The sequence below is a fragment of the Cibotium barometz genome, chromosome 40, assembly GCF_041138505.1.
Source record: "Cibotium barometz isolate CiBa-2024 chromosome 40, ASM4113850v1, whole genome shotgun sequence".
In the NCBI taxonomy this organism is placed as follows: domain Eukaryota; kingdom Viridiplantae; phylum Streptophyta; class Polypodiopsida; order Cyatheales; family Cibotiaceae; genus Cibotium; species Cibotium barometz.
The window spans coordinates 23,946,531-24,012,456 of NC_141085.1; the positions used below are offsets into that span (position 1 = coordinate 23,946,531).

At 42.8% G+C, this 65,926-nt stretch overlaps 1 protein-coding gene across 1 annotated transcript; it reads left to right on the forward strand.

Annotated features, from left to right (window-relative positions):
- The first annotated feature begins 23,827 nt into the window (after positions 1-23,827).
- Positions 23,828-48,184, forward strand: LOC147615334 (uncharacterized). The gene is made up of 8 exons (XM_086779416.1): positions 23,828-24,581; positions 42,288-42,427; positions 42,553-42,652; positions 42,762-42,860; positions 42,949-43,296; positions 47,218-47,310; positions 47,407-47,613; positions 47,772-48,184. The coding sequence occupies exons 1-8, from the start codon at positions 24,228-24,230 to the stop codon at positions 48,075-48,077; spliced, it is 1,647 nt and encodes a 548-aa protein (XP_086635542.1). The 5' UTR covers positions 23,828-24,227; the 3' UTR covers positions 48,078-48,184.
- Positions 48,185-65,926: the final 17,742 nt, after the last annotated feature.

Genomic DNA, 65,926 nt, shown 5'->3' on the forward strand with positions numbered 1-65,926 from the left:
GAGGATAAATATCTGTATACAATCAAGAACTAGATTGACCTGTCTCACAAACCTACTGATGCTATATCTGTGTTTGCAGATATGGCAGATGCACGATCATCATACACTTCATCCACTCCCGCCTTTGATGAGAGGTATCATATGTACCTTTCTCATATATTTCACATGTGCTATCCTGTTATTGAAACTGAATGGGATCATATAGATGTACTGGCCAGAGAGGAAAATGTTGAAGAATTAGAATGGCTAATTCGCCTATTGACCATGACTGACCCCTACTCCGTAGAGGAAATATCCCCGATAGCCCAATGCTTTCCTTTTCCACAAGATGACTATCCTCGCATGGTTATATTCTTGATGAGTTTATGTGGATGGGAAAATGAAAAGGAAATATCTGACAATGATGAATGGACGGATGAAACTCATGGCACTATTGAGGTTGACTTTATTTGTTTGGATGATGCGGATAGAGGCTTAGCCTTAGGGCTAGAGCCAGGACTCTACAACATCCTCTTACCGTATTCTTAGTAGTAGTGTGGTGACTGGTAGGTAGGTTAGTGTTTTCAAGTTTTTTCTAGTTTAGATTCCTTAAACGAGTCTTGAAATTTTCACACTGATGTGCCTCTCGAGGTATAGTGCTTGTTAGTTGATTGTAAAGGTTAAAAGTTTGAGGTGGGTTCGCTTCCATATCTTGGGACTGCCGCAACGTTCATCAAAATATATCTACATCACATTGCAAGCTGTCTCATCAAATCAAGGAGATCTCCAATTTCAGGTGTAATTCTTCCATACCCACTCTCTTTCGTTTTTTCTGTTCAATTAATTTCATTAACTATACGGCATGACCACATGGAAATTGTCAATGTACTACTTAGTTTTTGAAGTTGCTTGCATGCTAGTGTAAATCATTAATGAGCTTAACTTTATTGGAAATATTCCTAGGCAGCATGACGTCTTTAGTTAACTTTGGAATACGATTGTCTTAGGTCTAGGGTCAAACCATCTTAATGTTTGAACACCTGGCTGTGTGTGTGTTGACCTCTAGGACATAGCTTTAACCCCTTGTCGAAAGGATGTAAGAACACATTTTAGTTCAGGAGCGAAGATCAAAAGAAACTTTATTTAAAAAAAAAAAAGAAGCCTACAATAAATGGCAATACAAGTCTATGATGTGCTTTAATGTTGGCCTATCGCCTTATTGATACTTGGTAGGCGAGGAGTATTCTACTCCAGACCGATGCCTTGGTTGGTAGGGGGTAGCCTTGCCTAAAGTGAGCTAATAGATTCCTGGATAATGCCTTGTGTTAAACATGGTACCAGGATCGATGTTAGTTTTGCCTTAGGAAGGTCGCCATTGTGTATAAAAATTGTCACGTGCATTAAAAAATAAAAGCAAAAGGCTCCTGTAACTCTGATGTTTCTTGTGTCCCTAGGCTCGTGGTATAAACTTATTCTTAGAGTAGACACAGTGTGGTCATCTGTTTATTTATTAAGCTTGGTTATTTTCCTTGACTTAGGCCAGTTATAAACCTTGATTAACCTTTGACACCTTGCTAACTCTTGATTTACTTTCAATAATTTTAAACTCCTGTTACTTTCCTACACTAGCTCATTCATGTGACCCTTAAACTAAGTTCTCATAGCAACATCCATTGTGGTCTAACATGCTTGAATTTATACACTTTATATCTTTTGAATTCCAGCATACTTTCACTCTTTTCCCTGTTTTACAGACGGTCAACCACAACAACCCTATCGAGCTTACCATACCATAGCTTCCGAGGACGGAATCTACATCAGGAAGGGGGGCATGTTAACCCATGGCGGACAATGAGACGTACTATATTTTACGTCATTAATTTAAATATTCTGAGTCATGGGCCAGGCTTGTCGGCACCATATGTTAAGGATAAAGGGATTGGGTGATCGTCGATGAGAGGCGCACCTTGGATATCAGTAGGATAAGGGTTAGGGTCGGCCGGCCATGTATGGGCGCCCAAGTGTGAACGGCCAAGTCACCTATAAGAGTCAAATGTAACCCTAAAATCCTCATTCTCATGTGTTGTGAATACAAGAGTGCTCTTGCCTTATCTCCTTGGTTTCCTTCTCCTGCGTGTGTGTGAGAGAGAGAGAGAGAGTGAGAGAGCGATCGAGCGCACTGTGTAGCGGCACGGCGGCGGCGGCGGCGAGGCAGTAGAGCGGCGACGGCGGCTCCTCCTTCACGGCTGCGACGCGGGAATCCTTCAAGGCGGCAGTTAAGCGGTGAGTGACACACCTTTTGCATTCTGTTTTGAGCTTCCTTCCCTGGTTGTATGCTTGCAGCCATTCGTGGCTCGCATACGGTGTCCGGCAAGTCCCCAGCTAACGACCTGTGCGGCAAAAGTGCACAGCAACCTCCATTCTTTCAAGAAAATCTGCTACATCTTCATTAGTACCACCAAAAAACTCTGGATACGACATCATTTTTATCCCCAAGTTTCACCTTCAAACCAAAGAAAAAACTGGAAACACCTTCCTTCAATCTCTTACTCTAGGGCATACACCCTCATAGGCAAGAGAAATATACCTCAGCTCTCCTCAGTGGGGGCACCAGAAAGCTGTTGGAAATTCTGGACACAGAATCACCTGCCTCTATAGCTGTCCATCCAACAGCCTTGGAAACACTAACACCAACGGGGGCACCACCAGCAGCCACCGGCTCGAACACTTCTCTCACGGCGGTTCACCACACCACCCACGCCAGAAAGTTAGCACAAAACAGGGGCACCAACAACCAACATGAAACACCACACAGAGGTACCTCAAAACTCTGTACTCCACAAGATAATCAAAGACCGCATACTTATCCACAATAACACAAAAGATTCCTCCACAAATCAGTCGGCTTCACTCGGCTTCCTTCACTCCAAAAAAACTTCCTTCCAAAAGCTTCCTCTCTCGGCTTCAGCACCTCGTGCTTTCTCTCTCCCCTCGCTTGCTCCAAAACAGCCCGCTCAAACAAGCTTTTTCCACACCCAAAAAAAAAAGCTTCTTCAACTCACCCCAAGCTCCACCACAGCTCGCACTACATCAGCCGCGTCTCTCTGGGCAATGAGTGCAGCCTCCTTAGCCTCGTAGAGCAGCTCTGCGCGCAGCTAACAAGAAGCATCCCCCAGGCGGCTCTCTAGCCCATCGCCAGTCACCAGTGCGCCAGCTAGCCCAGGTCTCCACGGCTTCTCTTCCCTCTATGATATAACCTCTCAGTCTTTGTACTTATACTTGTACTTTTTTGCACCTAAGGAGAGTCTCCCTAGCTGCCTAGCTTGGATATTTGCTCTGTTTCCTTATGAGCAGGAGAGGATCTTTTGTAGCCCTACGGGCGTTTTTCTATAACTAATGAAAGGATCTTTTCTCAGGGAAAAAAAAAAGAAGATTGCGGCGCCCACAATGGAATAACGGCGTGGTGATGGGGCGGCTTGGCGGCTACCCTGATAACAGCATTCTATCTTCAAATATAATGGTTTTACTTGATTTAGGGTGCACACATTGTAATTGCTACAAGTATGCTTTGATAAATACTTTAGTATGGTAGATAGGCTAGTGATGTTGAAAATAAAAGTGGGCCTTCATGCTCACATGGATTTTAATTGTATTATTAATATAGTATTCACCATAAGGCTACAAGTTGGAGAGTGTGGAAGGCATGTGAAGGAGTGTATGTAGGTGCATAATTGGGAAAGATTCTTCTACATGAAAGAGGAGAATTCTGCCATGTGTAAGTGGGATCTCCACCTACATGCCACTTAGACTTGGCTATTATCTCATCACACTTTCAAAGTAAAAAAGTCTTCAATTTAATAATCAATAGAAGACTTAGCCTAAGAGGACAATTGACATCTACCCTTATGTCACTGAAGGGTTGAAGATTTAGCCTAAGAGGACAATTGATGGTGACATCTACCCTTATGTCACTGAAGGGTTGAAGATTTTTATGTTGTAATTTGTAACAATGGAAGAGAGGGTGATTCTCCACCTATAAAAGGAGCCCTCCTCTCCCTTTCAAATCAGTGAATGAAAGCCTCCTCAATTGAGCATTTTGTATCATTGCCATTCTCTTATCTTCAAACCCTTATTCAAACACTCTCTTTACATGTGAATGTCTCATTTAGCATTAGCTCCTCATGCTTAATCCAATTTTGGACCTCTTATCTGTGCTAGATACCCGCATCAGTATTTAAATTGATTAGCACCAAATTAGGGCTTATGCCCAATTGTATTCTGTTATTTAGATTTTTGATAGCAAGTTGCTAGCAACTACTGAGCACCTTATTGTGGAAGAAGCTCAAGAAAACCTTCACACATGCTTCATTTGATCCATCAAAAGAACACATTTTTGTTCTCTATTTGGCACACAGAAAACCAAAGATTACCTTGTTTCAATCTCTTTATTGTGATCTTGATGTTGATAATTGATGACGCTTTGATGATGCCCTTAATGAATTTCCACTCTTTTCTTCTCTACACCAGTACTTCCCATTGAGGTACCTTTGCTTGACTTGTTGATGCTCCCAAGCACCAAGATTATGATTAGGCCTTGATGTTTGCTTTGCTATAGCTTAGCTTCTTGCTACTAGTGATGAGTAGAATTGTTTAAAAGTGTACTCTAAGCTTAGCTCCAAAGAGATGTAGGATTCTCTTACTTTCTCACACACAAAGTGATGCCTCACACAGTCCACTCAACCAACCTAGTTTTCCACACTCTCTCTTTTGCTAGAGATACCACACAAAAAATTTACTCCCCCTCAAACTCTCAATTGCCACTCACTAAGAGGATGATAATGCCATCACATAGACTTGCTAGAAACACATTCATTTGGAAGTTGATTTGCAAACTTGTTTGAGCACTTAAACTTTACTCCATTTTTCCACCAATGAAGCAAATGCAAGGGAGTGCAACCTTCACAAAGAAGCTAATGTACTCATCACAAAGAGATGGACTGATTTGACACCTTCTACTTCACTTCAAAGTGCCACTCAATGAAGAAAATGGACCAGCCTCACTTAAGTGTTATGCAATAATAATGATTAAAAAATAGTGAACTAATCATCTAGATACCCACACACTCCTCACATAGAGAAAGCTCCCAAGAAGGGAAGCTCTGATACCATGTTAAAAAAATGATGTGAGCTTTATCACAAAGAGATAACATGCAATCAATTGTGAGTGATTAACATTATCTTAAGCTATCATCAATGTTCTCAACACATGAACAAGCTTCACGAGCATAAATGAATGAGATTCAAGAGCAATGGAATGTGCTCAAGAAATAGCCCATAAACATAATCATAAATAAATGCTAATGAAGAGAGTATTGCCACAAAGTCTTAACCAAGCACTAATAAGCAAGTACATAAAGTATGCAATCTACTCTCTCCACATAGCTTGTGAATGAGCAGAAGAGCTTGTTAATGTAGACTCATGAGTAGGAGGCACCTAGAGGCCTCGAATCACTCCACCTCCCCTAAGATCTCTCACCTAACTCACCTAAATGGTGATGGCTAGAATCAAGGAGTCACGTACTTGACCTACACACAATAATCAAGTAAAAAAAGAACCTTCTAATCTTATTCTAAGATACCCGTAAGAATTTCTCACAAGGTTTTGCACTAAGGATGGATACTTGATCACATCTTTTCTAACAACATAGGCAACTCACCCCTAGATAGGGCTCACAAACAATCAATTTATGCCTAATATCTGAGGTCTAGCCTCCTTGAACTTGATAATGTTGAAATAAGGAAACAATGCTAGAATTCAACATGACATGGCATAAATCAGCTCTTGATATCTAAAGATGTCGACCATAACCCACATACTCCTATAACAATGAATAAGAAGAGTGAACATATGTAAATTTAAGCATTAATGTGAAGTAAAATTGTGAATTTAAGCATTATATGTGAAGTAAAATTGTCTAGACAATGATAAAAATTACATATACATGTATCTTACATGAAAACCATACCCACGGGATATTTCAACTTCATCATGAGAAACCATTACCCCCTTGCTCTTTCCACCCTATTGTTGGAATTAGGGTTAGGGATGCAACAATGCACACACACAAGATAGATAAGCTTGAGAGCACACAAACTCATTAGATTAGAATAAACAAATGTGTGTAAGATACAAAAGATAAGTACACACCCCAAAATGAGTAAATAAGAGGGTGTACATACGCACGAGGGAAAAAACCTCCTAGTGAGGGGAAAAGAGTGCCCCGATGGTCGTAAATGTGTTCACACACATCACTACCATATAATGCTACAAATCCCCCCTGGAGTGATGATGTGAATATGTATAGGGTATGACTAATAAATCCTGAAAAGGTAATAAGTCCAAAGCTTTACAAAAAGATTCAAACTTTTCACAAGGAAGAGCCTTCGTAAATAAATCTACCATGTTGTCATGTGTAGGCACATAGACCAAGCTGATCTCTGTTTGCAGAGAGTCTTTCCCTAACATAGTGGTGGTAATGCATCTTAATGTGCTTAGCGCAAGCATGAAATAATGGGTTCCTCACAATTGCTAATGCGCTCTGGCTGTTAGTGGAAATCATAGTGCTAGAATCAGCCATAAGATGTCTAAGCCACACACACTCAACTGTAGCTGTAAAAGCTTCCCTGTACTCAGGTTCACAGCTAGAAGTGGCTACTGTAGGCTACTTCTTGTTGAGCTATGATATACATGAATCACCAAGGTGAAAGCAAAACCCACTAGTGGACACTCGTGTGTCATAACATCCAACCCAATCTAAATCACTGAAAGCATGCAACTGTGACTCACCCCCTTCGGATAACATAATCCAAATACTGAGTGTCCCGTAAATAGTGAAAAACCTGCTTAACGGCCTGCCAATGCTTCGTACCTAGGCTATGCATAAATATGCTCAACTATGAGATCGCATACTGTATATCTAGCCTTGTGTTGCACACATAAAGAAGGGATCCAATAGCCTGCTGATACAAACTAGCATCAAAAAAGTCTCCTACATCTTGAAGACTAAGTCAAGTACCTATCTCCATAGGTGTCGCTGTAACATACCCATCCTAATAAAGAAATGTCCAGTAATAGATAAATTTATGAGTTTTTATGGTATAAAAATTAATTATTTTATTATTTGAGTCATTTCTACTTAGAATCTTCAAATTTTGAGCCCAAATTTGGAATCTGCGCGCGATTTTACCCTAGTATAAGATTTTACAGCATCCAAAACGGACACCGGATCAAGCTTATACGCAAATTTCAATCATTTTTTTGTTAAAAAGCGACGACCTTTAAACCTTAATAAATGCACAACCGAGCGTCTGATTGACGAACGGTCTACATTCCAATGACCAAGAGAACATCCCGAACAAAAAAAAAAATCACCCCCGGGGAGATTCGGCATGCAAATCGAGGCCAGTGTCCCAAATTTGGGGACCTCGCCCCAAAATTTAGACCGTACATACTTACCAGGGTGCCCGTACGATGGCCGCACAAGAACCAAAGGACGGCCGCCCTTTGTGTGGTCCACACGTACTGCTACGTGGACACCCATGCTGCCCCCTGACCAGATAAGGTACATGCGTACCACTCCTTTCCTTGTTAACCGTACCTTTCTCCCTGAGCCATGCAGGCCACTGATCTACAGCCTTTGCTCGTACACCGTCCTTTCGTCCTTGCTTTGCACAGTGCCCGTACCCATACCCCAAGTTATATAAACCCCCGCCGGGGTGCTCCATGGGCAACATGCATTTCTACGTAGCTTATGCTCTATTGTGCCGCCGTCCATACTGTCGTCTGTCCCAGTGCAGTGTACTAGCTGTAGTACAGTCACCCCTCTCCACACCCCCTCATTTTCCACTTTTTAAATAAGGCAATTTTCCTCTATCCCCCTCTTGCTACTAGGAAGCAGTGTCAACTCTTCTCCCCCCCCCTCCCCCCTGTGAAGAGACTTACAGCAGCCCTTCTGCCCTTCAACAAAACATTTTTGTATTAAGGAAATCTCACAATCCCCCCCAATTTACGTGGACTTTAGTAAAGTTTTAGCCTTAAGAGAGGGTTCATACGCTATGGTCTTTTGCTCATACGATGAGCAAATCTCAGAATTGAGATCTGACTGGAGCGTTTTGATTGCGACAATGAGCCCTACAAGATGACGTCCAAGATGGCCCCTTCCCGGAAATGTCAGAATATTACCTTGGGAGGAGCGCGCAACAACGAGATTAGAGAAGATGCTCCCGATGCGGCTCCAACCCTCCCTTTACAAGCTCCTCAAGGAAATGGTGGCTAGGTTAGCTTGGTTATCTTTTAAAGAAGAGATTTTTTTAAATATTAGTGTTAGTAAATGTGTATCTTTTCCTTTTAAAATAATGACATAAAATTGTATGAAGTAACGAATTGAGTGATGTTGTATTCAATGAATTGCATTGAAATTGTTATCTTTAAAGGGTGCAAGTTTTTCCTGGCTTCGATACTAACTTCGTTCCGTGCTTATGTAGCCGGGCGGTATCTTTAGCAAAGCCCGGGAATGGCCCAAGGTATCCCTCATACCATTGGGAGAATAAGATTCGCCAATTGAGGCGAGAGATTATGATGTTGTCTAGTTCTGAGGGCCCAGGCTAGTGCGGTAAATAAGCCCACCCTAGTGTGCAGACATCCCTCTGAGGGGGGCGGAGGAGAAACAGGTAGAAGGTGGCCATCATTGCTGGACAACCAACTTGCATAGTGTTTGCAACCTCTTCTTCATTTTTTTCCCACCCAGCCTCCCTTCACAAGACCTTGTGAACCCTTGAGATGGCAGATTTGCTTTAGATGACTGAGAAGCATGTGAAGATCCCCACCCTCCCGACATTCTTGGTGGACCGACAGTTGGACGGTACCAATTATGGCATCTAGAAGGTAATGATGGAGTCTGTCCTAGAGGCTTATGATTAGGCTGATTTCATTGTGGTTGGAGTTCCACGGCCAGAGTTGGAGGAGGGTGAGCTTTTACCTTCTGCTAGTGGCTCAGCACCATCACATGGGAGGAGAGCCTTAGAAGGCAACAAGCTGGCTTGAGTCCTCACCAGTGGGCGACCGGCCGATGAGGTGTATGGTCCCGTAGGGTTTTGCCCAACATGTAGAGGCTAGAAGGCCGAATTCTAGATCATCGGCAGTATAAAAGAAAAAGAATAAGAGAGCCGGTTTGGCTTGTATGGAATTGATTCATGTATAAGCTTTTTATATATATATATTTTTTTGGCATTATTATATTGTGAAAAAAGATTGTTTTAACAAACCTTGTGAAAAGGGCCTTAATTAAGGAACATGTTTATTTATGTCAAACAATGTGGTAGGATTAATTAGAAAACAAAGTAATGCGTGAGTAGGGTGGAAAGTGGGAGGATGGAATGCCCCGACGGCACCATCCTACGGACGGGTGGACCCGATTAGTCGGGTAGCTTTCCAACAGATTAAGTGAAAACCCTACGCTAGATAAATAGGTTCTTGGGGGCAACTCTATTCTAGAAGACTAGGCCAGCCGTTGTGCCTTGCATGGATGAGGAAAAAAGCATTGCCTCTAGAAATCAAGTCTTGTAGTTGCCCAATTTCTGATCAATTACCCTATGGGTGATTTGATTTTTAGAAGATCATACTCCCCCTATAGGATAGGACTAGGTCTTACCTATGAATCGTATCCTTGAATCTCTACTTGGTCAAGGTGTCCGATGAATAGGAAATTTTCTCTAAGTTAAGACTTAGTGGACTATCTTAAGTGTTTCCCCTATTTTAGAAGGGAGGAACCTTACAATTGGTATCAGAGCCGATCTTAGCTCCTAGGAATTGCCATTTAAGGACTGTTTTGCAATGAATGTTCTACCTAACATAATGCTATTAATAAAAACATCCTACTAAAAAAACAAGTTGAATTGATGTTTGAATGATTGTAGGAAGAGGAAGATGCCTACTCGAAGTTTGTAGTTTTCCAATGCATCTTCGAGACTGGTCACTCCTCAAATTTCGAGTTCCATGACACCATGGTGTAGATACTAGAGAAGATGTCCCTCCCTCATTTCTCTCGGATGGGGTAGAGATTTCTGGAGTCATGGGACGAGATATTTCTTCGTCCGAGCAGATCGAATTGGGAACCTTACCACCGACCTAAAGCGGATTTGCTGGATTGAAAAGTTGAAGATGATCCGTTTATTTTGGTTCGTCGGTACCCCTAGAGCCGACACCTCTGTGACTATAGATGGGATTCGCATACCTCAGGATCGCTGGGTGTATGACCAAGTGATACAGGTCTTACATGCTAACAGAGTAGCTGTGTTGGGATCTACCCCAATCCAGAGTCTACCACCCTTACCATCAGTTTTTAGAGTCTTAGAAACTACAGCGGAACCCCCATATTTCACCTATGTGGACCGCTCTACCCTTATGTCATAGTCAAGCCAAGTGCTGAGAATTCAGCCTTTGCAGGTGCAAAATCAGCCTTTTGATGAGGCAATTATCGAGGATGTAGTGGATGAGGAGAGAGCAGACATAGAAGAATCTAGGCGTATACTAAAATAGCTTGTGTAGACATTGAGGGATAGCAAGTTGGAAGCTCCTTTACCTAGCATAACTTGTGTAGGTTCTCATCATGCAAATTATTCTCATGTGGATCATGTTCTCATTTCTACTTTATGTAATGAGGAGAAACCTGTTTCCTTTGAGGAAGCACAGGATGATGATCATTGGGTGGATGCATGCTATGCAAGATGAGTATAACTCTATACTCAAGAGTGACACTTGGTATTTGATAGATCTACCTCATGGCAAGAAGGTAATAAGTGGGTTTACAAGTTAAAACGCAAAGCAAATAATAGCATTGATCATTACAAGGCCAAACTTGTTGCAAAGGGGTATGCCTAGCAAAAGGGCATTGATTATGAGAGACATTTGCACCCACATCTTGTGTGACTACCATTAGGTGTCTCATTACTTTGGCAGCACATCATGGGTGGAATGTACATCAGTTGGACATTAAGATTGCATTCTTGAACGGTGATTTACATAAGGAGGTGTATGTATCGCAGCCTCCTAGTTTTGCGCAGTGAAAGGATAAGAGTCTAAAGTATGCAGGTTGAAAAAGGCTCTTTATGGCCTTAAGCAAGCTCCTAGAGCATGGTATGAGAAGATTCATGCATACTTGGTTGCAAATGATTTTCACAATAGTCCACGAGAGAGTACCCTCTATGTGAAGAGGAGTATGGACACATTCTTGGACATCATTCTATACGTTGATGACCTGCTGCTCACACAAGACTCGAGATAGATCATATTTTAGCCTTTAAGGTTGATTTGTAGTCATCATTTGAGATGTCAGATTTGGGGCCCTTGCATTACTATTTGGGGATTCAGTTTATGCAGCGCAATGATGGCATTGTTATTTTGTAGTCTAAATATATACAAAATCTATTAAAGAGGTTTAATCTTGAAGACTGTAAACCTATGGCTACTGTAAGGTTCCCCCCCTTCTAAAATAGGGGAAACACTTAAGATAGTCCACTAAGTCTTAACTTGGAGAAAATTTTCTATTCATCGACACCTTGACCAAGTAGAGATTCAAGGATACGATTCATAGGTAAGACCTAGTCCTATCCCGTAAGGGGTGATCTTCTAAAAATCAAATCACCCATAGGGTAATTGATCATAAATTGGGCAACTACAAGACTTGATTTCTAGAGGCAATGCTTTTTTCCTCATCCATGCAAGGCACAGCCATTGGCCTAGTCTTCTAAAATAGAGTTGCCCAAGAACCTATTTATCTAGCATAGGGCTTTCACTTAATCTGTTGGTGGAAAGCTACCCGACTAATCGGGTCCCCACCCGTCCGTAGGATGGTGCCGTCGGAGCATTCCATCCTCCCATTTTCCACCCTACTCACGCGTCAATTTGTTTTCTAATTAATCCTACCACACTGTTTGACATAAATAAACATGTTCCTTAATTAAGGCCCTTTTCACAAGGTTTGTTAAAACAGTCTTTTTCCACAATACAATAATGCCAAAGACAAGATTTATATAATAAAAAAAGTTTATACATGAATCAATTCCATACAAGCCAAACCGGCTCTCTTATTCTTTTTCTTTTATACTGCCGATGATCTAGAATTAGGCCTTCTAGCCTCTACATGCTGGGCAAAATCCTACGGGACCATACACCTCATCGTCGGCCGGCCGCCCCGCTGGCGAGGACTCAAGCCGGCCTATCGCCCTTTGAGGCTCCATCGCTCGATCCTTCTACCCCCCTCAGAGGGATGTCTGCACATTAGGGTGGGCTTATTCTCACCGCACTAGCGTAGGCCCTCAGAACTAGACATCATCATAATCTCTCACCTCAATCGGCGAATCTTATTCTCCCAATGGTATGAGGGATACCTTGGGCCATTCCCGGGCTTTGCTAACGACGCCGCGCCCAGCTACACAAGCACGGAACGGAGTTAGCGTCGAAGCCAAGAAAAACTTGCACTCTTTAAAGATAACAATTTCAATGCAATTCATTGAATACATCATCACTCAATTCGTAACTTTATACAATTTTATGTCATTATTTTAAAAGGAAAAGATACACATTTATTAACACTAATATTTAAAAAAAACTCTTCTTTAAAAGATAACCAAGCTAACCTGGCCACCATTTCCTTGAGGAGCTTGTAAAGGGAGGGTTGGAGCCGCATCGGGAGCATCTTCTCTAATCTCATTGTTGTGCGTTCCTCCCGAGGTAATATTCTGATGTTTTTGGGAAGGGGCCATCTTGGATGTCGTCTTGTAGGGCTCACTATCGCGGTCGAAACGCTCCAGTCAGATCTCAATTCTGAGATCATTTGCTCACCGTATGAGCAAAAGATCACATCGCATAAACCCTCTCTTAAGGCTAAAACCTCTTACTAAAGTCCACGCAAATGGGGGGAGATTGTGAGATGTTCTTAACAAAAAAAATGTTTTGCTGAAGGGGAGAAGGGCTGCTGTAAGTCTCTTCACACGGGGGGGCTGTCCAACAAAAGCTTGGTCACCAACTCACATAATAGATCTGTTTTGCCTAGACTGCTCTTCTTTGCAAGAGTACTAAAACCAGCTCATCAAATGTAAGGGCATTTGGATTTCCCTTCATCATGAGTCTAAGGGTAGAGGCAAAACTCTGATAAGAATCCAAAATTGCATTGAGAACTATGGGCAATGTACTATCTAGATATATCTCATCCACACTAGCGAGTTGCTCCTTAAAATCTTTGATCTTGGTCAAGAAGCTGTCCATTGAGTCTCTCTCATTCATGTGCTCAGACTTCAACTGTTTGTGCAGATATGAACACGTGCTTCATTATGCACCTGGTATAATGCAGCAAGTGCATCCCATGCCTGTTTTGAAGTCTTACATGACCGAATATGAGGAATAATGCTTCGCTTCAGAGAAAGTGCAAGCAATGCATGTGCCTGTGCATCTCTTCCACCCCATCTCATTTGAGCAATAGAGGAAAGTACTAGTGATGCATGTGGAGGAGCCACATCTGTATCAGATTCTACTTCAGATATACCTACAGTACCTGGTTGCACTGGTAGTTGTGAAACAGGATGAGTTTCACTAACTACCACTGACCACATTCCAAAGGCCTTTAGCAACCAGTACATGCCTCATCATACAGGACCCCAATGGGTAGTTAGTCCTATCAAGTTTGTCCTCAGCAGGCAACATGTTGAATACATCACTACTGCCAGCCACTATGACTGTCTACCAAATGCAAAATCTTTCAACACACTGCAAGTACCCCTGCAAGTACCCAATATTCACTGAATGCAACCCCGGATGGCTGCAAACTCACTGAATCAACTGCAAAGTGTATGAAAAATAACACAGATTAGAGAATAGAGCGTTATTGGCAAAATTATGATGGTTGATGTTGTTGAAGACATTGTACCAAATCTTTACCGCACAGCCCAAACACCCAAAATCGAGCAGAACCAATCTAAAATAACGCCTCTCCAAAACATCTGCAGAAATCTTGAGGTGCCTAAAATGCGCCCAAATTGCGTTGCGGACCTCGAAAACTTTGTATAATTTGTATACAACAGACTAGAGTATATACCTTCTTCTCCTAAGAGGGTATCTCAATCAGAGACAAAAAAATAGGATCATGAGGAGGGAGGTAGACTACTAGATCAAGTGTCAAGGAAGCTAGCTATGATACCAATTGTTGGAATTAGGATTAGGGATGCAACAATGCACGCACACACGATAGATAAGCTTGAGAGCACACAAACTCACTAGATTAGAATAAACAAATATGTGCTAGATACAAAAGATGAGTACACACCTTAAAATGCGTAGATAAGAAGGTGTACATACGCACGGGGGAAAAACCCTCCTAGTGAGGGAAAAAGTGCCCCGGCAGTCCTAAGTGTATTCACACACATCACTACCATCATATAATGCTACACCTATCCAAAGTCTCTCAAACCTAATCAAGTACATTAGGCATGCTTGGAGTTGAGTGGCCATGTCACCACCACGATCTCTTGCTTGGAAGGAGTCTCTTGTTCTTTTCCTCCTTGTACAAGTTAACCCACTTTGCCATGCATTGCATATTGTATAACACAAAGGTGTTTTTTTGTTGGTGAATCTCATACAAGAGCTTTACCTCCCTGCCTTTACCCCCTCATGAGTTTATGAGATTGGTCTTTTTTCCATAATCTTGGTGCAACAAGATCAATGATCACCATGTACTCGGTTATTTGCATAGTTTTTCATACCACATTATTGTACGGTGGTGAGTTTTGGGTCTAAAGGCAAATGTTTTTGGCTTTAATATCGTAGGAACAAAAATGTGCATAACTCAAAGGGCTACAAAAGTTATCTTGGTAGGTAAGTTTTTATGATTCCTTGTTGTTTGGGAGAATATAGGCTATATTGAACAAGGCCATTTTACATATAATTCAAAGGGCTACGAATGTTACCTTGAGGGATTTTTTCTAGTTCCTCGTTTTTTGGGAGATACAAGCTCTTGAACAAGACCATTTTACATGATCCTACTCTCTTTTAGCCTCTCCAAAGTGTATCTCCTCCAGAGTGTGGTGGTGGATACTTGCATATAGCAGCTTATCTATTATTTCTTATGAACATGCTTGTTAAGGTAGAAGGTCAAAGAAGGTTATTTTTAGAAGAATTTAAGTTTTTTCTTTAAGCATATTATTGGGGTTGGAGTTCTCTTAGGAATTTTTAATCACTAATTGGCATGTGCTAAGCAGTTTTTTTTAGAGTTTAATGATTTCATGTAATTTCATTAAACCTTTGGAGAGGGGCAATTAATGCGATAGAGAGTGGGGATGTGAGTGAGCGTGAGAGAGAAATCTTCTTTGTGGTCAGGGAGATTTGAGCTCTTCCATGGAGTGCAATTTTCATCATTCTATACTTATCTCATGATTAAAATGATGTTTAATCTACATGTGTGTTATGTAGAAGATTTCAATAACTAGTGCCATGTGGTTGTAAAGGAGAACAAAATTGGTAGAATGTTTACATTGGTCATAAGCATGCCTAAAGTGAAGGATACAATGTTTGCACATGGTACATGTGTGATTGCAGACATTTAACATAAAGCATTGGTCATGCCAATATTTAGTAGAGCAAAAAAATATACACGCCTAAAATATTGTTATAACTTTATCAATAACTTTATCAAAGATCAGACTGGATGGAATGCATAAAGTATGTGAAGCAATCTTGGCACATGGTAAAAGTGTAATTTTAGACATTGAAATTTAGCATAAATGCATTGGTCATGTCAATATTCAATAGCAAAAAGTATGCATGCCCAAAGTATTTTTATAGGTTTATGATCAAACTTGATGGAATGCATTGGTCATGTCAATATTCAGTAGAGCAAAAAAATATGCACGCCCAATGTATTTTACTGGTTTGTCAAAGATCAAAGTGGATGGAATGCATAAAGTATGTGAAGCATGACAATTGCGAAAACAATCTAAGTATGCATTTCCACATAATAAGAATATAAGTCAAAGACCATTGGGTGTGCTTTACTAGTGGAGCTTTCCCATCCAAGGACTACATTACCATTTAGGATTTGGCCACTTTTGTGTTCACCCAATTTTAAGAGAAAGGCTTATACAACATAAAGAAAAACAAGATATTTTTGTATTGAGAGTTATTTTCAGCCCCAAAAAGCTATTTTTGAGAATAATTGATTAAAATACATCATGAGGAGGTATGAGTTCACTCATATGTGGAGGTAAATTTGACCCAATCTTCTTGAGTGTTTTCTATGCTTTATGTAATTTGATTTTATTGGTATTGTGCAATTTAATATGCTTGGGTATTTGTCTCTCGAGTTCTTTGTGTTCAAGAACTCTTGAAAGCAAGACATTATCAATCCAGAGTGTGCCTAGGTTGCAATCAACACTCCTTACTTGGAGTACAGGGGTGGAAAGATAGCCATCGATTTGAAATCAAAGTTTGCAAGTAGTAATATTGTTTTGTCTCCACTTCTTTCTACAATGCAATGCTTTGTATTTATTGATCCTACTCCTAATGTATACATCTAGAGGTGCTAGGGACCCTCTTGGAAGCAAAACACGACACATATGTTGGTAATTTCTTCCTTGATGTGTGAACCATGACACATTATGGGTGGTGTGGCAACCCTTGGTTTCCCAGAGGGGTCCTTTTTTTTATGGTGTTGTAGGCTTCTCATTTGATGAACACCTCTTGTGGTGTTGGTATTATCACTAGTGGATGTGTTTGCTAGACTTCATCTTGGAAACCAAATAATTGCCACACTGCCCATGGTGTGTCATGATACCACACCATGAATGACATAGACAATTGGCTCACATATGTGTCCAATGTTCCCCTTTTATTAGGTCTAACATTACCTCTAGATGCTCATACATCCATGTTGCGGGAGGCTCTAGCATGCTAAGGGTAGGTCCCCACTCTATATCTAACCAACCCTCCAGTCTTCCATAAAAGAAAAGCTTGGGGAAGTTGAAGATAGGAGGAGTCCCTTTGGACTACCCTTTCATCTTCCACATTACCTTTGGACTACGTATACCATTTCATCTTCCACATTACCTTTTCATATGGGATTACTTTCCTCTAATAGAATAATTTTGGGCACTCTTGGAACTAGTGCACATATATGCTAGCTAAAGTAGGCCCAATGCTTCCTATATGCATGGATAAGATTGATTACTTCAAAGGCATCCCCTATTATTAAGCAAAATGAGATTCTTGTTGCACAAGTTTGGTTTTCAACTAAGCAAGTTAATTGGCATTTCTCTCCTTGATTTATCTACGTGCTTCTTTTTATGGGCCTCTCGAAAGGCTGAAAGCTTACTGTTATAATCGCAAAGAGTGAAATGATATGTGACACATACTATAATGGAATGTGTCTCTCCCTCATCATTATAAAGGATTTAGAGCTATTGATACTAGCTAGTAGTACATGTGTGGTTCAATGGAAGATGTGACCTATATAAAACAAAAAATATAAGAAACAAAATAAAAATCTTGATAACTTCAAAGTAAACTAGGAAATAATTACAGTAAGTAAGAAGAATAATGTAGGATGTCACATGATCCCATCAAAGTAGGCTGTTTGTAGGAGTATTTGGATATAATCCTTTTGAGGACTCATGGAGAGTATTGGATTGAGTGTGACGTCCTTGATTGCAATCACATGGGAAAACATGTTTAGAGAGAGGATCATAAGTATATGTAAGCATCATTATGAGAAGAGATTAAAGCTAACAATGGTGGACTAAATGCAACCAAATAGCACATTTGCATGGATAAATAAGAGATTCATGTATCATGGGTTCCTATAGTGCTCTCCCTATCTAGCAACATTGGACTTGACAAGTGATTTACTCAATAATCTCACCTTCACTTGTTTGGACCTACACTCTTCTTTGCATAAATGGAATTATCTATTTTTCTTTATAAATTTCACCATCTGAGCTCGCATTGTTTTTACAACAGTAGAGGTGCTGGTTAACTAATGACACAAACATTCCTTTTTAAATATCCATATATGGCATGAACGCTTATCTTGTCCTTTCATTTTGTTGACCGCAGTAAATTAAGGTTCAAAATTATCCACATTTTCATTTTGCTTCTCTTAATTCTCACTATAATAAGCCCACACATGTCCACACAAACACAAGACTCATTCGCTCCAGCATAAGTACATACCACTCATCTTTATAGTTTTCAAAGACCATATCTTTAAGATGTGGACTAAATACTATTTTCACTTTATTTAAATCACTTTTCTCCTAAATACTTTTAGATGTACCCCATATCTTTAAGATGTTAACTAATACTCTTTTCACTTTATCAAATCACACTTCTCCTAAATACTCCAAGATGTACCCCATATCTTTAAGACGTGGACTAAATACTATTTTTACTTTATTAAATCACTTTTCTCTGAGGTGGTCTTGTGACACTACAAGTGGTGGGATGAAAGGATAAGTATACTTTTCTAAGAGAAAGTTAATATTGAAGAATGTATTTCTAAAGGATGATGTGTTTGTGGTCAAGGTCAAAGAGACTATCTCCAAAATTTGCTATAATCCTTGCTCTAATTGTGCTCTACAAAACCGTGTATGGGCAAGGTTTCTTGAAGAACTTTAAGCTATAATATTTAGTGGTCTTGATGAAAATGAATCAAATGTTGAGATTTGAGGTGATATGAGAGCTAAAGAGAATGTGATAAGAGTTGAGAATCATCCCACATTGATGAACAAGCCCAAGGGTGTACCTCCTCATATAAAAGGGGGCTATTTCAAGCAATGAAACATGAAGCAAGCTCTCAGGCCTCTTTATGAGTACAAGTCTCAATCTTGTAACCTAATTGTTCTTGAGTCTATGCTAAATTAGTTTAGTAGTTAATCATCATGCTTAAGCTTAGGCATCGTCCAGCTTAAATTAGCTTAATTATCACATCAATGTAGAATTAGGACTAATCACCATAATCATGCACATGAATGAATGTTACCATACAAAGTTTCTTCCACACCAATGTGTGACAATTGAGAACTTTCTTACAAATCATCTTCATGATCTCAAGAAATGTCTTTTGGTAGACGAAAAGAAAAGTTGTTTATCTGCATCTTGTGTGTAGATGTGAGATAGATAAGGAGGGTTGTGTGTAGATGTGAGATAGATAAGGAGGGTTGTGTTACCCCCTTGAAAAAATTAACTTAGCCCATTTTGTGGTATATGACATAATTCATGAGGGGAATCTCTTACAAAGAGATTTTTGGATTAATTCTTAATGGTGCAACTTTTATAAAGGGGACAGCATTGAATGAATGTCAACATAAAAAGTTCCTTCCATACCAATGTGACAATGGAGAACTTTGTTACAAATCATCTCCATGATCTTAAGAAGTGCCTTTTGGTAGAAGAAAAGAAAAGTTATTGGTGTCCATCTTGTGTGTAGTTTTGAGATGGACAAGGAGGGTTGTATTTCATCCTCCAAAAAATTAACTTAGCCTTTTTTGTTGTGTATGATATAGTCCATGATGAGGGGATTCTCTTACAAAAATATTTTTGGATTAATTCTTTTAAGAACTCAATAGTATAACTTTCATAAAGGGGGGTAGAGAGAGAGAGAGAGAGAGAGAGAGAGAGAGAGAGAGAGAGAGAGAGAGAGAGAGAGAGAGATGCATACATGTGCATGGGTAGGTTGAGTAAGGTGCTATACGATGTATTGAGAAGATGACATTGGAGATGTATGTTATAAGATTGGGCGTAGTGTTCCATTGGTCATGCCAATAGTTGTCAATGTTTCAATATTAGACATGAACTTCGGTGCTTATAGTTGAACTCACTTTAGATGATGGGGAATCCTAAAACTTAACTTTTCATCTTTCAAAACGAAAAGATTTAAAGGTCATTTTTACTTCATGTTAATCTTGCCTTGAAGTGCTTTTTGGTACAAGAGAAAAAAAGTTATTGTTGTGTAGCTTGTGTGTGTAGATTTGAGATAGACTCGATAGTGTAACTTTCATATATATATATATATATATATATATATATATATATAGAGAGAGAGAGAGAGAGAGAGAGAGAGAGAGAGAGAGAGAAATACATACATGTTTATGGGTAGGCCGAGTGAGGTGGTAGAGGATGTATGGAGAAGATGACATTAGAGATGGGGGTATGTTGTAAGATTGGGTGTAGTGTTGCATTGATCCTGTCAATAGTTTTGGCAATATTTCAATATTAGACATAAACTTGGGTGCTTAGAGTTGAACTCACTTTAGATGATGGGTAATCTTAAAACTTAACTTTTCATCTTTCAAAATGAAAAGATTTAAGAGCCATTTTTACTTCATGTTAAGGTTGGCTTGGTGGAAATTTGTAATACCATCTTAGGGTTTAAAATGACATTTTTATTACCTTTTTTTATTTGGATGCTAAATACATTTAGCTAGTTATCAACATGACAGCTAGCCAAACATAATAAAATCAATAAAGTCAATGCTATCAAGTGGTATTTACCACCCATTTCCATGCAATTTGGTCATCTACCTCGAAGTGCACACTATGGGGTTTTCAAGACCATCCTCCAACCCATTAAATGTGTCTCTTGTAGGCAAGAGCAAGTGCGCTCTAAAGGGGTGATTTTGTAAAGCTAGACCTAAAACTCTCAAGTGGTATAAGAAGACCAAACATTAAAAACACACTTTTTTTGTTATTGTGGAGCTCCCCATTGGAGGAAGACCTAATATCAAAGTGTAGGCTAAAGGAGATGAGTTTGTTGGTGAGTTTTTAATTTGGCATGCAACTTTAGGATCGGCTAAGATGGGACTATTCATCCTTTAGAGAAGAATATGGCTGTGATGGACTAGTAAACCTTCAGAGAAGAAGATAGGATGTGGAAGTTGGTTTGTATGTTGTTAAACTGTGAAGGCTAGAATGGTGTGCATGACAATAGTGGTTTTTGGTTCCCATGGTATTGTTTTGTAGCTATTGTCTCGTATAGCAAGTTGTAAAAGCATAATGATTCTATAAGGTGATTCTCTAAGGCATAAGTATGATGTATCTGTAAAAGATTTTATAGTAATATACATAAATATTTCCCAAAAAAATTTCAAGGGGGAATATTCCATATTAGATTTATGATTTTCCTTGTTAAGATTAAACTACTTTTTTGGAAATAAATCTTCATGTGTTTTCATAAATGATCTGTTTATACGTGGCGGCACAATTGGGGCTCTCCTAGTGGTCCTCTCAAGATCTCTCTCTCTCACATGCCTACCCACCCCCAAGTGGGTGTCTTAGATGGTCTCTCTTGCACATGATTGCTTGGCAAGTACTCATGCAACGAATAATGTAGACCCTTATATGGGTTTGAGGTAGCAATATTTGGTCTCTCTCTATGCATAGAGGGGGTTGCATTAGGTTGTGGGAGGCATAGGAGACAGTCAGCTTGGCAGAGAGGGATGACAATTTTATGGGCATAGGAGACAGTCAGCTTGGCAGAGAGGGATGACAATTTTATGGGCATGGATTGGTGTTGCAAAGACTTGAGCCCTCGCCTAAGCGTCGCCTAAGCGAGGGGTGGTGTGAGCTTGGTCCTTACCTTACACTAATTAGCACTAGTTTGGTAATAGGACATAAATATGCTTGTGGACATATTTATGTCCTTATTATTGACTAGCTTTATGGAATTATTGGGAGCACAAGGATAATGAACATCAAAGGGTTCCTTTTTTCATATTATCAGGTACATAGTGAAGGACAATTGGGATTTTTTGGGATCACATTGGTTACCTCTAGGCTTCTTAATTCCATAAGAATTCATAGGCCAAATTACACTCATAATGCAAAGTTGTTTGGGCTATATTTGAATCAAAGGCTTTAATTAGCCAATTTCTCATTGCTTTCCAAAGTTTTTGGATGTGTTTTGCATGTAATGCAATCCATCTTAGGCTTAAAAATCAATTAAAACTCTAAAATGTAGGTCTTAATGAAAATTCTAAGGTATTTGATGGTCTCAAAACAATTTAACTTTGAGGATTTTTATAGCTAATGAAACAATCATAGATGAGAACCAAATCTTGCACACATGTTCTATATAATGTTGTGCTTTACTAATGCATTTTATGAGAGCCAATCACATATACACCTATTTTATCAAAGACTCAATAACTTAAAGAGATTTTAAGAAGGAATTTTGATTGACATAATTATTAATGCAATAAATTTTATTTTATTTTTTGCATGAAAAATCTTCTGTCATCTCTTAAATACTATGTAAGATTTAGGAGAAATTTATAATGTGTCAAGATCATTTTTTTCTTGCATGTAGGAACCTACTTTGTAAATTCATAACCTTTTTGGATTATAATGCTAGATATACCTCTACTTATGGTGATTTATCAATTATATTTAAGGTTATTTTTTATCATTTTAATAATTTTCTAAGGTTGCTTCATTCATTAAGACATGCCTTAGAAGAGAAATGCTAAAGTATCGCTTCCATTCACAAGGTATGATTTTTTAAAGCAAACCCATGAAAAGACATATTTATGTCCTATCGATCTACCAAACTAGTACTAAGGTTGACTTACTAAGATAAAGAGCTTAGTATTAATTAATACATGATATAAAGTGATTGTGAATACTCAATTAAATAAAGTAACTGTGAATATTTAATTGAATATTAATACATGACATAAATTAATACATAATATAAAGTGAGCGTGAAAATACTCAAGTATACATAAATGTACATACATTCTTGATTTACAATCTCTTTTTGCATTTGTTTAGAATGTGTATTGTGCTATGTATATATACTTCTTTACTACAAAGAGAAAGTATATAAAGGTGTATGTATAATTCATACTTAAAATCATATAAAGGTGTATACTAAGCCCCTAGATTACAGATTTGAGGACTATGGCCTTACATTGGCCCTATACTCTACATGTGTTTTTTGTAAGGTAGTGATAGTTTTTAGGGGTCTACATATCACAATGAGGCAACATTCTGGGGTGGGGACTTATAGAAGAGCCATGTGTAAAATAGTAGATTTTATAAACAAGAACGTTTCTTTTCACTTTAAAAAAAATGGGTAGCTTTCATATACATTTTGAAAGCAAAGTGAGTCCTTCTTTTTTCTTTACGCTTAAATCTCTCTCTCCACCAGCAAAAAATCAAACAACGAAAGCCTCCTTTGAGAGTTTTACTTATAAGCCTACCTACCATAGCTATGCACACAAGTTTGAGCCTTCAGCCACCAGGTGCCAAGTGATCAACAAGGTGCGTCAATGGGGGTGGGAGTGACACATAAAACAATTGGCCAACTCATGATGTAACACGCTTTAAATCTTTATTTTTATTAAAAACCACTTGAAGGGCACCCTTGCCCTTCAAAATTGATGGGTTTGGTAAAATGTAGAAAGCTTTTTTGTATTTCAGTGTAATTTTTGACGGGTATTTTGCAAATTTGAAAATTGATGGGTTTGGTAAATTGTAGCAAGCTTTTTTGTATTTGAGTGTAAATTTTGACAAGCATTTTGCAAATTTGCAAGTATTTTAGGGCCAAAATGGTGGGGTTTGAGTTTAAGTAGCTTTATATATATATATGCATTGTTTTTTTTTGGACCAATATATATATACATATTACCAAAAAAGCAACTTCAACATATCACACTTATGCCTTTATTTTATATATATGAATTCTTCTTAGTGTGTACGTTTAAATAGCGTATGTGGCTGCATAATATATTTCATCGTATTGAACGTCTTGTTTAACCCTGCATGGTCGGCCTTGATCTATTTGTCCGCTCTTGAGACTCCGCGCTCTCTCTCTCTCTCTGTCCCAGCATCCCTCCCCAAGTTCCAACCTAAGAATCTTCAAAGCGCAGAAGAAGCGGGAGGGAGAAAGGGGCAAAGCGGTGCTTACAAACACAGTAAGCAAGCAAGAAGAGAGAGAGATTGATTGATTGATTGATTGATTGCACAGTAGCTACGGTCGATCATGACGACGATGGTAGGGTTTAGGGCGGGAGCACAGCTATGGTTGATCTTAATACATTGATGAGTTTTTCCTCAATGGGCTCACCGTGTTGCAGAGTATGCGGTTTGAGACTAGCAATCTGCCAAAGATTATGATGAAAAATTAGTAGGAAAAATTTCTTCCATCATGACAGCGCCCAACAAGAGTATACGGCAGAGCCAGTTGGCCCAACAGAGGGCCGCCCTAGCATCAAAGGAAAAAGAGGCGGCTTTGAAGAGGCTCAGGGAGGCGGAGGCCAGCTTGAGAGAAGCCATTGAGGACCTTCATATGAACCATGCCAACAAGGAGGACTGGTACAGCTCCCTCTTCAGTGGCAGGCACCCCCTCTGCCAGCATTGTGACTCATGCATCGCCAATTCCATCGGTAGCCTGTGCCAGAGCTTCCTCCTTGCTTATGGTGTCCGCGTTGGCATTGGCGTCCTCCTCCGAGTTTTCAAGCTTGCCAAAAACAAGTCTTACCGCTCAATCCTTGACCTCAAGGTACTCTCTACCTTGAGATACACATAGAAGAATCTTATGTCTTTTCATACATTGATATTGCTTGACACGGCTATGTGGATACGCTACCAAACAAAAATTTATATGGAATTCTAGAAATTCTGTCAAGGCCGCAGCTTGGGTCCTTGCATGTAGGACTATATGAGAGGGATGTAGCCGAGCTAGAAGCTACACCACTCACACACACAACCCTACTGTGCCAGGGCTCAAACCCATGACCACTTGGTTAGGGTGGGTAGTGTTGTGCTGAGCCGCTCGGGCAAGTGCTCATTGACTTCTGTTCGATTATTTGAGTGCCCAATATAAGATATCAAAGGCAGTGGAGGACTGTATGATCTCTTACACTTCCTCTTTGCCCACGGGCCACACTTCCTCTTTGCTGTTTTTAATACCAGGAATGCCTGTGGGCATCTCTTACCATTATATTTCAATCGTGAAGTTCTACTTTTGATCTTAAGGCCATTTTGACCCCTAGGAGAATTAATATTACTTCTCAGCTTCTTCTTTCTTTCTAATCTCATCTGATCAAGCTCTTAGCCAATAATGTATATCTCAAGTTCGGCCAATGCCTATTTTCATACTTTGAATCCTCCAAGCCAAGCTTACATTGTGGCGAATTGCACACTGTTGAGCCTGGTATTGTCCAACCTGCTAACTGCTGGGCAATCTCATGAAATATGCCTCGAGGATCTATCCACATTTCACATCTCTTTGGCTGTTTAGAGTTCCTTATGATGCCATTCGAGTTGAATAATCTTTATTTGAATGCTTTCCCAAGATTTTCAGCAATACATGGAGGATTTCAATGTTGTGTTTTGTCTACAGTAAGTCCTGAGCCACCAACAAGCACTTCAAGCTTGCCGCTATACTGCTGAAGGTCACTGATCTAGGCCAAAGTGATTCTGTTGTTAGTGCGTCAATACATCATGGCAGGAGATCCAACTCCTTGCCAGGTTTTATAGACGATGACCTGATTAGTAATGTAAAAATCAATCATACTGGCCCATTGTGAGTCTTGGGATCGCAAGTACTTACCCTGGATCTTGAGATCTTGATCAAAAAGCTAGTCAATGCTTTTGACAAAAGACAACTCCAGATGATCCTATGCCCATAGATGATGTCCACATGTACCAACAGAGGCACACACATCATGGCAGGAGATCCAACTCCTTGCCAGCTTTTATAGATGATGACCTGATCAGTAATGTAAAAATCAATCATACTGGCCCATTGTGAGTCTTGGGATCGCAAATACTTACCCTAGATCTTGAGATCTTGATCAAAAAGCTAGTCAATGCTTTTGACAAAAGACAACTCCAGATGATCATATGCCCATGGATGATGTCCACATGTATCAACAGAGGCACACAGAAAGTGTGACTCTCCAAAAGCAAAGGGTTGCTTGCCTCTTCCCCTTGGTTCGGATTGCTCCTCATCCGGGTTCAAGTCGGCCTTTTTCTTCGATTAGCATCATGGCTAATCAATCTCCCTCGGCTGGGCGAACTATTGTTTTTTCCGAAGCCGAGCTCGCGGTCCTCTACGCTGAAATAGAGACTCCAAAACGACCCTCATTGCCAGAATCTTTGGATCTCACCCGTCCCGTCTCCAGGCTCGGGATTGGGTCCTGGCGGCTCTGCCCTCCAACCTCGCTCCACACTTTTGAGATTTCAGGTTTCTTGGAAGAGGTTTCTTCCAAGTGGATTTTGATTCTGATGAGGACGCAGCCTCAGAGGTTTTGAAGGGCAGCCCGTTGCCATTGGGCCTGAGGAAGATATTCTTTCTTCCCTACTCCAGCTATTTTGACCCTGTTGAGGAAGACCGGAACCGTTTCCCGATTACTCTCAGATTCCCAGGTCTTCCTCGCGCATATTGGCCTATGTTAGAGGCCATCGGGTCTGCCTTCGGGCTGGTTCTTCAAGTGCCCCCCCCCACGCCTTGCCGACATCTTCTGCCCAGGTGGTCACTGCCTCGGCGGATGTTGTTCCCAGGGTCATGGTTCTTGCCCGCGACATTGAGCTCTTTGAGGACTATGTTTTGCTTCCAGGCCCTTGTGGCCCTTTGAAGCAACATATGGAGATTGCAGGTAAACTTGATAAGTGCCGGGTTTGTTACCAACAGGGTCACTTTGCTCGAGATTGCCCTCGGGCTCGGGGTCGCGGGAGGCCTCGTAAGCGTGCTTCTCAGGCGCCACCTCCCTTGGTTCCTTCCTGTCCTTCAGTCTGCCAGGTGTGGCGAGCTGTCTCTCACGCCCGCCCCCCCTGGTGTGATTGATGGGAAGGTCTCCTCAGATCATGTACAGATAGATGATTTTTTTGTTCAGAGGGATGTGTCAGCTGATGCATCTTTGCAGAGAGATGATATCTCAGATCAGGATGATTTTGTTGAGTCCTCTCTACTTGGAGGGGGTGATATGCAGGATGTTCAGTGCAGTGGGGATCATGTATTGTAGGATTTTAGCATGATGCCATTGCCCTTGATGCCCCGCAGGGGGCGAACAGGTTTCTCGTACATATGCAGGTACTGTGTAGGGCCTCGGACAAGGGCATGTCAGTGGAATTTGCCCCGTGGATTATCCCGTCCTCTAGCATTATGAGAGGCGTCCTCAGGCTGCCCATCGTCTTCTTAGATCGGGGGTCAAACCCTCTTCTCTTCCATGAGTATCGTCTCATGGAATGTTCAGGGCCTTGGAGGGCTTCCCACCCGTGGTAGGAAGCGCCTTCTGAAGGACAAGCTTCACCCTGCTGTTACAGGAGGGTCTATGGATGTACTTTTGTTGCAGGAACACAAATTGGATAGATCTCAGTGTGGCAAAACTGGTAAGATGCTTCTGGCCACACCTTCTGGTCCTCGGCAGTTGGGACTAGAGGGGGTGTTTGCATTTCAGTGGGGTAGCATCTGTTATGCCTCATGTTATCGGGCACGGTGTTATCATCCCTGCTAGAGCGTAGTGGATCTTGATCATGCATGAGGGTCAGAAATTGGGAATCTTGAATATCTATGCACCAAACGTGAGAGGTGAAAGGGTGGCCTTTTGGGACACCATTAGGGTCTACATTCTTTCACAGAAGGACCAAGCTTTTGCACGGTTCAAGGATTGGCACATGATGATGGAAAAAGAGTGTGGATTGCAGGTAAAGACTCTCAGGACTGACAAAGGGGGTGAATTCTCCTCGAATGTATTTCTTAGATTTTGTGCAGATCATGGCATCAAGAGGGAACTGGCCAATACAGGATCGCCTTCAGAGAATGGAGTTGTAGAATGCAAAAACAGGACTATGGTGGAGATGGCAAGGACTATGCTGGAGCATCGTGATCTTCCTCGTCCACTTTGGGGAGAGGCTGTGGGCAACGACTGTCCATACCCTCAACTGGTCTCCAATGACTTCAGTACCTAATATGACTTCGTTTGAGGCATACTTTGGCAGGAAACCTGATGTCTTCCACTTCCGTGTTTTTGGGAGTGATGCGTATGTACATATTCCGAAGAAGCAGAGGCGGAAGCTTGACTCCAAATCTCGCAAGCTTATATTTGTGGGGTATAATTCTCTTTCCAAGGGATACAGATTGTATGATCCAGAGAGAAATGAGATTGTTGTCAACCGGGATGTGGTCTTTGATGAGCATGTTCCAGTATCCACTGTCGAGGAGCCGCCACTTCTTGGAGATCCAGAAGAGTCTGATGATGATTCCCAGACCATTGTTCCAGTTGATCAATCTCAGTCAGTACAGGAGGTTGAGCCCGCAGCTGGAATAGAGCCCTCGCAACGGCAGGAGGCTCCACAATCTGTTCGAGTACCCAGGTGGTTGATGGACACCCTTCGGGAGTCAGGTGTCACGGAGTTACCCTCCGAGTGGACCACAGAGGACGGCCCTCGAAGATCGCACAGAGTCCGTGACAAAAGCAATACAGCGGAGCTTCTTCAGGTAAACTATGCTTTGATGTCTTGTATTATGCGGGACAAGGAACCCACTTCCGTTAAGGAAGCCCTTTCACAGGATACTTGGAGGAAAGCCATGTAGGTGGAACTTAATGCCATCGAGAAGAACAACACATGGGAGTTGGTAACCGAGGCCGTCGAAACGGTTAGTCATTGGTGTCAAATGGGTATTTAAGACCAAATATGCGTCAAATGGGTATTTAAGACCAAATATGCGTCAAATGGGTCGGTGGACAAACACAAAGCAAGACTTGTGGCTAAAGGTTATGCTCAGCGGCCCGGCATCGACTACGAGGGTACCTTTGCACCGACAGCACGGATGACCACGATTCGGACTGTTCTAGCCCTTGCTTCTTCTCAGAGGTGGCCCATGTATAAATGGATGTAAAATCTGCGTTCCTTAATGGTGACCTGCAGGAGGAGGTGTATGTTGAGCAGCCTCCAGGCTTTGTTGTTCCAGGATCAGAAGGGATGGTTTACAGGTTACGTAAGGCCTTGTATGGTCTTAAGCAGGCTCCCAAGGCTTGGAATCAGAAGATTGATTCCTTCTTTGTTCGGATTGGTTTTCAGAGATCGGTTGAAGATCCCAACCTGTATTGCTTTCGGGAATGCGGCATGGTTACGATTATCATCCTTTATGTGGATGATCTCATTCTCACCGGCGGTCATGTGGAGCACATTGGCGTGACAAAGGCTGCCTTGTCAAAGGAGTTTAAGATGACTGACCTAGGCTTACTCCACTTCCTTTTGGGATTGGAGATCTGGCAGACCCAGAGGGTTTTTTTTTGTCTCTCAGCAGCGGTATGTTCATGAGTTGCTTGAGGCCTTTGGGATGGAGAACTGCAAGCCTATTACTTCGCCGATGGACCCAAATACAAAGTTAACTGTTAATGATACTTGTGAGCCAGTTGATGCCTCGCAGTATTGGAAGTTGGTTGGTTCATTGATTTGGTTGCTGAACACCAGATTGGACTTGAGCTTCTCCGTGGGGTTGTTGAGCTCTTTTATGCAGACACCATTGAAGTCTCATTGGGACCACGCAGGATTGCGGATCTTGCGGTATTTGCAGAGTACGAAGGATCTAGGACTCTTTTACACAGGAGGGGATGGAGTCAGACTCCAAGGTTGGAGTGACTCAGATTGGGGAGGAGATCCAGACACGAGGAGATCTACTTTAGGTTACAGCTTTACCCTTGGCTCAGGAGCAGTTTCTTGGAGCAGTAAGAGGCAGCCAACTATTGCCCTATCTTCGACAGAGGCAGAGTACCGGGCTGCTTGTGGTGCTGCTTGCGAGGTTGTGTGGCTGTGGAGGCTGCTAGGCGAGATTGGGTTTCCACAGAAGGAGCCCACAGTCATCCAGTGTGATAACCAGAGTTGTATAGCTACTACTCAGAACGCGGTCTTCCATGCCCGGACCAAGCACATAAAGATATAGTATCACTTTGTACGTGAGAAGATCTTGGTTGGTGACATTTTACTACTTTATTGTTCGACGGAGGACAATGCGGTGGACCTCTTCACAAAGTCTCTACCTCAGGCTACGCTAAGGCGGCACTCCAGCTCCCTAGGGTTGATTTCACAGCCAGGAGTTGAGAGGGGGTGTTAGAAGTCATCTCTTGTCTTTATCAGACACCAGGGCCTCTGTTGTGGGTGTGCTCGCCCTTTGTAGGTGTTTTCTCATTTTTCCTCACTCCCTGTATTTTTTTCCCATTTTTCTCTATTTTTTCCATGGTGTGGGTGGCTGCCCTATGCTAGCAGGATGACCCAGAAGCTGGCCGAATGCACTCGTGTGCATATGGAGCTGGCCGACTATTCTATTGAGGTGGAGAACTTTTTTTGGCTGGCCGACTGGAGGAGACCCAGTCATGAGGCTGGCGGCCTGTTTTTCCACTGGCCGACTGGATATATGGGGCCATATAAAATGGCCCCATTGCCCCCACATCATTGTATCTTGTTTTCGTATTCGGGATCTTGTGTATAGAGAAGAGTTACACGCCTATGTCTCTCCTTCTCTTGTGCTGTCTATTTTTTGCACTCTACTTGCTCTTGTGGTCTCAGATTTGGTTATCATCTCCGTTGCGTATTTTGACAGGGATGATGGTCTTTCTCCCGCCTTCTTTATTCTTTTTTGGGATCATATTGGAGATGCTATCACTGTTGCCCTTCAGGAAATGTGGTTGTCGGGTTGATCTTAGATGTGCATGGTAGGCCTCTTGGGACTGCTATGCATATTCTTTGAGCTGGATGGGAGACCCTTTGCCCCACAGTGCTGGCTTGGAAGAGGCTTTCGAGCCTCACCGAGGTGCAGAGATTGGATTTCATGTAGCATTTGAGAGGCTCTAGTCGGAGGATTGCCCAGATTGATGCAGCCATTCCCAACCACTGGATTACTGGATCTTTCTTGGAAGGCTGTCATCATTCTTGGTTTGGGGTTATGGTCTTAAACAGGCTCCCAGGGCTTGGAATCAGAAGATTGATTTCTTCTTTGTTCGGACTGGTTTTCAGAGATCGGTTGCAGATCCCAACCTATATCTCTTTCGGGAATGCGGCATGGTTTCGATTATCATCCTTTATGTGGATGATCTCATTCTCACCGGCGGTCATGTGGAGCACATTGGTGTGACGAAGGCAAGCAGTTTGAGATGCTTACTCCACTTCTTTTTGGGATTGGAGATCTGGCAGACCCAGAGGGGGTTTTTTGTCTCTCAGTAGCGGTATGTTCATGAGTTGCTTGAGGCCTTTGGGATGGAGAACTGCAAGCCTATTACTTCGCCGATGGACCAAATTACAAAGTTAACTGTTAATGATCCTTGTGAGCCAGTTGATGCCTCGCAGTATCGGAAGTTGGTTGGTTCACTGATTTGGTTGCTGAACACCAGATTTGTCAATCCCCACAGATCCCCTCGTGATCGATCTTGGTTCGAAACTCGAATCCTGCAAACAAACGAACAACAAACAAGCAAGGGGGTGCAGGCCTGACTCACCTCCCAAACATGACAGCCGTGGGCAAGCCCACAGACTTGGCTGTCCCCACCGAGCCACGAGCTGAGCTAACTAGGTTGACGTACCGACCAATCTCATCCTCGTGACGTCCCATACCACCACGAAGCTGCCCTCGCGGGCCTCGAGATTGCTGCCGGCCTCGGCTGCATAAAGCAGGTGCACGTCTGCACTAGATCCAGGCTCCAAGACCATAGAGCTCTCACAAACTCGCGAGACTCTCTATAAGACAATAACTAACCTTGGCCACTCTTTTATAGGCTCTTGGCCGGTCATCGGGCATCCACACTTGGCCGCCCGCCCGTCCATACTTGGGTGCCCGCCCGTTAGTATATCCCTAACTCAGCTCGTCAATCAGCCTGCCTAGTTCCAAGCTTCCCCAAGCCTCGAAACTAGTCTTGCATGCGTATAGCACACGGTAGATACCTACTGTGCACATGACATACTCCCCTTCCTCTAAGAGCTCACTCCTGAGCTCACTAAAAAGCCAGGGTAATCTCTCTGAAGAGAAGTCAATGTCTCCCATGTAGCGTCCTCCTCAACACGATCCTTCCACTTGATCTTGTATTCCGTGATAAGCGTATGATGCAATCTTCGTTCACGAAATCCAAGAATCTTTTCAGGTTCGTGCGGAACAAATGTCATGTCCTGGACATCTATAATTTCTTGAGGAGTAACTAACTGATCTGCTCCACCCAGTACTTAAGTCTACTGACACGAAATACAGGATGAACTTTCACATGAGAAGGCAAATCCAATTCATATGCAACTGAACCAATCCGTCGTGTAACACGAAATGGTCCACAGTATCTAGGGGATAATTTCGAAGATCTACCTGTCCGTAAAGTCTCGGAATCTTTCGGAACTCGCAAATACACCATCGTTCCTTCAGAGAACTCTCTAGGTGAACGATGTCTATTAGAATAAAACCTGTCTCGGTCTTGAGCACTTCTAATAGATTCCTTCGCAACTTGTAACATTTCCTGCATATCTTGCAAAAAATTACGTGCTGCATCATGCTGAAGTCCTGAGAATCCTACTGTAACAGGTGATCTTGGTTGAAAACCGTACATAAGCATGAAAGGACTAAACCCTGTACTCGTATGCTTAGTACTGTTATATGCAAATTCTAACATAGAAAGATAATCCTCCCATGAACTTTGTCTTTTGGATACATATGCTCTAAGCATATCCTCCAAAATCTGATTCACTCTTTCAGTCTGGCCATCAGATTGAGGATGATCAGAGGAACTCAAATTCAAAGTTGTTTCCAACTTCTCGAAAACAAATTTCCAAAAGTCACTCGTAAACTTAGAGTCCCTGTCACTGACTATGTCCTCCTGCGGTAACCCGTATAGTCTAAACAATTGCTCGATAAACTGCCGAGCTAATTGCGTAGCTGTAATAGTCTTCCGGGTCGGTAAAAATCTAGCCATCTTTGTCAAGCGATCTACCACAACCCAAATAGAATCATGGCCTTGATGTGTTCTTGGTAATCCGGTAATAAAATCCATGGAAATACTTTCCCATTTATTACCTGGGATTTGCAAAGGATGCAACAACCCAGCCTGTCTAAAGCGTTCAGCTTTATTTGCCTGACAAATCTGACTCTTGAGAACATAATCTTCTACATACCCTTTCATCTTTGGCCAATAAAAAGTGTGTTTCACTAATGATAGCGTCCTGTGTACCCCAGGGTGTCCAGCAGAAGGGGCGTCATGACACTCCCTCAGAATCTTGGACCTAATGTCCGGGATCTGTGGTACACAAATTTTGTCATTACGGAATAGTAAACCATTCCGAATCATCCACTGACCTCCTGCAGCCTGAATAGTAGACTGCGCAGTCACCGAGTCTTGGTCAATCAATGAGCTCCCGTCCTGGATCTTCTGCCAAAATGGACCAAAATAACTATCAGTCCTGCAAAGCCCTCTCAATGACTGAAATAAGTCAGTAGAAATCTCGGTGAACGACAAAGTATTCACCTCTCTAATCCGACTAAGCGCATCTGCAATATTATTCATGGACCCTTTCCGATAACGGATCTCAAAATCAAAATCTTGCATTAACTCTGTCCAACGAGCTTTCTTGCCTCTCAAATCATCCGCATCACACACATACTTGATTGACTGATGATCAGTCAATACCACAAACTTGGAGCCATATAAATAATGTCTCCAAACCTTGAGAGCATGAATCACAGCATAAAGCTCCTTCTCAAGGGTTGGCCAACGAGATTGAGTGTCGTCTAGCTTTTTACTTTCAAAAGCAACCGGTCTACCATCTTGAAATAAAGCAGTCCCGATAGCATAGTCACTGGCATCATTTTCAAGAACATAAGGCCGACTAGGATCAGGCAATGCTAAGATAGGTGCTTCCTTGACTTTATCTTTCAAAAGTCTGAAGGCCATATCCAAATCGTTATTCCAAGTGATAGGCTGATTGGACTTACGTCCACGACCTTTCAATAAGTCGGTCATCGGTAGTGTGAGCTGAGAGTACTCCCGTACAGATTTCCTAAGAAAAACAACAAAACCGAGAAAAGAACGAAGTTGTTTCACTGTTCGCGGTATAGGCCAGTCCAAAACCTTCTGAACTCGGTCATAGTCAATGCTCAATCCATCTCTAGTGATCTTGTGTCCCAAGTAAATGATGTCGGTCATAAAGAACTCACATTTACTGAATTTAGCATATAGTCGATTCTGTCTTAAAAGAGATAAGACAATCGTGAGGTGTCTGACATGATCCTCAAGAGTACGACTATAAATCAAAATATCATCCAGGAACACCACCATAAATTTCCCCAAATGTTCACGAAAAAGATCGTTCATCATTTGCTGGAAAGTGGCTGGAGCATTGGTTAACCCAAAAGGTAATACGAGAAACTCGTAATGGCCATACCTAGTCTGAAAGGCGATTCTTTCGACATGCCTTTCATGAATACGTATCTGGTGATAGCCAGTACGTAAATCTATCTTCGTGAAATATTTCGCTCCTGCTAACCGGTCAATTAGGTCATCTGATCTAGGGAGAGGATAACGGTTCTTAATTGTCAGCTTGTTCAATCTTTTGTAATCTATACATATTCTCCAAGTATTGTCCTTCTTTCTCCTAAGCAACACAGGTGCACCCCAAGGTGATTTACTTGGACGGATCTGGCCCATCCTCAAATAATCTTCGAGTTGTTTAGCCAACTCATCTTCCTCAGCTTGGCTCATCCTATAAGGTGGAATACTCACAGGATGAGCACCAGGGATCAAGTCAATACGATGATCTACTGCCCGTTCAGGTGGTAAACCCGATGGCAGTTCCTTAGGAAATACATCTTGAAACGAATCAAGTATCTTCTGTAATTCTTTGCTTTCAAACACACTTAATTCATTCACATCCAATGAAGGGATGAGAAAAGAAGAAAGTGGAATCAATACACAATGGAAAGCGGTGTACAAAGAAGAATTCATTATATTTCCAAAATCAATTGTATTTACAAGAGGTCCCTGAGAGGGATGGATACAATCACCTAAAATACTATACTTGGTGTCCCCATGCTGAAAAGAAAAAATATGACTAGACCAATCTATCTGGACATCAAGAGTCTTAAACCACTCAATCCCTAATAACAAGTCTACATTTTCGAGATGCATGACATAGCATTCCAGAGTATCGTTGTAGTCCTGAATCTGGATTGGAAGCATCTCGACCTTGCGATCCCAAACTTGTCTGCCCGCAGGTAGACGTACCTCATAGGTATGGTCGCTGAGTGTCGTGTCAAGACTCAATTTCTGCACAAGTTTGTAGTTAACAAAGTTATGCGAACTGCCAGGGTCTAAAAGAATGTGAATTTTATGGCCATTCACTTCTCCATAAACTCGGAGAAGATCATGCATGCCAAATACCTTAGAATTGAACAGACAATCAGAACAAGTACTAGGGCGAGAAAGTACAGTAATTGACGTACCTGTCAAAGACAACTGGTTAGCTGCCTTTGGCTTGGGTCCTGCGTTTGACTTGGTACCCTTTTGCTTTGGGCACTCATTACGCATATGTCCTTTTTCTTCGCAGATAAAACAACGTCCTTCCTTCTTGAGCTTCAAAGCCCGAAGGAGTCGTTTCTTCTTCGCGGGTGTCGAACTTGTATTCTTCGAAGGTTGGTCCGAAGACTTACCTTCAGTCGTGTTAGCCATAGATGCGGAGAACTTTCTTTTATGCTTGTTCCCCTGCTCGGTAACGGGTTTTGACTTGGAAAAGACCATCGTATCATCATAGATACGAGCTGAATGAATGGCCTCGTCCAAAGTTTTACATTTGTTATTTTTAACCTGTAATCGGTACGAGTCGGGTAAACCAGCTACGAAAAACCCCAACAGAGTAGTGGGATCCATCTTTGTAGCCTTCATCTGCAAGTCACGAAATTTCTGGAGATAGACCTCATAAGTGAGGTGCTGCGCGGTCATGGTCAAAGCTGAAAACCGGGCAACAACATCGTAGTCATCCTCTTTCTTGAGGAATTCTTTCTTGAAAATGTCTTCGAATTGTGCCCAAGTCGTTGGCTTTGGGTTTAATTCCTTCCACCAAAGCAAAGCTTTGCCGGACAGGAAACCTGCTGCTAATTGTATCTTCTTTCCATCATCATATGGATGAAACTGAAAGTGAACTTGCCACTTATGTAGCCAAGTGTCCACGATCTCCTTGGTTCTCTGCTTTTGCTCGCCCCCGAACGGTTCCGGAGTAATATTGGGGCCTAAAGCAGAAGCCAAGGTATCCATTCCCGAGAAAGTAGAGAGGGTAGTGGTCAAGAGAGCGATGGAGTTCTGCAAAGCCTGCGTCTGGGCTGCGATTTGTGCCTGACGTTCCGTCGAAGAAGCTTCGAGAGCTACTTTGAACTCTTGGAAATCTGATTTTGACACAAACTCGTCAAAAAGATCGACATCAGTGCCTTCCGTAGCCGGCAAGCCTTCGCGTTCCACGAGGGGCTCCAACTCTGATTCTTGGGTCGACATCGTGAAGAGGGTACGCGGAGAGAAAATTCGATCTTTGCACAATGAAAGTGCGAACGAACTCGAGAGCTTGAGAGCTTGAAAACTTGAGAACTTGAGAACTCGAGAGATGTGTGGCAAGAAGCCCACTTGAGGGGGTTAATAAAGGTTTTCCAAAAGCCAAAAAAGCTCGAAAAGCTAGACTTAGCTTTTGCTTTAGCTTTTGTGTTTTTTTTTCTTTTTTTCTTTCTTGAATAAATATATATATATATATATATTTTTAATATATATATATATATGGATATATATATTCTCTTGTCTAAAAAAAATAAAACCTTGAAAACCTTTTGAACCTTGGAGGTGTCTTTTTAAAACTTTGAAATTTTAAACTTTAAAAAAAACGAAAGCTAAAAAACGTGCTTTCCTTGTGTTTTTTTTTTCCCCTCCAGGATTCACCTGTCGGTGAGCTGCTGGCGCCTGTATTAGCTGCCAGGCGTAGATTCCGTCGCCAGCTGCTGCTGACGTCGCCTGCGTGTCCTGCGTGTACCCGTGCCAGCTTGCCAGCTTGCGTGGGGACCTGCCGTGTTTGGCCTGAGCGCTGGCCGGGCCTGGGAATCAGCCCGCCTTGCCTGGCCTGGGCGCCGGCCTGGCCTGGCACCAGCCCGCCTGACGTGAGCGCTGGCCTGCCCGACTACGCAGGCCTACATGGCCTTAGGCGCCTTCGCATGCTTGGCCGGCTGCAAGCTAGCCGCCTGCAACACGTCAACCACAACAGCTTATACAATGCCTACGCCTCCCATACTTCGCTCTCTCCCACTCGTTCGTTCAACGAAAATCAATGAAAAGCAATAAACGTGCTTTTTTCTTCTTTTTTTGTCTGTTTTCTCTCCCTGCAAGTTATGCAACTGCACACAAGACCTCTTCTTTGCAAAAGCAATCAACCCTATCAAAACTACCATCTCCCATCAACATGGGATTCTTTGATGAAGAAAAAACACATACAAAACTGAAATCTGCAGTATGCACAGAAAAAACAGCAAGCTTTTTTAACACATACCGTACTTCGACCTCTTCTTCTCTACCTACCGACTTGCTCGTTCACGAGGTATGCTCTGATACCACTGTCAATCCACACAGATCCCCTCGTGATCGATCTTGGTTCGAAACTCGAATCCTGCAAACAAACGAACAACAAACAAGCAAGGGGGTGCAGGCCTTACTCACCTCCCAACCATGACAGCCGTGGGCAAGCCCACAGACTTGGCTGTCCCCACCGAGCCACGAGCTGAGCTAACTAGGTTGACGTACCGACCAATCTCATCCTCGTGACGTCCCATACCGCCACGAAGCTGCCCTCGCGGGCCTCGAGATTGCTGCCGGCCTCGGCTGCATAAAGCAGGTGCACGTCTGCACTAGATCCAGGCTCCAAGACCATAGAGCTCTCACAAACTCGCGAGACTCTCTATAATACAATAACTAACCTTGGCCACCCTTTTATAGGCTCTTGGCCGGTCATCGGACGTCCACACTTGGCCGCCCGCCCGTCCATACTTGGGTGCCCGCCCGTTAGTATATCCCTAACTCAGCTCGTCAATCAGCCTGCCTAGTTCCAAGCTTCCCCAAGCCTCGAAACTAGTCTTGCATGCGTATAGCACACGGTAGATACCCACTGTGCACATGACAAGATTGGACTTGAGCTTCTCCGTGGGGCTGTTGAGCTCTTTTATGCAGACACCATTGAAGTCGCATTGGGACGTAGGATTGCGGATCTTGAGGTATCTACAGAGTACGAAGGATCTAGGACTCTTCTACACAGGAGGGGATGGAGTCAGACTCCAAGGTTGGAGTGGGGAGGAGATCCAGACACGAGGAGATCTACTTCAGGTTACAGTTTTACCCTCGGCTCAGGAGCAGTTTCTTGGAGCAGTAAGAGGCAGCCAACTATTGCCCTATCTTCGATAGAGGCAGAGTACCGGGCTGCTTGTGGTGCTGCTTGCGAGGTTGTGTGGCTGCGGAGGCTGCTAGGCGAGATTGGGTTTCCACAGAAGGAGCCCACAGTCGGCCAGTGTGATAACCAGAGTTGTATAGCTATTGCTCGGAACCCGGTCTTCCATGCCCGGACCAAGCACATAGAGATACAGTATCACTTTGTACGTGAGAAGATCTTGGTTGGTGACATTTTGCTACTTTATTGTTCAACGGAGGACAATGCGACGGACCTCTTCACACGAAGTCTCTACCTTAGGCTATGCTCAGGCGGCACTTCAGCTCCCTAGGGTTGGTTTCACAGCCAGGAGCTGAGAGGGGGTGTTAGAAGTCATCTCTTGTCTTTACTAGACACCAGGGCCTTTGTTGTGGGTGTGCCTCCCTTTGTAGGTGTTTTCTCATTTTTCCTCACTCCCCGTATTTTTTCCCCATTTTTCCCTATTTTCTTGGCTTGGGTGGTTGCCCTGTGTTGGCAGGAGGGCCCATGAGCTGGCCGATTGATCCTTCAAGTCCACGACCTCTCACAGTTGCTGGCTGACTAGTGCATTTTGCTGGTCGTGGAGAATTCAGTCCCTGTCGGCTGCCTTTCTACAGGCCGACTGCTTGTCTAGGGCCATATAAAATGGCCCCATAGCCCCTTTCCATTTTATCTTGTTTTCACTTCGGGATCTTGTGTATATAGAGCAGAGTTACACACATATCTCTCTCTTTCTCTTGTGCTGTCTATTTTCTGCAATCTACTTGCTCTTGTGGTCTCAGATTTGGTTATCATCTCTGCTGCGTATTTTCACAGGAGGCTGCCCTGTGATGGCACGAGGACCCAGTTGCTGGCCGACTGCATCATAATGCTTGTGTTCACATTCTAGAGCTGGCCGACTGGTCTAGACAGGTCGTGGACCTTTTTATGCAGGCCGACTGCTGTGTGCAGGTCGTGGGCTCTTTTGGTGTCCTGTCGGCTGTCCCTGATGCAGGCTAACTGCATTCTTGGGGCCATATAAAATGGCCCCACAGCCCCTTGCCATTTGTGTATTGTATTCGGGATCTTCTTGTGTATACATAGTAGAGTTACACGCCTCTCTTTCCATTGCTGTCTATTTTCTGCACTTGCTCTTGTGTTTCCAGATTTGGTCATCATCTCCGCTGCGTATTCTGACAGAGGCAAGCATACTAACAAGAAACGGCTATTTCCTAGCCAAAAGTTGAAACTCTGCTTCTCAAGAGAAGTCATTTCTGTTTCCTCGTTTCCTAATCGCACTCGTGATTTTTCCCACAATTTTCCCATGATAAGTTTTGATTTTCCCCAAATTTTCTTATCTTTATTGGATTATGATATATCCCAAGTTTCTTCTCTCTATTTCTTTCAACTATTTTCATCTTTTCTAATTATATCCACAATATAATGTTAAAGACATGTCGTTTCCTAGCCTTTTCCGTTTCCTAGTTTGAAGCCATTTCTATTGCGAAGACATCATCCATTTATGTTGCTGTTTCTGTTGCTTGCAACTATAGAGGCAAGTTCTCTATTTTTGCCACTTTGCTTAACAAAACCTAGAAAAAAGCAATTTGTGAATCATACTGATCTGGGTAAACTGACCAGAATAATTAATAGAAGATCTGGGCATGAATCTTTGAGTTACTGGAATATTTAACGTCCAACCAATCAAATGGGTACTCTAATTTGATGATGACTCGGACGTGTACCAATATGGTTAACATCTCTCAACAACCAGCTTTAGCCTAAACAACTTTATCAACAAAAGATGACCTTGGAGAGAGTGGGATGATGAGAATAAACATTTATTTTTACTTTTATACTCATTTCTAGGTTGATAACCTTCTTTGTTCCTACAAAACTTTGGAAATTTGAAGAGAAGTTGTCATGTGCAAGACATGTCATTGTGAAGTTTTTGTCCAAGTTGCAGCCAGTTGATATTGTGTTAATTCTTTCTATCTTTAGTGGTGCATATGCCCTATCAACTACCTTTTTTGTAATAATTCTTTCTATTTGTTATGATCCTCGGTGCTAGGCTTCATTATGGCTGAGTTTGCCGTGTATCTCCGGAGCTTTGACAGAAACTCAGTACACAGACCTTTGTATGAATGTATGCTGTGTGCGCGCGTGGGGTGTGTGTGTGTGGGAGCATATATTGATACCAAGTTCTACACCCACTATCGGGCACTGATGACGTTAGTGGGGATGTCGTAGTATCTAGTCCATACTATGCATGATGGAGTTGATGGTTTATTGTCTTGTGGATGACTACCATGAGGTTATAAATTGCACTTTCTTATAAGGTGAATTTGGGCATGTTCTTGGATTCATCTAGGTATATAGGCTTAACCCAGAGCTATTCCCTTGGAGGGTAGCAAGATCAAGAATGAGATTAGAACGAGATCAGGAGCATATGTTGCTGGTATGGGTAGGGAAGGATTGATGATGGACAAGCGAGGCTGTCTGCCAGTGCATGAAGGGGAAAAGACACCTGTTAGTTGCAGCAGATTCATTGGGATTTGTCTAGGACCTGGCTGACAGCAGTTGGCCAGTCCACTAGGAATTGCCAAGGCCTATTTAAGGCACAATTGCTCATCGTTTTGAGTATTCAGTCCCTCCTTGGGATTGAGCACTAGAATAGGCTTAGATTAGGGCTTCTACCTTTTCATGAGGCAGCCTATGGTTGCAAGATTGTACATCCTTTTTGTACCATATGAATATATTGAATACTCAGCTATCTCTGTCTCTTCTCTCCATCTCTTGCTTACGTTTTGCATTAGGTTGTTCCAGGATGGTGTTTAGGGCTGAAAGAAGACTCCCAAAGCTTCCGCATGTGACATTGGTATTAGAGTATCTTGCTCAACAAGGCTAAACACTGATTCAGTCCCAGATGAAGGTGCACAGTCCAAGGAAAGGAACACAAGACATGGAAGAAGCTCCCAGGAGGTTGGTTTTTGAGTATTCAGTCCCTCCTTGGGATTGAGTCACTAGAATAGGCTTAGATTAGGTTTTCTACCTTTTCATGAGGCAGCCTATGGCTGCAAGATTGTACATCCTTTTTGTACCATATGAATATACTGAATACTCAGCTATCTCTCTCTCTCCTCTCCATCTTTTGCTTGCGTTTTGCATCAAGTTGTTCTAGGATGGTGTTTAGGGCTGAAGGAAGACTCCTAGAGCTTCTGCATGTGACAGAAGTATTTCCATCTCTAAATTAATTTGCCATTTCCAACGGTGGTCCTAGAAGACCAGAGTTACGAAGACCTTGAACTGAGATCACATGAAACATTGTTGAATGTTGGGCTTCTTCCAGCGTATTTAATGGTTTGATGTATGCTTACCAAGGAACATTTTTCTTGGACTCTTCAGCTGCTCGTATCAGAGGAGGATCTGATTGTGAGGGAGGAAGCATGCCATATTGGTTTATTGTTTGGTGGTTTCACTGGCTGTACCAATATGGTTAACAAGAATCTCTCAACCAGCTTTAGCCTACAAAACTTTATTGATAGTTAGTGCAAAAGATGACCTTGGAGAGATTGGGATAATGAAAATAAACATTTATTTTTACTTTTGTACCCATTTCTAGGTTGATAACCTTCTCTGTTCCTACCAAACTTTAGAAATTTGAAGAGAAGTATTTCCATCTCTAAATTAATCAACAGTGGTCCTAGAAGACTAGAGTTATGAAGACTTTGAACTGAGATCACATGAAACATTGTTGAATGTTGGGCTCCTTCCAGCTTATTTAATGGTTTGATGTATGCTTACCAAGGAACAATTTTCTTGGACTTTTCAGCTGCTTGTATCAGAGAAGGATTTGATTGTGAGGGAGGAAGCATGCCGTATTGGTCTACTTTTTGGTGGTTTCACTGGCTGTTATCATGGAATGTGTTGCATTTTGCGAAGGCTGAGGAAGAAGGAAACCTCTTTGAACGAGTATGCAGCCTTGTGCTTACGTATTGTTTAAGAAAGCTAAAATCTTGCGGAGCTTATTGATATCATTCATTCTTAAAGTTCTTGTCAAGTAGCTTATCATGATCTTTCCTGCTTGGTACCCATAGATTCATTGCAGGTGGTGTTGCTGGTCTTTCCATTCTGGCTTTGGATGATCCTAGCAGGAGGCGGACCTTCGCATTGTACCTTCTTGCCAGGCTTGCACAGGTAGTATGACACTAATTTCTTGTGTTTTTGAAGCATAGTATGCAAGTGCCTTTACTATCATATCAACTTAAGAACTCAGCAAAAACACTGCAACTCCTTTATTGAGCAGTGTGTTTACAACTCCGCAAAAGCAAAGAACAAGTTCCACTTTTGGGGAAGTCAATGGCAGCATGGTGACACCTTGTTATTTTCTCTGGCATGTGCTCAGGTATGGAGATTCTTAGTTAGCCTTTCCTTGTATTGAGAAATTGTATGCAAGTGTTCATAGAGCTCACATGTATGTGCTGTCTTCATAGGTTATGTATGCATATGTTATGCGTCCCGAGACATTGCCGGAGTCATACCTTGAGTTCATTGTTAGAACGGGACCAATTGCAAAACCAGTGCTGAAGGCAGTTCGTGACACTTGCAGAGGGGAACCTATCGATGTAGAGGCTTTATCAGCATTTGTTTCAAGCAGAAGCAGTGGTGCACAAATTGAATTGGACCCAAGTTGTCGTCTTATTCCTTGCTCGGCAATCCACCCAGACACATTTTCTTGCATGGGACAATCAAGCAACGCAGCACGTTCCACGTTCAAGAAAACATTCCCACTCTACATGTCTCTCACATTTGTACCGTTTGTCGTCTTGAACCTTCAAAAGGTAAGGTGTACTTGAGTTCTTTTCCCCCTGAAAGACAAAGGATTCTGTCATTGAAGTATCATTATCAAGTCAAGTTGCTGCACGCTCAAAAAGGCACTCTACTACACATACATACCTTGCATTTTTGAATTGGGGAATACAAAGTCTACTTGCATAGACCTCTGGGAAATTCTCATTGATGAAAGCAGACTTCATATCCACCTGGTATTAAGGTAGTCATCCCTGCATAGGGTTCCAACTAGCTCAAATCTATGAGATGCCCAGAAGTATGGCTGCCTCGTTGCATCCATGTGTGATTTATGCCATCATACCTGATCATATCTTGTCTGTTGTGAAAAAGAGATCCTTGGGAACCAGTGAAAATCCCAATCCTCGGCAAAACAAAGTTTAGTAGCAGTGGGCACATGCATGACACATGCTGCATGCATGGAGCTGCAAGCTCATATGGGCACCCACCCTGTGGTTCCTAATCTAGACACCTCCGGCTATGGAAGCCCCCAAAGGGAGAGCACATCGGGAAAGGGCCAACCTGATCCGGTAGCAAGCCAACCTTAAGACCACCAGCACTAGCTGAGACCCTCCCTAACTTCCTCACTTCATCCTCCAGCCTCACCATACATTGCAAGCAGCATCCTGTCTACAGCACGGTCCCATTTTAGCCAATGATATTCCTCTACATGAAGTGATTCAGCCATCTGTAGTACAAGAAACTTAGCAAAAAAGTTATCTTTTGTTCTTTATTCTGTTATTCTGTTAGGTGTTGGATAACTGGTGTCAGTAATAAGATCCTTCTGCATGAATAAGAAGTGGTTACACTGCATCTTCCTATTCTTACATGAACATCCATTAGGCTGTGTTCTACAGTAGGTGAGGCAGGTCCATGGTCATTTTTATGATCTCATCATCCCATCATCCTAGGTATCCATTAGGAGGTAGTTTTACAGTTAGAGAATCTGCTCAACTGGAGTTCTAGATGACAAACCTTAAACTCATAATATTTGTGGATTAAAATGAACCAAAAGATGAGCATCTATGGGCATAGCTGGCTGTACAGTAGATATGCAAAGATAAGAGAGGGAGGGAGGAAAAGTTTAGGTGCCAAAGCAAGGTGGCACAACCATGCAATGTGGGTGATAGCTGGGCAGTGATGTCACATGCGGAAGCTCTAGGAGTCTTCTTTCAACCCTAAACACCTGTCTTGGAACGACCTGATGCAAAACGCAAGCAAGAGATGGAGAGAAGAGAGAGAGCCCATAAAGGACTGAATGGTCCTATTGATTTTTGGCCAGCAGAAAATATCCATAATATTGTACCTGTTGCTGATCAGTCCATAAATCGTTTTCATTACCTTGTCCGCCAGATATTGCATCCTCAGGATGCTCTTCTTGGGATTCCCTCTGTCCTGCTCATGCCCTGATTCATCTATTTTCTGTTTCCCTTCAAGGATTAGCCCATGAATTAGCATGTCCATGTGCATGCACATGACATCCCCTTCTACGAATGAAGATGGATGAATGTCCTCAGAATAAGTGCAATATTCATGAAAAATGATGCTACACTCGGGGAGGATAGCGCCCAGATAAGGATGACGCTTGAGTATTAAACAATAATGATCCAGATCCTGTGCAGAAGTATGAACATGGATCACCCACACGTCGAATTCTCGGAGGTGAGAAGTCGGTGTGGCTATCTGTATGCGGTAATGAGTGGGCTGGAAAAAGGGGGGCACACTCACTGGAATAGGGGCTGGGGCTGGGGCTGGGACTGGTGAAGAAACATGGGTAGGAGAGGGCACTATGGACTGAGAGGGTGTATCTTGTAAATAACTGAAGTCATAGGTTTCCTCTGCCATAAGCCGTCGGAGAAGAGGGTAGTGTGTGTCCACGTGATCGGAGAGGTGCTTTTGATCTCGTAAAAAAGGAGTATTGGCCCCGGAGGAGTGGAGAGACCGCAAAAGAATGAAATGGCGGGTTGCTGATATGTTAATACTCCACTTTATGTGAAATGTGTATACTCAAGAAAATGGAAAAATCACACCTGAAGGAGGTTGCCATAATAAATAGTATTGCTGGAGAAGAAGCACCAAGGTAATAGCCATCAAGCCACGGAGAACACCAACTACACGTGGCTGGTCCAAACACCAACATAGACCGCAGGAGCCTAGCAATGAAGAAGGCTGCTTTCGAGGAAGGGAGGCGGCAGGAAGTTGGCGCGTAGAAGACCAAGGCAGGCGCCGTTTCGTAGGAACCCGTAAGGTAAGTGTATGGTTTTTTTTTTTTGTAAATGCGCTGGTCGGGGGCTGGCCGTTGGATTCTCTTTTTTTTTTGGTGCGCGCTGGTCGCTGCCGGGTTTCTTTGCGCTGGCGGGTTGCCTTTCGCTGGTCGTTGCCGTTGGGTGCTGGCTGCCGATTTGCTCACGTGGCTGGTTGAGGCCACGTGTATGAAAGGCTTAAGTATAAGCCTTAAGTTATAAGGCTTTTTTTTTGTTTGTGTGAAACGTCACGTTTAAAAAAAAACGTGAAGAGTCATGGCTTTAGAAAACGAAGGGTGGCGCCCCTTGCTTGGAGAGGTATTCAGCCTGAACGGAGTGCGATCAGGACCTCCAGTAGTGGAAGCCTACAAGCACTTAGATGGAACCCTGATGTGAGTCTCTGCTTCCCACCATTTTTTTTAAAAATGAAAATTGGGGAAAAATGCTTAATCAAGCAAAATTGGCAAAATCGGGTAAAATTAAATGGGGCATTCTCTCATGCTCTTCCATTCAACACTTGCTACACCCAATTTTAGGGTTTGGGCGGGCTGATTTTAGGGTTAGGGTTTGGACTATTTTTAGGGTTAGGGTTAGGGTTTGGGCATCTCGACTCCCTTTCCCTGTAGCTGTGGCCCACTGAGGACAGGTCTTTTTTGCACAGTTGCATCAAGCACAGTCACCCCTTTCATGAGGTGCCGGCTTTCCTTCCAGCTCATGTCTCACTGCCTCCGGGTTGGTTTCCTTAGGGTTTCTCACACCTTGGCCTCAAATTGTAGCTTCCCTCCTAAATCAGTAACTTGCTAAGCTTCAACAACTTTCATCAACTAAGGCTTGAAGATGATGGTGATCAGGATTCAAAATCCTACAAACTCTTATGGAGATGGAGGATAAGAGTGGATGGAAGCCATACAATCAGAGAATGAGTCCCTTCTCAAAAACCACACCTAAGATCTTGTCCAACATTGTGAGTCTATTCACACAAAGGGCTGACAATTTAGCAGAAGGCTTGCAAAGTGATACTGACAAGCAAATATTGGAGGCCAAGATACGTGCCCATCCGGCGCAGCTGCGTCTCAGGACCGACAGCGACTACTCTCCATCGAAACCCACACCCAAAACTCTTTAAGTGGAGGGCAGTTCTAACTGTCACGATTGTGACTAACTCTCTTAATCTCTCCTTAATTACTCCTTAATCCCTTATTAACTGAAAGGACACCTGTGAAGGGTCACACCCTTACACATGGGTCACTATCAAAGGACATGTCTATTCATTAAAAGACACACCCCTAAGTCCAAAGGACATAACCGTTGATTCAAGAGCCACACCCCTTCTTCCCAGGGATGTGTCTCTTCACTTGTACCCTTTCGGCCTCTATTTAAGAAAGGCCCCTGTCTCAATGCAAATAACTCAATCTTTCTATCAGCATGTCTTATGTTTGTTAATTAAGTCTTAATCATGTTAATAAAGCTATAAAAGCTTTACAGTGGTATCAGAGCAAACTTTTTCCCACCCTGTAAGATGATGCATCACTGCATGGTAGGTTGATGTAGAGGTTCTTGTGATTTTAAATGTAGCAATTTATGATGTTTATTTATCCGAAATTGAACATATACAGTGATGCTAGAGTAAAAATGTGAGCTATCTAATAGTGTGACTAGTTCATATTGCAGTTCATGCAAGCTCCCGTGCACACATTCTGGAATGCCTTCAGAGGAGCTGTCCGGTCTACGTGCTTCCTTTCCACTTTTGTCGGTATATATCAAGTAAGGACTAAAAGTTGGAGCTATAGATTTTACTGAGCACCTTCCTACTGTGGCCAATGATGTCACTGCTAATGTGTGGAATTTGTATTTGACCAGGGTTACATATGCTTGCAAAGGAAAGTTGTTGTTAAGGACCATAAATTGGTATACTGGTTTGGGGGTGCTATAGCTGCCCTGTCCGTTCTCCTGGAGAGGAAGAGCCGAAGAGCAGAACTTGCGCTATATGTTCTCCCCCGGGCGGCTGACTCACTCTGGTATATATTGGTAAACAGGCACCTGCTACCAAATATCAGGCATGCCGAAGTAAGTATGCAAGTTTTGGGTCTTAGTTGGTTTGTGTGTGTGTGTGTGTGTCCATGCACATGCCTGCAAGGGGGGGGGGGTGCGGGGAGGAGGGGGTTTGGGGTTTGGGGTTTGGGGGGGGTTGTTTGGATACTAATTAAGAGTCTATACATGTGCAGGTAGCACTTTTTTGCCTTTGTATGGGGGGTATCATGTACTTCAATGAGCATGAACCGGAGACCATGGCTCCGTTTTTAAGAGGATTGATCAAGCGCTTTTTGAACCGGGGTGTATCGCCTGACCAACCCCCCAGCAACAGTTTGTTGAATCCTGTGGGCCAGCCCTTAGCTGTTGGTGCTGGACCTTTGCCCTCAAATACATCAAGGGACATCACAAGCTCACACGAAAAATCGGATGAAAGCTCGTTAAGCAGCCATTTAGAAATTCTAGAGAAGTTGAAAGCTGAAGCTTTTCATGGTCTTTAAAATCAAACTAGTACTGGCTCGATTTTTTAATGGGTGATTCTAGAGAGGGTCATCATGATATTGATTTAATCATTTAGTTTCACATCAATTTTACACTTGTTCTTTAAGTCAAAGCATCTGGACACGTTGCTGCTATGTTTGTATGACACTTGTGCCTATGTGACCAGCAGAATCAAACACATACAACGCACACAAGAGTTCTAAACTACTGATGTGTATTATGTACAACAACTGAATTCCCAGTACAAAAAGTGACTGAGAAATGAAGATGTCAAATCGCAGGCCAAGCAGTGCTGAAGATCCGAGGTGTAGAGAAATGCTATGTTGAAGGCTTGTGTTGAGAAGTAGATGATTATGATGATTTGGCTATGCACGTACATATACGCACCATAAAGCTGCTCGGACACTTTTAATCATGTCGGCCTGTTATAAATGTTGACATATTACGTTTCAACATCTGAGGGGCTGCATTGGATGTATTGCTGTCCGCCTTGACTGCGCACACATCTCTGCTAGGTGACCTTTGCTGCCTATCCTATGCATGCATTATGGGTGACACAGTGTGAGGTGTGTTGCATCTTCCCCCACTTCATTGCATCCATAGTCACCAGGAGTTTCAGAAACGCTTGATTTGAAACGGGTTTCAAAAAGGTTTCAAAAGTTTCATATTTTTTTGAAACGTCCAAAAAAAGTTTCATACAAAAAATGCAAATATATATATATATTTTTCAATATAGAATATACATGAAAATATGTATTTAGGCTTAAGCATCCTTGTTGAGATGGTCAACTAGTCACTACCAAGCAAAAAAGGAATGTCAAAAAAAAGCTTCATACAAAAAATCAAAAAATATAAGTTTAGAATATACATGAAAATATGTATTTAGGCCATGGCCAAGGCAGAAGTGTCCTTCTTAAGATGGTTGACCAGTCATCAGTAGGCAGGAAAGGACGTGCGCGTGCAAGTCGAGTAGCAAGCAACAAGAAAAAATGCGCCTCGGAAATGTGTATGTAAGAAATTGGCATGTAAGGTTTTTGCGCCTTAAAAATTTTAGGTGAATAAAAAACGAGTTTCATATTTTGAAACGTTTCGTAAAAGTTTCGGTCGGTTTCATATGATTTGAAACTGGTTTCGTTGCTACTATGATTGCATCTAACCTCGGTTGCACGGTGTCCATATAATGTTCCTTTCCTAAAAGGAAAAGATCCAAGTAGGTCATACAAGGTTCCTGAACATGGAGAGACCACTCTGTGTCCAGTGACAAACTTACCTTTCTTGTCTGCGTCGCCACAAGGACCTATGAGTTTTAACTACTAATTTGTATATATAGAAGAAAGTGTTACAATTGAATCTCCACTACATAAGGTGATTTGAGAAATGAAGATGTCAAATCATAGTCCAAGCATTGTTGAAGATATCTCAGCTAGCCCACATGTACAGAAACGCTTTGTAGAAGGTTGGTGTTGAGAAGAAGCAAATGATTATGACGATTTGGGTATGCACGTATAGATATGCACCATAGAGCTGGTCGAGCACTTTCAATCATGTCATCTCACGACAAGTAACAATATATTACGTTTTAACATGTGGGAGATTGTCGGCCTTGCTTAGGCCTTGCATGCTTGCTATCTTGCTGCCCATATTGTTGCCTCCCTTGCCTCCGCACGATGTAGCATGCAATCGATATGATCATGTAACACAGCAAGGCCTTCCTTATACCTTAATGTTGGAGTGAGCTTAACGAATCCACTTTAATCTTTATACAAGAGTAGATAGAGCTGTAGAGAGAAGATGGAGGGTTGTTGGCCTTGCTTAGGCCTTGCATGCTTGCTATCTGGCTACCCATACTGTTGCCTCCCTTGTCTCCGCACACATCTCTTTTGGCTAATGTAGCATGCAATCGATATGATCATGTAACACAGAAAGGCCTTCTTTATACCTTAATGTTGAAGTGAGCTTAAGGAATCCACTTTAATCTTTATACAAGGAGATAGAGCTGTAGAGAGAAGATGGAGAGACCAGATTGGGTTGTAACTACCCACTGAAGGGCCCCCTCATGCAAGTAGGAGTATTACTTTGGAGAACAACTTTACAATGTAGACTTCACCAAGAAACTAACTTGATGATGATTGACTGTGGAATGCCAAATGATAGACCAATTGTCGTGAGACCGGTTGAGTCATTAAGCGAGATCTATTGAGGGGAAGGCAATACGCACATTGAGATCTATTAAGGGGATGTGGGACTGATGGAAAAATGATGAAGATGACTTTCTCTGATGCCTTTGATTGTAGCACAATGAAGTGCTCTCCAGATGACGACTAAATGCACAAGTCACAAGACTCAAGCGCGCATTGAAATTGCTTTGTTTGACTATTGAATGATGAAAGAATGAGATGCTTTTTGGATGGGACTGAGGGGCACCTTATATATTCTCACCCACTTCAAGCCGGTTTGCATACATGTTGTTGCCCTATTGATGAATGTCCACGACTTGCTAAAAATGGCATTTATGCCGTCTCTTAAAATGGCTTCTTGAGTGCCTTGGTCCTCAAACTTGGTGTAGAATTGTGTGAGTTTTCGACTAGAACCATGCTTCTACTTGTGGAGGAAAATGTGTTCGGGCTCAAGTACCTCTGGCTCGTCGACCACTTTAGGTTGTTGCTCATCTGAACCTCTTGAAAAGATGGTTCAACATAAGGCTTAAAACATGAGACATGGAAGACACATAGTGCAACTGTTTGATAACTTCAACTTCATGGAGACATCATTGAGCTTCTTCACAATGGGAAATGGGGCAAAGAGAGCTTGAGACAATGCTTGCCCACTTCCTTCAATCATTGCTTCATGATATGCAGAGAAACACCCAATCTCCCTCAATGGCCAAATGCTGCCTCATATGCAGTCTGGACAATATTGGATGAATGAGTATCTTTTAGATATCTTGCACGAATGGAAGATATTGTTCCCATTTCGTCTGCTAGTTATGGCAATACAATTTGACAACATCAAAGGCCAGCTAATTATAAATCTCTGCCTAACCATTTGTCTGTGGTGGATGAAATGCACCGGACAATTGTAACTTACTCCCACACAGTTATTAAACATTGCTCTCTAGAAATGTGAAGTGAAAATGGGATCTTTGTTAGATGGTGGTAAACCACAAACGGGGTACCAAAGTTTGATAAAGAAGCAAGCACATTAGACTCTTGCATAGTTTGAATGGTGATCTCTCAACTAATAGCATCATCAACAACGGGGAAAAGGCCTTCAAGGTAGGATATTCTTGCCAAGGCACCAGATGGAGTAGTCCGGTGGAGCAACTGCACAATGTCAGACAAAGGGATGGCGAAACCATTCGAGACTATATCAATAGAGTCAGATATCTCCACTCTCGATGTAGTGCCAGAGACAAGTTCTTTGATGAAAGACTAATAGTAGGGAGATTCCTAGAAGGTCTGGATCACGTACCCTTGCACAACTTATTATATGCCATGGCTCATACCTCCTTCGAGAAATGTTGGAGGAGTGCTATATGGACTTTGAAGACAACTTCAAGGAAACACGCCCTCGCGAACTTCATGAGGGTACATCGAAAGTCTCTTTCAAGACCACCAGTACAAAATATGACGAAAGCAAGGAGTCCACAAGTGGAAATCAAGTTGAGCAGTTGGCCGCTGCACTAATGCAGCAAATGACCCAACATTGGAGAACCAGCCAAGGTTGGGATCGGGTTGGCCAACCCTATCTCTATCCAAAGAGGGCAGCTCAAGCCCATACCCTAGCTTAGGCCTTAGCAACTAGCCCAAGGTAACCGCTAGCTTTGCCAGCACCTGCTCTCCACAACGCACCTCAACCAGGCCAAGAAGTGGCCTAAAGAGGAATTCTTAAGGTACCAAAAATTCTCTTACCACCCCTGATTCTTCCACCTCAACCCCCATTGCCAAGAATCACTCCAGTTTGTCAGCTAACCCTGACATAAATCTTCGAAGAAGGGGACGAAGGGGAAATTCCAGAAGTTCCTAACTACAAAAAAACCCTTGAGCCAACAAGCTTGCCCTCTCAAATTCTAAGTCACTATGTTATGGAGGGAGATTAAATGTACCTAGTGTACTTAGCTGCCCCAATGCCACGGGCCCTCTCAAATTCTAAGTCACTATGTTATGGAGGGAGATTAAATGTACCTAGTGTACTTAGCTGCCCCAATGCCACGGGCCAGAGACATGAATACGATGGCAAAACGACCACCTAGTGCTATCATTGCGCAGGACCTAACCGAGTGGCTGAGTGTCCTATCAAGAAAGGGATGGTGAGTACCTCTATAGGTGATCCCGCATTAACTTGCTTATGCGTTGGGTGTGGAATTGACCATATGTATAAAGATTGTTCGCTAAGACCTAGAACAATGGGGAAGGCTCACGAAGCTAATCCGAGCACCAACATTAACCTGTTGAGTGTGTGAGAGATGGCTTCATCCACACAGTCCCTCTCAACGCCGCAAAAACCCGATTACAAAATAGACAAAGAGCTGTAGCTCATGCTGCAGTAGAGGCATCTACCTCACAAGACCAGGGACAAAAAGCCAAGGTCTTAGCCTCAAAGAATGTCCCTAAGCAAGCACAAGCGACTAGACGCTGAAAGAAGAAAACCACAAAGATCGGCAAGGGAGATTGCCAGGTAGTTATCCAAAGTGGTTCGGAAGATGGCACGACAACACACACATCAACCTCTTTGTCAGCCATCCGAGCCACCCGAGAACAATATGACGCTAACCAGCTCCCAAAAAAGCTTGTTGATTATCCCAAACCCGTAGAGGAGAAAGAAAGACTATTGGCATCCCAAGCATTGGTGGTCAGGGATTGCCAAGCACAAATAGCAGATGAGCCTCCTATTGCTTACCTTGAGCCTTGTCCGTTGGTCTCCAACATGAGACCTGCCAAAGAAGCTCAATTATATTTTAGAGAGCTCCCAGATCAGTCACCCCCATAGAGCCTACAGAAGCAGCAACACTACCCCCCCACTAGGGAGACCTGGTATATATAGCCGAAGATCTCAAAGATTTGGGGGATGACCACCTTAAACAAACAGATATAGCAAAGCCTATCCACATTCCGTATACACATAAGAGCTTAAGATTAGGCCAAAGCAACCTTCCTCACACGGAACAACCTCCGCTCTAGAGACATTGCTGGTCTCTTTTCCTTCCTTTCCTCTCAGATCCAGATTCGTATCGGCACTTACTTCAAGAAGGTAGCCCAAGCTTATGGAAATATCTGAAGGATTGGATGGATGGACGCCTAGGGGGCAAGCATGCAAGAATCCATGGATCCAGATAGCTCTAATGAGTCTGAGGAAGAGGAACTTGTTTTACCCCACGAAATCATTGGCACCCCCAATGTTCGAGTAAATAAGCTTGGTTAGTACTTTGAAGGAGATGAATTGAATGCAGCTTTGCCACCAATAACCGTCGACGACCCCCAGGTCATAGCAATCCTGGATATGGGGGAGTAGGAGTGAGCATTGTTTTACAAAACAATGCTAGATAAAATGGGGAGCACCTCCCATGGATGACACCACATTGCTAGTCAAAATCGTTGATAAAGCCACAACTAGACCCATTTGTCTACTGAAGGATTTGAAGATAAAGATATCCTTGGAACTACATACCGCCACACCTTTGTGGTGATGAACTTTGGACGCCAGCCCGTTTCTTATGATTGCATCCTTGGATGACCATTCATGAGAGAATTTAAGATGATCTCCATGACTAGGATACCGATAACATTTACATTCAAAGAAAGGATCAAATTGTAAAGATAAACCTATGCACGTGGAAGGTATACCCAATGAGTAGTAGACCCTTCGCAGAGGACTCAGTAAAATGACAACTAGATCTATTGCAGTCCACCTGTCAAACATGCCACAAGACACTTGATGATAAAAAGGATAGTGAGAAATGTGCACCTCTTCTCGAGCTGAAAGACTCTGAGAATTGGATGCATATCCTAGACATTCTACCTAAATGCACCGGCACGAGGTTTGCTACGGCAAACCTGCAGGAAATCACATCTCTATACATGCTTAGCTCAACATATCTGCCTAGCATGGCCACCCAAGAACTTGAGCTGGCCATTAGAGCGGAACCATCAAGGGATACACATTCCCATAGGACTCACAAGCCCGATGGATTCCCTAGGCCAAAACGATATGTCTTCCTAGACGATTGAGCAACCATTGGCTAAAGTATGTTGGGGCTGTTGAAGCACATAACCACTTTAACAAAATATGGCAAAAGGAGTTCGCCAATAGCTCCCTTTTGGTCCACATGGCCACCATAAAGCCAATGGAACCCGTTGATCCTCCCAAACCAAAACCAAAAAATCTTTGCTACTCAACGTGCAGAGCATACAATAAAAAGTTAGGGCTAGAAGCTGAACGACTAGTGGAAGAAGAAAGCGCTCCGACCAAAGAAACCAAGCAGGTGCCCAAACATTTTAAGAACTTTTAGATGGCCGACAGATTCATCCAATATGACTCGGCCCAAAGGTCTCACAATGGACAACCAGGGACCTCATATGATAGTCCAGCCAAGGTCAAAGAAATAAACCTTGTAGGCTTGGGCGAAGACCCGAGGCTAGTATACATTGGAGAAGACCTCTCTATAGAGGAAGAGACCGAGCTCATTGCTCTGCTTTTACAGAATTCCAGGATTGCTTCACCTAGAAGTACACGGATATAAAAGGTGTACCTCCCGAAGTAGTCAAGCACACCATCCCGACAGTTGATGGAGCAAGGCCAGTCAAACAAAGGGCATATCCTATGAACCCAAAATATTCCAAGATGGTCCGAGAAGAGATTGACAGACTCATTGATGTCAGATTCATCTATGAAATAGAGCATACGGATGGGTATCACCCATTATGATATTGCCCAAGAAGAATGGGAAAGTACGAGTGTGCGTAGACCTCAAAACGGTCAATGCCATCACCATAAGGGATCATTACTCCTTACCCTTCACTGAGCATGTGCTAGAACAAGTAGGAGGAAAGGAAGCCTATAGCTTCCTTGATGGATTTTCTAGTTACAACCAGGTGTTGATCGACCCCAAGGATCAACACAAAACAATCTGCGCCACCGAATAGGGCACATATGCATATGTCCTTCGGCTTGACCAATGCCCCTGGCACCTTCCAGCGTTTAATGTGCACTGCCTACAAGGAATATCTTCGAAAACTCATAGAGGTCTTTATGGATGACCTTTGTGTCAACTCCTCCTAGAAGGCATACATTGACTGTTTGTGTAAGGTGTTAGAAAGATGCACGCTGTATCGCATCTCATTGAATCCACTCAAATGTCAATTTTGGGTTAGACATGGAGAGATCCTGGGATACAATGTCTCCAAGCAGGGAATCTCCATAGATGATAGCAAATTGTGGCTCGTCCTCCTTGAGCTGGCCCCACCCACTAACTTTAAGGGAGTCTAACGTTTCATGGGACATGTCGGCTACTATCGGCGATTCATTTTTATGTATGCTGATATAGCTCGACCTCTTTATGGACTCTTGATTGTTTTCAAGTGGACACAGGAATGCCAATAGGCCTATACGACCCCCTCAAGAAATCCTTGGCAAGTGCTCCAATTCTCAGTCCCCCAACTAAGACATTATCTTTCATGTCCACATAGATGCCTCTTCTTTTGTTGTTGGATGTGTGTTGGCCCAACTGGGTGAACACAAGATGGACTTCCTCATCAGCTTTGCCAGCCGCTAACTCAATGAAGCTGAGAGGAATTATACACCACAACCGAAAGAGAAGGGTTAGCCATGGACTACACTGTTAAGAAGTTTCACCATTATCTTCTGGTGAGACCAAGTTTATTTTCTTTGTAGACCATCAAGCTCTTCTATACTTGGTAACAAGCCCTGTAAATAACGATAGGCAGAATCACTAGGTGGCTGCTTATATTGCTTGAGTTTGACTTCACCGACAATAAGGAAAGGCTCTTTTAGCATGTTCTAGCAGACCACATGTCAAGGATTCCTAACGGAGAGCTGCCCATGGGATGTAAAGAGATGTGATGTGACATGAATATATGTGGATGTTAAGTGATAGATATGAATGTATGGATAGATGTGGGTAGTCATACATGTGAACGATTGGATGGATGTGGATGAATGAGATGAGATATGTATGAATGAGACATGATGTGGATGTAGTAGAAGATGATTTACCAGATGCCTCCCTATTTCAACTATGTATAATCCTCAATGGGGCACGGAGGTAGCACACTTTTTAGCCAACGGCATACCAGTGTACCCCCTCCTAAACAAGGACCGTGCGTGTCGCCTAATTAAATAGGTAGCCCCCTACCAACTCATTGTTGTAGGACAACTCTATAGGCAGGGGAAAGACAAGATTCTTAGACGTTGTGTCCGAATATGTCTTCCTTCTAGAACGGGATCACTCTGCCTGTTCTGGTGGTGGGCACTTTGCAATAGATATCACTGCATGCAAAGTCCTCATAGTCAGGTTATGGTGGCGAATATGTCTTTCGTTTAGAATAGGATCATTTTGCTTGTGATGGTGGGCACTTTGCAGCAACAGATATCATTGCACGCAAAGTCCTCACAGCAATCGGGTTATGGTGGCCAACCTTAATGGTGGACGCAAGTGAATATGTCAAAGCGGTGTGACAAGTGCCAATGTGCGGCGATTCCCCGCTTTAAGGATAGCATGTCCTTGAACCCCATAGTGTTCTTACAACCATTTGAAAAAGGGGGCATTGATTTTATTGGACCCATTAGTCCAGTAGTTGGATACACTCAAGCCAGATATATAATTGTTGCTATGGGCTATTGCACTTAAGTGGATTGAAGCTCGAGCTACCCATAAAGCTGATGCACGATCGATTGCCAAATTCCTTTATGAATTAGTCACTCATCACACGCTTTGTTTGCCCCCTAGAGCTTGTGGGCGACAATGGGACACACTTCATTAATGAGGTAATCCAATTCCTCTTGCAAGAGTTTCTTGTCACTCACTATAAGCCCTTCCTCTATTACCCCCAAGCGAATGGCCAAGATGAGAGCACGAACAAAGTTTTGTGTGCCATTCTAACTAAAACTATGGAGGCCAGCCACCGCAACAATTGGGAACAAAAGTTACCAAGCAATAGCACTTTGGGCTTATACAACTTCCTACTATAAGGCAGCACAACCAATGCCACCCCTTCAGTTTAACCTATGGTACTGAAGCAGTTATGCTAATGGAATTCTTGGTCCCCAACTTACGCATCGCAGTAGTATGGGAGAAGCTCATACGAAACGTCTTAGGATGTTGCCTTTTTGAGCTAGAAAAGCTTGATAAAACATGCCTTCTAGCTATATACAGCATGATTGTCGAAAAGCTAAGGCGTAAACAACGATTCGATGACTAGCTAAAAGACAAACAAATGCATGAGGGCGACATGGTCCTCTTATTCTCAACACAAAGATGCACAAAAAGAAACTCAAGCTAAAAGGCTTAGGACCCTTTCTAGTCATTGAGATAACCCCACAAGGTGTTGTACGCATCGAGATAGTTGATGGTGTAGAAATGGCTGGCTATTTCAATGGTAGCAAATTAAAATGCTACTGTAGCCCACTCACGGAAGCCACCTTAAGAGCCATCCATGAAAAGAAATAATGCAAAAAGGACCCTGAGGATATGAAGCAAACCGCTCAACAAGAGTCCAAGTTTTGGAAGAAATAAATCATGGTCAACATGGCCAAAGTGGTTGACCTCGAAGAGAAAGAATGGGAGGTGAGGCCTACCCAGTTGTGGTGTTGTGGTTAGGAATGACCACCCCGATGAGCTTTGTCTAAAAATTAGCTCTTATAGATACAGGGGGGCTAATAACAATTTGATGTCTCACAAAACATGGTGTTCCCTTGGGGAACCTTTGCTAAAAGATACCCCTACTAGGGTTACAATAGTGGCATCACAGGATGTTCACTACTTAGGCACAAGCACACCTTTATTCCACATTGGAAATAATCCCTTGGAAGGGAAGTTCTATGTGATGCCTGTAGGAACAATGTTGGAGGATATACTCGTTGGATGGGGTTGGATGGGACATAACAGGTGCAACATCGACTTGGGACGCAAGGACGGTGACCTTACAGCTACAAGTTACGGTCTTGATAGATGAAGAGCCCGTACTCGCTTCTCCCACATGCCAAGAGGTCACCCCCCCACTCCCCCTGATCATTCCTTTTTCAAAATCCCACAAATCCATCCCACTTAAGAAGAGGCCGCTCACACTTCCAACCACACCATTGCCTCTTGCACCCTCCACACCACTGCCTCTTGCACCCTCCACACCACTGCCTCTTGCACACTCCCCACCATTGCACTTGGCAGCAGTTCACTCCAGCATATCCACACTCACATAAGCTGCTAGCCCACCACCGAAGACTAACCATACTAATATTTCTAACCCTACTAACTCACGATGACAGACGCTAGCCCGAACGCTCTCCACAGTATCCCTATCCTCAATCAAACCCTCGGTTGTTGTACCCAAAACCAACATCGAGGTGGATCCCCAAACCTCTCCTACAAGCCGAACAATTCTATGAGAGCAATCGCAACATTTGGATCCCCAAACCACACCAACTCCCACCTTGTGTCACTCATTAGCAGTCAACCGACCTTTCAATGGAAACCCAAGGTGGCCTCCGCCACACAAAGACTACCCAAGAAAAAGGAAAGCAGAAGCTTCACAATGACTCTCTAGCTCCCATTCTGCGATAGCCGTTACCAATAATATACCCTCAATGTCAGCAACTCCTCCACCCGTTATGGTAAGGCTACCTTGGAGTACTCTAAAGCCATTGTCAACCTCTTTAGTTTCAGGTACTCCCTTGTCGTCAGCCTTTGCAGCACACCAAGAATTGGACGTCCCCACCCTACCTTCACCAAATTGGAACCAACTCCTAACTTTAGCAATTTGGGCACAGAGTCAGTACATCAGCCGTTGCAGCACACCAGGAATTGGACGTCCCCACCCTACCTTCACCAAATTGGAACCAACTCCTAACTTTGGCAATTTGGGCACAGAGTCAGTACAAAACCCGCAATGGGGTGTTGGCAGCATAGCCCAAGGGTACAAAACCTGACTCAGGGTGCAAAAAAAAAACAAAGTGCCACGGCTGTACCAAATATGCCATAGCCGTATCATTAAAAACATTCCCCATTTTCCATGGTCGCACCCAGTAGAACTTCAGATTTGCCCGAACCATTTTGAACATGCCACAGCCACACCAACATTCCCTCAAAATTCCTCGATTGTTCCAACGTTTGATCAGCCTGCCATGGCCGTATACCAAATCCAAACTAGGGTGCTACGATCATTCCATCATCACCTAACTGTCTCACGGCCATTCCAAATTTGCCATGGTCGCACCAAGGTTTGCTAAAAATGCCACGGATGTACCATTCCCCCAATTGAAATGCCACACCCGTTCCCTTCTCAGCCAAATCTTGGTACGCCTGTTCCAACACTTGCCACGCCCGTACCAAATCCAAACTAGGTTGCCATGCATGTTCTGGAAATGCCATGCTCGTTCGCTGGGAATGCCATGCCCGTACCTTCTAGGTTGCCATGGCCGTGTCCTTCTGGAAAAGTACATATATATGGATCCCACCACCTTATTTCCTCATTTTCAACTCTGTGTAGCCAAACTCTTGCAATTTTTTCTCTCGATCCCTCCTATTCTCACACCCTTTTTCCCACATGGCTGATACCTTGAATTCCTCTATGGATGTCCAACACCACCCCACCCTCAAGAGAGTGCCCGACAGGGGGCCTCTTTGAAGAGTATTCCTGCCACCCCACAAGGCTATCCCATTTGGGGGAGTCCCTCATGAAGCAAGTGAGTGTCCACACCTAAAGAACAACCAAGCACAAACTACTCTACTTCATAGGGCCATGTTACATGGTAGTGCAACAGACCCTATAGTCGTCACACAAAGCGGAGCAGGTGGGGCTTGGAGGATTGCCTACTCTGGAGCCATGGAGGCCAGAATTGTACAACTTCTTATACTTCGTTGAGACATATGATCCCAAACTGCATACAGGGGAAGTACTGGACAATGAGGGCCATCCACAAAGAGTGCAGGTGAGCGTGGATCTTATCAAAGATGCTCTACAGCTCGCGTGCATGGAACGGCCATATGTTAGGCTCATGAATGCCCCCAAGCTGACCAAGGGCACTTAGAGGGGCGCCACAAACAAGGACGGGGTCGAGTGGGCAAACATCACTCATATCAGGAAGACTTGGTCATGCTAGTAGGCAGAGCCATCCACTTTCTTTTGACCATCTGCTAGACAGACCGATTCAGCATATGCATCATGTCAACTCTGGCCAGGGTGCACCAGAGACAGATGGTCAACTAGGCGGAATATCTGCACAAGGAAATTCACGCACTATGCTCCAATCTACAAGGGAAGCTCGCAGAGCAGCAGCCACTCTCCTGACCAAAGTACTTTACCATGCTGTCGGGTGGGAGGAGCTACCCCACGCAATCCAGCTTAGTGGCCCAGACGCGGTGGGAGGAGCTACCATGCTGCTGGGTGGGAGGAGCTACCCCATGCAATCCAGCTTAGTGGCCCAGACGCGGTGCCAATATCCATGCCCTTGCCTCAATCCTCTCCCAAATCACCACCCGCAAAGTGCCACCACCCCAAACCTACTAAGGGCAAGGAGCAAGTAACCCCACTGCCACCCCCACTGTCCAGACAAGGCCCTACATAGGAGGAGCTGGAAGCTGAGGAAGCCAGAAGAAAGGCCAAAAATCTTTATGCAACACTGCCCCTAGAGAGCTTCACAGATTTCCCCCCTCATTTCACCGAGGCAGGTACCTCCTCCTCTCATTCATCTCATCTCAACACACTAGAGACCCTCTATTGTTGGGCACAATCATGGACCTTTGGATTGAGTCAAGCATACGCTCAGAGTGTGCATGTGGCCCATGGCGTAGTGCTCAATTTAGCACTCGGCTTTTCTCATATGGCCAGGGGGAGTTGATTACCTAGATGATTGATTGTATACTAACCGCCAATAGGAGGTGGCCGCTGTTTTACAAAGAGAGATGTTGCTGGCAAAGGCACAGGAGCGGCAGGTATCAGAAGATCTATACATGGCCAATCTAAACAACCTCTAGCTGCAGAATATGATTGATGAGAAGGAGAAGCAGCTCGAGCAAGCCATCACAAGGATAATAGAACTCCAACAACAGCTCCAGCATACTCACAAAGCCGCACAGAGGGTCCACTAGGAACTCTCTTTAGCAGAGATCATTGCCCGAGACTCCCAAAGAATAGAGCTCAAGTTGTGGAAGAGGCCCTTATGAAGATGCTGATGGATTTCTAGAGGTACAGGGAACTCTCGGAGGACACCATCCGCGAGATGGAGGTACAACTGGGTGAAGCCGACGTAGGGCCGTGCACCCACCACCGACTCCCTCTGCTCCTTCCTTCAGTGCCACAGACCGAAAGGTGGATGCACTTATGGATATGGCCATAGAGTTGCCCGTTCTTTCCCTCCCCCACAGAATCCCTTCCATGTCCTCGACCTCCATTACAGGAGTGTCTGACTCAACTTACTCTAGCATAATGTCTTTTTAGATGAGCCACTCTCCCGCCAAACCTATACATATATCCTCGCCAATCTCCCTCTTGCCAGCATCACCCTCATCCCCCACTTTTACTTCTAGGGCCTCATCTCTTTCACCCACCCCCATGACTTCTATGAGCTACCTCCCCACCCTCTCCAAGCCACATTGATCAGCTGGTGTCATCTCCTTCGATTCGGGCAACCAGCAGACCCAACTGATCCCATCGACCTCTCTATCCCCGAAGGCATGTGTCCATACACCTAATCCTCCCAAAGGACCATCGATGCCTTGCAACATCTCCATAGTAGGGGTTGGCACACATGGTCAATGCTGCCTACCGCTCCCTCCAACGATGAACTTCCTCCTTATTCCACGGCTGGCCTCCTAATCCTCTACCACAGATGTCATGTGCAAATGAAATAAGACATGGAAGCCATGGGAATCTGCCAGTTTGATGACTCACATATGGCCTTCCCCATGTACTTCACACTTGAGGAAGTGGTAGAGGTTGAAGAATTTTTCAGATAACATGGACCAACCGACTCAACAGATGAAGCCCACGACCATGACGGGCACGACAGAGGCAAAAATGACAGCCAAGGTGGCTTACCATCTCCACCCCCACCATTCTCATCTCTCCCACATTCCCCTCCACTCCCTAGCTCCTCTCACCCAAGCACCAGCACCACCCCCACCCCCACCCCCATCTGGTTCATCCACACTACCCCTCTTCCCTCCCCAATCCTTTTCACCCATTCATTTTCCTACCCCACCTCCCTCACCAACCCCACCCTCACCACCCTCTTTATCCTTGAATTTGGGAATGCATAGTGCATTCCAAGATATCCCTTCCACCTCAACCAAGCCCCACCACTCCTTGATGCTGCCAACCTCGCTCGGGAGCTTTTATATCCACACACCCACACACACACACACACACACACACCCACACACACATACACACACATTTTTCACTAACTTTTAAAATTAAAAAAACTATTCAAGATGCTCTCTCTCTCTCTCTCTCTCTCTCTCTCTCTCTCTCTCTCTCACACACACACACACACACACACACACACACACACACACACACTTCACTAACTTTTAAAATTAGTAAAACCATTCAAAATTCTCTCTCTCTCTCTCTCTCTCCCTCCCACACACACACACACACATAAAAACACGCACACACTATAACTATTTCAAAGCTAAATCATTCAACATATTTAAAAACACTTTTAACATATTTAAAAACACACGCACACGCTCACACTTGCTTGAAAGTAATAAGTTGACTGACCAAATAGGGGGTTCTTCGGGCTCGCCAAAGGTGACCCTAGATCAAACAGGGCACCTTCAAGGTCTCATCTATAGCATCTCTAGCATCTAGGGCAAAAGTGACCTTGGATCAGACAAGGCACCTTCAAGGTCTCCATCTATAGCATCTACAGCATCCGGGGCAATCACATTACTAAAATCCATTCTGGGAGGAATTACCTACAAAAAAATAAAAAACAAAAAACTAAATGCAAGATCTACATTATTGCCTCATTTCCACCTGTATTGAAGTAAGTGATGATATGTGGGAACAATCATAAACTAAAGCAGGTGGTCGTCTTTTAGCCTCCGCACACCTATATGGCAATGGAGGTGCACCTTGTTGCTTCTCATCTTGCTCCTGCCATAGTCCCATCAATCATTCATATCTCTATGGGCATTTGCCCACACAAACAGGTTTGATCTCACTGGAGATATGTATTGGCCATTTTTGTGCAACGCACAGATTTGATATTTCCTTCTTTCTCTTTATGAGGTAGATTTTCTCATTCATCGGCTTCGCACATAGCACTTGTAGATTATTTTCTCGTTTCCCAATGGCCATCTCAACCCTAGTCACCTCTATTAATGAATTATGTTATAGACTGAGGTTTGCCTACTTTTACATGCATTATGCTTAAAGGAATGTCTTCTTGTGAGAAGAATGTTTGGACTGAAATGACTGAAAAAAAAAACATAAATGATAAGTAAACTCACAGAAGTCCATATTTCTGTCGGGAAAAGTAAACTCGCATTGGGAAAGTAAACTTAGACTAGTCCGAGTTTACTTTTCCAGTCCTCTTGCTGAAACTTTGCATCTTTTTATCTTTTAAAGTAAACTCGGACTGTGAAGTAAACTCGGACCAGTCCGAGTTTACTAGGATTGGTCTGAGTTTACTTTTCTAGTCCTCTTGTTGAAACTTTGCATCTTTCTCTCTCAAAGTAAACTCAGACTGTGAAACTTTGCATCTTTCTCTCTCAAAGTAAACTCAGACTGTGAAGTAAACTCGGGACTAGTCCGAGTTTACTTTCCCAGTCCTCTTGCTCTGAAACTTTGCATCTCTATCTTCTTTACATTTCTTAAGGGAAACATGCCACGTGGTAGGAGAAGAGATAAGCCACGTGGCATGCATAGAGGAGGGCAAGGCATGAAGTGTGCAGCTCTGTCCAGTGTCGGGTGGGAGTATTAAGTGGGGCTAATATAATACAATAGAATATATATATTGAGTGGGGTTAATATATATTATGTGCATTTAAAGCAATCGTAGCCTCTGCACTCATCACTCATCACACAACTGGCTCCATTGCCTTCAGCCCCGACGATTGCCCCGGTGCCCCTCCTTTGATTTTATATGCATTAAAGGTTTCCAAGATTAAGAGAGAACTCGAGATTTCAGGTTTTAGATTTTGTACTCAATAAACATGCCTTAAATTCGACTAAGAGATAAAAGCCCATGCTTTATTGTGTACATTTTTATTTCAAATGTTTTCTATAGGCGAGGAGAGGAAGGCGGAGGGTTGCAAGCAGGAAAGGCAAGGCGGGGGCTGCAAGCACCTAAGGCGGAGGAGGCAAGGAGCAAAAGGGAGGCTGGACGTCAAGGGAGAGGTGGCAATCGTGAAGGGGGAGGCTGGACGTCAAGGGAGAGCTGGCAATCGTGAAGAGAGAGAGAGAGAGAGAGAGAGAGAGAGAGAGAGAGAGAGAGAGAGAGAGAGAGAGAGAGAGAGAGAGAGAGAGAGAGAGAGAGAGAGAGAGAGAGAGAGAGAGAGAGAGATACATATATATTATATTTAAAGTATATGTTTATTATGTAATATAAATATAAAATTGTATCTTAAATATTTATTATATAATAAATATATATTTATTATATAAATTAATAAATTATATATATTTATTATATAATATGTATATATTTATATATACTTATTAAAAAATATAATAAGTATATATAAATATATATATTATATGATAAACACATAATACATATATAAATTTATATACTTTTCATAAATATAATAAATATACTTTATATTTATTATACTAAAGAAATATATTTATTATATAAATATATATTTATATCTATATGTTTATTATTTAAATATCTAAAATAAATATTTTTATTATATGATAGATTTGTATTTATAAATATGCATTATATAAAAATAATGTATAAATAAAAATATATGTATTATATATATATACATATATATATATATAGACATATAATATAATATTAAAATTAATAAATTATACATTGCTATCATATTAAACACATATCCAAAGAGAGAGATTGTATAGAGCATTAATGTCATCATCATCGAGAGTGCAAAGAGTAACCTTGGTTTGAACTTTTTGGTTCATCATTCAAAAGAGGGAGAATGTACATTGAACTTTGTGCCAAAGTGGCAGCATTGACATCGAGAGAGGGAGATTGTGTCAAGCATTAACGTCATCAATGAATTTTTTAAGGTGATTAAAGTTTGTGAGCAATTTTGAAATTGGTATATATACAATTTAGATACCATTAAGGTTCTTAAACCTTAGAGCCCTAAGAGTTTTTTTACACGAGCAAAGAAGCAATATATTTTGAAATCATGAGATATCCCAGATGTTCAATGAGTTGCACATAGCCACGATAGCGAGCGTATAAACCCTAGCCTAGAGATATACTACCAAGCTAACAACATAGACTCTAGAGAGAGAGGGTGAGTGGATTACTATGATAGTCACACTCTGTGAGGTCAAGAAGCCTAGACAAAGAGTGAGCCAGCTATCACACTACAAACTATGAGTGCATTATTATCCAATTAAGTTGGCAGTTGCCTAAGATATTATAGAGGAGGGGGGCGATTGACAGTGCGAGTTAGACA

Coding starts and splice junctions, on each gene's coding strand:
- LOC147615334 (XM_086779416.1), top strand. CDS start 24,228: ATGACAGCGCCCAACAAGAGTATACGGCAGAGCCAGTTGGCCCAACAG. Junction 42,861..42,948: donor TTTCTCTGGCATGTGCTCAG/GTATGGAGATTC, acceptor CTGTCTTCATAG/GTTATGTATGCATATGTTAT. Junction 43,297..47,217: donor TCGTCTTGAACCTTCAAAAG/GTAAGGTGTACT, acceptor TTCATATTGCAG/TTCATGCAAGCTCCCGTGCA.